Source organism: Ambystoma mexicanum, chromosome 5q (assembly GCF_040938575.1).
Source record: "Ambystoma mexicanum isolate Mex_15411 chromosome 5q, UKY_AmexF1_1, whole genome shotgun sequence".
In the NCBI taxonomy this organism is placed as follows: domain Eukaryota; kingdom Metazoa; phylum Chordata; class Amphibia; order Caudata; family Ambystomatidae; genus Ambystoma; species Ambystoma mexicanum.
Window position 1 is genome coordinate 321,890,782 of NC_090933.1, and position 72,089 is coordinate 321,962,870.

Sequence of the window (72,089 nt, forward strand, 5' to 3'; positions counted from 1 at the left end):
TATGGGGTGGCGATTATACTCACAGTCCACTTTTTAGTTTTGGGATTTTCGGATCGTCACCGGTTCTGGTCACTACACGGCAGCACGCCTGGCAAACAGCTGGCTAGTTCTGGACACCGGATGGCACTTCTGGACTGGCAATTCTGGTCACTAGATACTAAAGGTCAGCTGGATGGCATGCAGTTAGTGGTATCAGGATGCTTCCCAAAAACACCAAAGCTTTAGTGGGATTTCAGAATTGAGGCCTTGCTGGGATAGGATTAGCAATGCTCAGGTTTTTGCAGTGGCCCCTGGAGTAGGGTCAGCAATGCTTTGGCCTTGTAGTTGGGATCTGGAATCTGGATGAATGGAACAGGAACACAGTGCAGGAAAGTCACAAGGAGTGTCTCTCTGGAGTCTTGTCAGTAACTCTATATATAGAGCATGGTGACATCATAGACTATATGGCTGGGCCGGTTTAGCTAAACCCGACTCTAAACAACCGGATTGGACAATCAATGTTGGGTGCCTCCCCTGGGATTGATTCAGTTCAGGAGGTTGCCTTTTATGATGTAAAAAGACTTCCTACAGACCTTTTTTGCCTAAAATCTGTTATACCAGAATTTACACATTTGTACAGCTGTGGCACCTTAATAAATGATATAATTGGGTTACATATTTTATGTAGAGCACAGCCATCCAATCCTGCAATCTGTGAGACATTGTTTTGTCCTTTTATATTTATTTGGTCATTTTCAGTGTGAAATATCTGGCCCAAAATTCCATAACTTTATGCATGTGTGTGGATGCTCATAAAGGATGTATGTACAAAAATGTGCATGTGCAACATGGATGCTTTTCTTTTAATCCACAATACTTTGCCAGTTCTGTTCCCAAAGTGTCAGTGAATTCTACCATGTCTTCAATGAAAGCCCATTAACTCATATTTAAACTATAACATGTTCTCATTTTTACAAATCCTTGCTGCATAGATAATAATAATAATAATAATGTGGCACTTATATAGTGCTACGAACCCTCAGGTATCTGAGCGCTGCTTATTATTACCCACGGTGCGTGGTGCTCATTTATCGACCTTGGAAGGATGAAAGGCTGAGCTTGGCCCTGCCGGGATTCAAACCTGCATTGGCAGGCTCTGCACGAATGCGAAAGCGAGCGCTCTACTCACTGTGCCACTTGACCTACTAAAAAGATTAAAAGTCTTTAAAGTTTATTCATAAAATAGCCTTTGGAAGCAAATGGCAGTCCTTTGTCTGTCACTGGACCATTTTTATCTCTTTCTTCAGCTGCCACCAACTGTCACTCCAGCCCTGTGTGGGGTGGGGTTCCCAGTTTGATTGAAGGTTTTATGGCCCCCTACACTTCACAGGTTAGTGTCCAGGACTTCTATTGTCCCAGCTTGGAGCACAGACGAATGTCTGAGGAGCGTGTGAACTTTCTTTGTCTAGGTCCATTCAAAGTTTTTTCAAGCTAGCAATTATCACTTTCGTGTCTTGGAAGTATATGGTGTGGCTCCCTTCCTAGGGGGAACTTTAACTCTGCCAAGCAGAATAACCTGTTTTTGACAGCTTGGAAATCAAGCCAAGGTGGTTTAAAACCTTTATTTTCTGATATTTGGTCCTGAATTAAAACAAACCGGTGGAATGAAATACCCCATGTTTGTATTTTTACCAGCCATGAACCCCTTCGCATTGCTAGGTGATGGCAGGCTTTCCTTGAACAGTTTACATTCAAACGGGCATTTTTCTCCTTTAGTTTTGCAAAAGCCCATTTTTACACTTCTGTTGAAAACTGCTAGCATTTCTTTTCAAATTCGATTTTGCCATCTGACTTCCCAATATTGCCTTGTAGCCATAGTTATTTTCTTCTAGGCAGTAGTTTATTTGAAGCACAGATGCATTTAAACTGACATGGCTCAGATAGGTGGAGTCTCTTTTGAACTACTGAGCTTTGATATATTTGTAAAGAAATGAATGTGTTTTCCCATGCAAATACACGTGAAGCTCCTTGTTGAATTTTCTGAAAGTTGGTTTGACAGGGCCTGTCAATCAGAAATCATGCCTGGTTTTGCTGCTGATGCACAATGTGATGCTGGGAATGGCAGGGCCATATTAATCACAGTGATTTATGGAAGAACAAATGGAAATAGCAGCAGCAACATTATTTTAAAGGTGAAAAAGTGTCCTTTTCAATGGGGATTGGTTTTTCAGCAGAGCAGTGCTGCCTTTTCACTTTCTTCCTTTTGTATATGTCAGAACACACTGGCACGCTCTTTCAGTGTGTCCCCTTGTTCCATCCTGCCCAATGTATGCTTGGCAAGAAGGTGCAGCCATCTTTTTGTTGCTGCAAAACACAGTTTTGAGGCCATAGTGCTCACAGGGGCCAGCACAGCCATTTTACTGTTTCTGCGCACATGCAGCTTGGGGATGTGGGGAAATACTGTTGAGTGGGTCAATATATCCCACATATCCCCCCCGACCTCTTCTGCGATTCCAAGTCGATGGAGAATCGGGAAAGTGGGATTCCTCAATGGGGCCAAGCAGGATCAGTCAGGTATGAGTCCTTCATCCATCAGAGGGAGGTGCGTCACGCTCGTCTCGCTGTCTCTGGCTGGACTGTGGAACGGCACCCCCAGCTTTCTCTTGGATCTTCCTTTATGGTGTTGAGCGACAACCTCAGACTTCCTTGGTTTTCTACTTTCCAGGTCCCTGAGGAGGTTCTCCTTGGTATGAAGGTGCAACCAGTACAAATCTATGAAAGAGAACACAAACCGGTTACTATCATTTCCCACTAACTGCCCTCCAATCGGGTTGACAGCAGTGGGATACACAGGCATTCAATGATGACAATTGATAATGAAGAAAAATACTCCCTGTTACATAATTATACCAAAAAACTCTATCTGTTCCTTTCTGGTTCTTCTCTTTCTTCTTCTCATGTTTCAGATGTCCCCTCTCTTTGATTCTCTCTGGGCTCCTCAATTTGTTGCAAAGCATGCCTAGGGTGACAACTCTTTAGCTGATTGATATGGATCCTTTTCTCTTCTGTCAATTCTCCTTTGGGGATTGGGGATTCGGATCATGTAGCGACAGGTGAAATTGCATCTACAATTTCGAAAGGACCGCGCCAATTTGGCAAACATTTGCGCTCTTTGGTATGGTTCCTTTGGAAATTGTGCAAGTAGACTCTGTCTCCTACTTGGTATTCCTTTTTGGTTGTTTGTAGATCATATTGAGTCTTCATTCCCTCTGCAGATCTTTCTAGATTCCGCTGCACGTATGTAAAAGCATGTTGAAGGTGTTTTCTCAGATTCTCAACATGCTCATGAGTTGTCGAGGCGTTCATCAGTGTCTGCTCCTGTGTTATACAGAGCAAATGCTGAGGTAACACCATCCTTCATCCAGTCATCAGCTCAAAGGGAGATATCTTAGTTGCAGAAGAAGGTGTAGATCTGATGGCCATCAGGACAAGCGTTAATCAGATGTCCCAACTTGGTCCAGAGTCTGCCACAAACTTTTTTCGAATGCTCACAATGGTTTTTTTGTACCTCTTAACTCCTCCACCGCTAGAGGACAGCAGTATGCCATGTGAAGTTTCCTTTTTACCCAAAGTATCTCCCATATCTTTGTCATCACTTCGCTGGTGAATTGACTACCTCGGTCTGACTCAATCCTTTGGGGTAGGCCAAAATGCGAGAAGATGTGGTTGATCATCAGGTCAGCTGCTGTTTCTGCCTTGCAATTTGGGGCTGGGAGACATTCCACCCATTTCGTAAACAAGCAATGTACGGTTAACATGTACTTGTTCCCCTAGAGGAGCGAATCATGGGCCCGATGAAATCTACTTGTAAATCTGACCAAGACAGTGTCATCCAGCTCTTCTGGAGGGGAGCTCAGTGTGTGAGTGATGTTGGCTGAAATTGTGCACACACAAGACACCCCTTCAAGTATTGGTTGAGGTCCTGCCCCATGTGTGGCCAGTATGCAACCTCTCGCAAGATTTCTAATGTAGTGTGAAACCCCTGATGACCAGCTGTGGCCACATCATGGGTGTGACTTAGCATCAGTGTTCGCAAGGAGGTAGGGACCACCAACTGTTCACAGCCAGATATGGATCTCCTTACCAACAAACTGTCTTGGATAAGAACATTCTTGGACATTTCATTAAAACTCTGAGGTCCTCTTTCCCAATGTAATCGGTATCCATTGGGGAAAGTTCTCAGGGTCCTCAATGTGTTGATAAAATTGACCAATAATCAGATCCGCTTTTTGTGCTGTGATTAAATCAGCATCTGGAGCCTCCTTGCTCCACTGGGCAGTTGAGAGTTCATTGTGAGCATTTGTCTAGGACCTAGTGATAGCAGTGACCTGGATTTCCCCCAACAGGCACTCGATCTCAAGGAGATCCCCCTGGATGGCTCCGGTTTTGGCTAACTGATCAGCTAGATTGTTTCCAGTTTTGTCTGGTCCCTCTATTCTGGAATAACCCTTGATCTTCTTCCAATAGAGGTTCATCCCACTAGAGGTGACCAGGTCATCAATATTTTGGATTAGCTTGCCATGTTTAAGCGGTTTATTGTTAGCACATAGCATTCCTCTGGTTTTCCAGTTAACCAGGTGCTCCACGAACCCGTTCCAGACATAATCTGAATCAGTGATTATGACCAGTTCGAGGAGTTGGTGTTGGACGGCAGTGAGGATGGCTTGATGAACCACCATCAACTCTGCTACCTGACTACTGTGGGGACCAATTGTGTACCGAGCGGAGGGTTGAAGGCCATCATTCACCCAGGCATTCCCAATGCCAGCCACCAGTTCCTTTTCCCCGTTGTTATCAACATGGTAGGAGCACCCGTCAACATAAACTGTGGGCATTCCCTCGCTCTTGTCTTCTTCATAAACTTTGTGCGGGGAATTCAGGTACACCTCCATGCTATCCTGGGTTTTAAGACTTGCGTCCTCAAGACAGTTTTCTCTGGCACAATCATGCAAGCCAGCCAGACCTTGTGCAAGGGGACTCTTCTTGTTTTGGCCATATCTGACCGCCACAGGATAGCCTTGAATTGACAGAATCCAGGAAGTAATTTGGGAATTACTCACATTTCCAGGCTGGATTCTGTCACTTTGGAGGTATTGCAAAGGCTGGTGGGGAGTCTCCATTATGATGTGTTTCCCCCTGGATGAACGGGCGGTCATTTTTCAATGCCCACACAGTTGCCAGGAGTGCCTTCTCACAATCGTTGAATTTTCCTCCACAGAGGATAAAGTCTTGCTTGCATAGGAGATTACTTTATTGACCTTTTCATTCTTTTGATATAATACTGCTGTCAAGCATGTATTCGAGAACCCTGTCTCCAAGAAGAACTCCTTGTTTTTGACAGGGTAAGCTAGACAAGGCGCTTATGAGAGGCTTCTTTTGAGTTGCTTTAATGCCTTGGCTTGTTCTGGACCCCACTCTCAATTGACCCCCCTTCAACAGATGGATCAGGTGTCTTGTAATATCCAATGAACTTCCTACTGTAATTAGTCAGTCCAAGGAGGCTTCTTAGCTCATGCAGAGTTGTGGGGTCTTTCAGTTTTAGGAGTGCTTCCACTTTCTTCTCCTGGGGACATAGACCCTCAGGAGTTATCTCATAACCCAAGATGTTGACACGGGTTCTGCTCCACTATGCCTTTTGAAAGGTCAGTTCTGCTCCAGCAACCCTCAACTGTGTTAGAACATAACGGATTTCCACTATGTGTTCCTCCACAGTTGAGCTTTTTATCAGGACATCATCCACATAGGCCAGATGACCCCTTTCAACCATGTCGGGCATGGACTTATTTTGGAAGATCTTGAATTCATTGACAGAGTTGATGTATTCGAAGGGAGTCCGGGTCCAGGTGTACTGCTGCCTCCCAAAAATAGAGGCCAGCTTGTATTGTTCCTCCCTACTGACAGACACGGTCCAGTACCCATTGTTCATGTCAATGCCAGTATATATCTTTGACCCCTGGATCTGGGCCAGCCCCTAGTCAATGTAGGGAGAGGCCATTGGGACATGTGGACCCGTTTATTCATCTCTCTCAGGTCAGCACAGAGTCTCCACTGACCGTTCAGTTTTAAAATCCCCAGCACCGGATTTTTAAAAGTGCTGTGGACTGGACAAATTATTCCACAGGACTCAAGGTTTTTGATTATTTTTGTCAGGGACTCCATGGATGGGAGAGGCAAGCGGTATTGCTTCACAAACACCAGAGTCATTCCAGGGTATGTGGAAATTGTTGTAGTGTGGATTTCGGTGTGACCACAGTCATATGAGCCCACTGCAAAGAGATCTTGAAAATCTAAGAAAATCTGTTCAACTTGTTCTTTTGCTCCAGAGTCTCACAGCTAGGTTGAATCACTCTTCAACTCTTTGCCTGAAGCCTGGAAAGACTTTGGGTTTTGCTATCTCAGCGGCCTCCTCCAGCTGGGTAGAGAGGTCCCTGGTTAGAGTATTGACCTAGACAGAGGGTTTCAGGTAGGCGAGACAGTCCTTGTGGACATGGAAGATCACCTCCTCCTGCCTAATGTCACAGGTCACCTCTTACTTACAGTAAGGGCAGGAAGAGTACACCAGGAAATTCCCCCCTTGCCGGGTGAGGATCCTATCTGGTGGTAAGTCATTGTCACTGTCATTGTCAATACAGTCATCAGGGATTTGTCCTATCAGTTCATTACCCAGATCCAGGGAATAATGTTGGTCATCAACTGCCATTCCAATAATGGTGCCCTTGCCCAGAGTGATACTCCTAGGGTGCTGTTATCCATCAATATTGGAATGGTGTTGTGTTCTACATTGACTAATGGTGTTGGGTTTAACCCCAACCCCTGCTGTTGGAGATGGGCATTGAGGTGTTCATATGCATCAGGATTTTGCAGTTTCTGTCCTCTTTTAATTTTTAATTCAAGTGGGAATAGTCGTATCCATCCTGGGATGGTAACGTCCTCTCCAATTTGAACTTCAGCTGTATACGGCAGCAATTGGGCTGACCAAAATGTTTTTTCTGAATAATCAAAGTCCATGGGATTACCCCCTAGTCGGGACCAGGATTTCTCATCGATCAGGTCCAAATTAATGGCAAACTGATTGAGAATGTCACTGCCTAAATAGACCCAAAATTTATGCACTAGGCTTTTGTTTCCGATAGAGATTTTGAGCATACACCTGCTAGCCAGGAGATGTTTGGAATTGGGAGTTTCCAGCCCATTTCTTACTTATCGATCAATTTAAATGTGGGAATGGCTGGATCTTTTGGGAGCTTTCGGAACATGGCTTCGCTGATGAAGCTCTTACCGTTGTTCAGGCAAATTCGGGCGAGAACAGATTTCTTCCCCTCATTTAACTGAATAAGGGTGAATAACTGTTCTCTAATTTTCTGAATATCAGCTTTGAGCTGGTTTCTCATCACATTTGACTATGGAATTGGGATTCTCAGATCGTGAATGGGTATAGAATTTGAAGGTATTTCCTTCCAGTGTGGAATGCCACTTGAGACTGGAAGGAAGTTTGATTTTCAGGAATGGAGAGGAGTTCCCATCACCAGTTTGTTGTCCTACCGCAATTACTGTCAGGTATTTGATTGTTCTGGAAATTAAACTCAATATGATCAGATTTTTGTTCAACCATGTGGCATGTGCCATTTAAACTACCATGGTTGACACTCTGTTTCATTTTTATTGGCTTGCTAGCCTGAGCCCAGAGGGATTTCTTTACACAGTCTATTATGGGATCCAACCTAAGCAGGATGTCATTCACCAGTAGACAGGGTGTGCCCTCTGGAGTCACGATTATGACCGGTTGGTTCACCTTATGTCCCCCAATTTTTATTTCCAAATCCGCAGTCCCCTCGAAAGGAATTTCATTCCCATAGAAGTTCTGAAGTTGTCCAGGAAGAGGGGTTAGAGGGATCTGGTATCTCTGCCCCCTTCCTGAATGTAGCTGCTCAAAGGCCCTTTTTGACAGAAGAGTGGCTTGTGATCCAGTGTCCACAAGTGCTGAAAATGTACATGCCCTTGCACTTGAACCGGGGCATAACATCTACCTTTGTTCTTCTCAAGGGGGCAAAGATAATGTGCATTATGGGCAGGCTGGCTGGCCAATTTCCTTATTTTTGACTTCGGAACAGGGGTAGTTTGGGCATAATTCTGTGTGGGAGTTTGGGGATCTGAAAGAAAAATTTCACATTCAGATATTTTGGGAGTTTTGGGCTCTCCTTTTTCTGATTCTGGGCTGCCACCCCTCCCACACTTTTTGGAGGCAGTCAACAGAATTGGTTTGTGAGGTTTGGGATCCCTCTGTTACTATTGGGTTTCCTGGGTGCTCATTCTGGGGGGTGGGCGATTCTGACTCAGTCCCCAAACCCACCCAGTCTTCGTTTAGATCAATTGGGACCCATTTTTCTTTGGGAGGAGTGCCCCGTCCCTGAAGGAGAAAATCTTTTTCCCAGGATCCTCTAACAATTCTTCCCCTTCAAAATGGAGGACACTAACTTCCTCCACAAAATGAGGCTTTTTGAGTTCTTTATTTCTCTTACCCACCCTCTGTTCCTTGGGTTGCAGATCTTCGGGGGCAGGAGATTTTTGTTCCGGTTCCTGGGTGTCCAGAGGCTTTTCACGAGTAAGGAAGGAAGCATCCCCCACACTCCCCTTCCCCCATGCCTCCTTCTCTGGAACAAGTGAGCTGTCAGGGTTCTTGCCCCGTCACTGTTCTGGGGTACTAGACCCTTTGTTTGTTGGGTTCTGAGCCACCATGTTTATCTGAGGGTTCTATTGAGCCATCAACATGCAACCCAGAACCTGGGTAAGGTTTTGGACCTGGCGCTCCAGTTGTGACACCCGTTCTGGCTGGTACGGGGGTCTCTGGTCAACTCTAGACGGATGACGGGAAGGGTAACTATCCCTTCTCCTGTAGTACCCTGGATATGGTGAATTTTGGTAACCCTCCACCCTTGGCCTCCCCTCTCCCGGATTGGGTTGTCTGGGTTGCTGAAATCAGGGAAGGACCAGAGGGCTGTCCTGCAGGTTGGGGCTTGTGAGTATTGGGGGAAGAAACTTAACCCCGCATTTGGGGAATGACTGCCCTCCTGGGAAAAGTTAGGAGGGAAGTTTCCCTGGACAGTACTTACCTGACTGGATCAGCCCCTTGGACTGGGGGAGTCCTTACATACCTCAGAATTGGTCGGTTGCCCTTCTATCTGGGGCTGATGTAATCAGGGGAGTTAGGGGTCCCATTTTTTGGAATTACCTCCCTGACTGCCACCTGTTTGTGATTGGCCTGAAGGCCTTCTGTGTCTATGATTTTGCTGATTTTGTGCAGGTATATTTTTAGGCCCCTCCATCTCTTGGTCTAAAATGGGGGCAACCTTCACCTCTGCCACCATAGCAGCAGCAGGGGTGTTGGTTGGTTTGGGGTTTTTGTTCAGATTTTTATTTTCTGCAAGTTTTTGGACCTCATAAATGCGGGCCGCCTGCTCTATGACTCAGTCCAGAGATCTTTTGTCATGGAAATCCCTCACCAGCTGGGTCATAATATAACTGGGGAGTGCATGAAGAAGGTGGTTACAAACTCCCTGCTATCCGTGCGCACCCTCCTAGTGGCTTGTGCAAAGGCGCGTTTGAGCTCTTGCACAAATTCTCATGGGGCCTGATCTTCCCCGCACTGCAGATTGTAGGCCACTTTGCGAGCTTCTTGGGGGTTTCTGTGGGCAGAAAATTGTTTCAAGATGGCTGCACTGTAGGTGGACCATCTTGAATACTTCTGGTCCTCCAGTCTGGCAAAGAAGCTGGAGAACTCAGGGGAGAAGTTCCATTTTACATACTGTATGTAGTTCTGGTTGTCTTTCACATGAAAAGTGTCCATTATCTGTTCATAGAGTTCCAAGTGTTCCCAAACAGAATATTGTGTGTTTTTATGGTATGGGGTTATTACACTCCTAATGGCCTTAATCTGCCTAATGGGATTTTTTGTCATAACTCTCTTGAGTTTGTTTGCCTTCTTTGGCTTAGCCACCCAAGTCCATTCGCCCTCAGACTCAGAGGCGCTACTACTTGAGGTCGCCTCATGATCATCTTGGCACTCCCTGACTCTGTGAGCTTAGGAGGGGCTTGCAGAATGTAGGGGCCTAGTTTCTCTATTCCTGTGGTGCTCAGGAGAGTAGTCTTCTGACTCTTCCCTGCTCCCAGGGTTGGAAGAGTATCCCCCCACTGCCCTAATTGGGTAGAGGTCTTCAGTATGCTCTTTATGGCCTCCTTTCATTCAGTTTTTCATCAAATTGAACCAACTGGACCCTTGAAAGGTAGTATTTCTGTGGTTCTAATTCCCTGACTGTCCCCTCATATGAGACTTCCTTGTCAGAGTCATCAGCCTTAATGTTTGGGTATCTATACAGGGACGCCCATCCATCAATTTCTGGGGGGTGCTGACCGGTCAGTTCCATCATGCTAAACCTATTGAATTCTGCAGGCCTCATGGTTTCTGGCTCATGTGAACCGGTAGAGATGAAGTTGGCAGTGTTCACAATATTAAATGGGTTTGAGTCCCTTAGTACAGAGGTTGTTATACCATGATCAGGGAATACCCTGTCCCTATCTACCTGTTCAGGGTCCCTGCAGTTAGGATTAAATCTAGCACCCTCTTTCTCCAACCTTGCTAGTGTCTCCTTCTCAGCCCCTACTTCTTGATAGTAAGCAAAGATCTTAGCTTTTTGCTCAGCTATCAATGCTTTACTGGCCTCTATGACCCGCTCTTGTGCTCCCACTTGTTTGTGGAGCCCATCATTCTTTTCACAGAGGGCCTCATTGTCTATATATGCTTTCTGTATGGTTTGAGAATAATGAGACAATTTCTGTTGCAGGAGTCTCCCTCCTGAGTTTTTGCATCTTTGGTCTGGGTGGACTCTTCCAGAGCTCCTTCTACCCACCTGGCGTGCTCCAGTAGATTTCCATACTCTGTTTTGAGTTCATTTAGTTTCTGGAGGGCTAACTCACTACCTTGTAACTCTATTTTTAATGTGCTTACTTCCTGGCCTAGGGCATCTCTCTCCTGATTTAGGGTGCCTCTCTATTCAGCCAGGTCATCCCTTTGTTTCCTGATAGAATTGAATTTCTAGCGCTCTTCATCAAATTCTGTTTGAGAGTGGAGGTCTCTCAAAATTAACTTATTATTTTCCTCTTTCAATTTCTCTATCTGGTCTTGTAGGGTAACTATCTGCTCTGCGCAGACCCTGTTATAGGTTAATTGTTGAGTCAGCTTCTGTTGACTCTCTTCCAGGGAGTCAACATTTTCCTGACACTTTATTCTTACTGCGTCTAATTGGGCCTCTTAGTCTATATTATTCTTTTGTTGGAGGACCACGTCCTCTGACTTTTTTTATGTAATTGCCAGATTCTACCTCCAACTCTTGGCTCTTGAGTAATTTTTGTTCCACTAATTTTAGTTTAGCCTTTGATTCAATAGTTCAGATTGATTCTGCGCGAGTTTCATTTTCCTCCTGCTTTTCCCACATCACCCCCTTGTGGAGATACATGTAGGCCGCGATCCTGACAATTTTAATTTGCGCCTCTTACATTTATGGGGTCAAATATACATCACTCAAAGCTTTTTGTAATAGGTCACCCTCCTGCCATGTATCCAGGTTCATGGCGGTGACCTGTTGTATTATTTCTTTTAGCCAGACTTTTTCATCCTATCTGGCCTCTCACCTCTGACAAATAGCTTGTGCAGAAGGGGCTCCCTAGCCATATTGATTTCTAGTACGGTCATTTTGGACATGTTCTTTCTTTATTAATTAATTAATTAATTAATGAATTAATTTATTTATTTATTTATATAATGGTAACCTGTATTTTATTGATTTTCTGTCTATTTTGGGGTTGATTTTAGTTTTACTTTTAGACACAGGCCTGGTACTTGAGCATTTGTTTTGGGGAGGTGGTTGTACAGTGTAACCCAGCACTCCCACCACACAAAGTGCAGGTTAGTCTGCTGTGCTAGACTGCACGGGTGATAACCAACCTCAATCCCGGACTCAAGCCCCCAAATTTGTTAAGGATTTCAATCAGGTGACACACACCTTGGTCTCGGCCTATTATGCTTATCTCTTTATATATATAGATTCAATATTGAGATGGTACACCACTCATATCACACCCCCTTTTCAAATACCCTGGGTCACAATGGACCACAATTATTTATTTCTTTTAAAATTCAAAAGAAATCATACACTTTTTAATATGGGGCAGCAATCACCAATATGGCGATAATTACAAGGAGACTGTGAGCAATGCACTGGGTTTAACTTTCTAGTGGAACATATACACAGCACAGCGGAATAGGAGCACTTTTTGATTTAGGAAAGATAGCACCTAAGTTAGAATTTCCCTCTGCAATGTTCCCTCAACCCACAAATAATCAATTTTGAGTGGATAAACAGAAGCAGCAGGCAATCAGGAATAAGAAACAGGAAACAGAATTCAAATCTGACCTTTCCTCCCCAAATGAGAAACAAACACGGATTTGAAACCCTCTGCAATGTTATGAAATGACACTTGGAAATGGACAAATAAATAATGAATGTTTTAAAAACCTTGAAGCAAATATAATTCCTCACTAAAGCAACAATGCAAAGTCACTAACAATCACAAATAATGGATTACCAAAAGCATACAGTTTGAACATTAGTGGAAAGTTTAAAACAGATTGCAGCAAAAAGACACGTTGGAAACTTTACAATTTTTCTAATTCCCGCCTGAAATTACCCAAACAGTTTTAATAAACATGGGGGAAATACACTGATTTGGTTGGGAGATAGAGGTATATTCCAGGGATATTCTAAAAGTGAAACTAGGTCTCCAGCTGGTAAATTGGATGAGTTGTGCATGATATAAAAAGGTGAACTTTGAGTAAAATGGAGCTATGACATAGGAAAGGAAATCAGTTGTGACAAGAACAGTTTTACTTTACACTAGAGTATGCAGGCTAGGCCACCAAAGAGGAACACAGTAAGAGCTAGGATTGATTTGCGACTTCAACCCCGCCACCCCAGCACCCAACCCTGGCAGAAACCAGTGTGATCACTCGAAATAGGACTAATGGCTTAGGATTATGCAAGACAAAATTACTAAAGAGATGGCACAATCACTAGAAATCAAGGGCAGGGTTGCAAGAATTAATCTGACAGTTTCACCAAGTTATCAGGATAAGGATTGGATGACTTAGAGAGTGGGATAAGGACAAATACAAGATATGCTATGGGTTTCTATGGGATGGCGATTATATGACAGTCCACTTTTTGTTTGGGGATTTTTGGACCCTCACCGGTTCTGGTCACTACATGGCAGCACACCTGGAAAATAGCTGGGTGGTTCTGGTCACTGGATGGCACTTCTGGATGGGCAATTCTGTTCAATGGATACTAAAGGTCAGCTGAATGGCAGGATGGCAGGATGGCATGCAGTTAGTGGTATCAGGATGCTTTCCAAAAACACCACATATTTCCCCTTTGGTTATTTGGGAATTTTAATAGGATTTCAGAATTGATACCTTGCTGGGATAGGAACATCAATGCTCAGGTTTTTGCAGTGGGCCCTGGAGTAGGGTCAGCAATGATTTGGCCTTGTAGTTGGTATCTGGATGGATGGAACAGGAAGGCAATGCAGGAATGTCAGGAAGAGTGTCTCTCTGGAGTCTTGTCAGGTACACTTTATTTAGATCATGGTGACATCATAGACTATATGGCTGGGCCGGCTTAGCTAAGCACGCCTCTAAACACTGACAGGCCGATTCATGGAATAAATGTGCGCCGAAAATCCCGGCGCAGAGGGGCCAATACGTGCGCTGCGCCGAAAATCAGCGCAAAGCGCAGGGAAACCAGCGCACGTCGATTCATGGAAGTCCATGCGCAAGAAAAGCAGAGGACGTGCGCCGAAAAAGCGCGCGGCGCAGGCCGGCGCACAGGTCAACCAACGTCGTGCGCCACGGCCACTGCGCCATCACTCCGAGCGCAGCGCACAGCTCTAAAGTAGGCGGAACACAGGGCGGGACACTCGGAATGGGGAATAAAATGGGGCACAACACTCGGAATGGGGAAGAATGTGGGCGGCACGGGGAAAGTTCAGGAGGCAAGTGCGCGGAACGCCCACACGCTCGCATACAACACGTATTCATGGAATAGAATAGGGCAAAAAAGCGCACGCTCAAAGCAGCGCACAGGCACAAACAGGCACAAACACGACCGCCACAAGAAAGCAGGCGGTAGCGTGTCTGCGCCTGCAAGAAATGTGCGCTAAAAGGCGCGCCAACAAATAGCACCTATATACAGACATAACCAATGTACAATACTGTTGCCCTCCTGGACAAATGACGTACAAAGGGGTACCCACAAACACAGACACGCGCAGAGAGAAAAAATAAACGTGTGCGTGCATACCAGGGTGCGCGGTAAGTTCCACACGCGATATGGGCTGGGCGGGTACGTGGATTGCAGGGGTGCGCGGGAAGTTCCACACGCGACATGGCCGGGTACGTGGCTTTCAGGGGCGCGCGGGAAGTCCCACACGCGATATGGCAGGGAACGTGGATTCGAGGGGTGCGCGGGAAGTTGCACACGCGAAATGGCCGGGTACGTGGCTTTCAGGGGCGCGCGGGAAGTCCCACACGCGATATGGCAGGGAACGTGGATTCGAGGGGTGCGCGGGAAGTTGCACACGCGATATGGCCGGGTACGTGGTTTTCAGGGGCGCGCGGGAAGTTCCACACGCGACATGGCCGGGTACGTGGATTTCTGGGGCGCGCGGGAAGTTCCACACGCGATATGGCCGTGTACGTGGATTTCTGGGGCGCGCGGGAAGTTCCACACGCGATATGGCAGGGAACGTGGATTCGAGGGGTGCGCGGGAAGTTGCACACGCGAAATGGCCGGGTACGTGGTTATCAGGGGCGCGCGGGAAGTTCCACACGCGATATGGCAGGGAACGTGGATTCGAGGGGTGCGCGGGAAGTTGCACACGCTATATGGCAGGGAACGTGGATTCGAGGGGTGCGCGGGAAGTTGCACACGCGAAATGGCCGGGTACGTGGTTTTCAGGGGCGCGCGGGAAGTTCCACACGCGATATGGCCGGGTACGTGGATTTCTGGGGCGCGCGGGAAGTTCCACACGCGATATGGCAGGGAACGTGGATTCGAGGGGTGCGCGGGAAGTTGCACACGTGAAATGGCCGGGTACGTGGTTATCAGGGGCGCGCGGGAAGTTCCACACGCGATATGGCAGGGAACGTGGATTCGAGGGGTGCGCGGGAAGTTGCACACGCTATATGGCAGGGAACGTGGATTCGAGGGGTGCGCGGGAAGTTGCACACGCGAAATGGCCGGGTACGTGGTTTTCAGGGGCGCGCGGGAAGTTCCACACGCGATATGGCCGGGTACGTGGATTTCTGGGGCGCGCGGGAAGTTCCACACGCGATATGGCAGGGAACGTGGATTCGAGGGGTGCGCGGGAAGTTGCACACGCGAAATGGCCGGGTACGTGGTTATCAGGGGCGCGCGGGAAGTTCCACACGCGATATGGCAGGGAACGTGGATTCGAGGGGTGCGCGGGAAGTTGCACACGCTATATGGCAGGGAACGTGGATTCGAGGGGTGCGCGGGAAGTTGCACACGCGAAATGGCCGGGTACGTGGTTTTCAGGGGCGCGCGGGAAGTTCCACACGCGATATGGCCGGGTACGTGGATTTCTGGGGCGCGCGGGAAGTTCCACACGCGATATGGCAGGGAACGTGGATTCGAGGGGTGCGCGGGAAGTTGCACACGCGAAATGGCCGGGTACGTGGTTTTCAGGGGCGCGCGGGAAGTTCCACACGCGATATGGCCGGGTACGTGGATTGCAGGAGTGCGCTGGAAGTTGCACACGCGAAATGGCCGGGTACGTGGATTACTGGGGCGCGCGGGAAGTTCCACACGCGATATGGCAGGGAACCTGGATTTGAGGGGTGCGCGGGAAGTTGCACACGCGATTTGGCTGTGAGCTCCCAGGCATTACCTGTACACCCTCCACGGCCCCTGCAGGCAGCACACACCACAGGGAACTACCCTGCACACCTGCTCATGTCTCCCACCACCCCCACCCCCAGCACTGTGGGCAACCTGCCAGCAGGCCCCCACCCATGGCCAACCCATGTCTCCCACCACCCCCACCCCCAGCACTGTGGGGAACCTGCCAGCAGGCCCCCACCCATGGCCAACCCATGTCTCCCACCACCCCCACCCCCAGCACTGTGGGGAACCTGCCAGCAGGCCCCCACCCATGGCCAACCCATGTCTCCCACCACCCCCACCCCCAGCACTGTGGGCAACCTGCCAGCAGGCCCCCACCCATGGCCAACCCATGTCTCCCACCACCCCCAGCACTGTGGGCAACCTGCCAGCAGGCCTCCACCCATGGCCAACCCATGTCTCCCACCACCCCCAGCACTGTGGGCAACCTGCCAGCAGGCCCCCACCCATGGCCAACCCATGTCTCCCACCACCCCCACCCCCAGCACTGTGGGCAACCTGCCAGCAGGCCCCCACCCATGGCCAACCCATGTCTCCCACCACCCCCACCCCCAGCACTGTGGGCAACCTGCCAGCAGGCCCCCACCCATGGCCAACCCATGTCTCCCACCACCCCCACCCCCAGCACTGTGGGCAACCTGCCAGCAGGCCCCCACCCATGGCCAACCCATGTCTCCCACCACCCCCACCCCCAGCACTGTGGGCAACCTGCCAGCAGGCCCCCACCCATGGCCAACCCATGTCTCCCACCACCCCCAACCCCCCATCCACCTGGGGCACCCTCCACCAGGCCCCCACCCATGTCCCCCTGGCCCTGACGATACACAATAATGGCAGTAATGACCAGCATACCCAGCACAAACACCCAGGCAAGGATTGCATGCACCCACATAGTGAATGCAATCACATGACACAACCCCAAAGGCAAGTAAGCAAAAGAACACATGGCCGCCACACACACATACACAATGGGTGCAAGTCAATGTCAAAACCCATATCATGGCATGTAAGAAACCAAAGAAAAAATGACACAAGTGTAAGATAATATCAAAATGTATTAAAAATAAAAATAAAGTAAACTCTGACAACTATCTGGTAAAGCAAATAAAAGGTCCATGTCCGGGAACAAAAATGAGAAACCAAAAAACAAAGGATAGAAAAAAGAATAGATTTTGTCCAAAGTAAACACATGTAGAATGAAATGAAAGATAAACCATTACGACATGGTGTGACCAATATGAAAGTTAAAAAAATAATCTCACAAAAAATAACTATATTTACAGGATTGTTCAAGGGTCCATGAGCCCAACACCACAAATTAAACCTAATACTAACTATCTAAAAAAATATGTACAAAGAAGTGGCCATTGTCCAAGCGGTCCAAAAAAAAAAAAATTAAATAAAGGAAACCTAGCACTAACTAACTAAAAAACTATATACAAAGGCAGCGGGCTAGTCCTGCGGCTCACTTGGTGATGCTGGCCAGGGCATCCTCGAACTCCACGTCAATGTCCTGGAGGCGGGACTCAGTCCTGGCCCCGAGGTCTCGCAGGGACAACCCCATGTGCTCTCCAAATTCCCTGCGAGCCTCCTCGAGGCACTCAGCCCGCCTCAATGCCTGATGCATGGAGATCTCCGCCCTGGCCATGGCGAGCCGCTCCTCTTCCGCCCGCTGCCGCTCCGCACCTATCCGCTGGCCAAACTCCTCCCACACGGAACACACCGCCATGCCAGGGTTGCCCTGCCCTCCGGCCGATGCCTGCCCCTCCGATCTTGATGGCCCTGAGCCATGATGCCTCCCACGTCGAGCCCGCTGCTGCCTGCGACGCCACTGCCTCTGCCAGCACGACGGCATCCAGGCTGATAGTAACCACCGACGCCGTCGTGCACGTGCCCTGCCCGATGATGCCGGCACATCTTCCATCTGCTGGGGTCCACTTGCTGTGTCGTCCACCCCTGCTGGACCTCCGACTCCCAACTGTGGCAGGGATGGGATCCCCACCGAGCTGGCTGCATTGGTCGGGGCAGGTCCACAGGGGGCCATGGTGGCATCTGGGCCGGAAGACGGCAAGGAGAACGACTGGTGGATAGCCTGCACAGAGGAGGAGAGGGCCGTCAGATTGGCCAACACATGCAGGAACCCCCCGAACATGGCCGATCCCAATTGGGCCACGTCGGCACGGTGCACTTCGTGATGACGTGCGTGCTCCTCCCGGGAAGCACGCACGGCATCACGAATCACAGCCGTGCGCATCGCGACCCCAATCAGGACCTGCTCCACGCGGCCAGGGGTTCCCACGGCCGCAGGTGGAGGGGAGTCAGTTGACATGGACATCCCCTCTACCTGCGGACGGGCCTGGGACGGGGCATCCCTGCTGGTGCATGGTGGTGCACTCACAGGGTCAGGGACAGCGACATGCACAGGCCCCTCCACGGTGACCTGTGCTGCCTCCTGCCCCTGGCCCTGGACTGCACCACTTGCACCAGCAGGGATGCTCCCACCAGGGCCCATGTGTGCACCAGTGTCGGCCTCCTCCTCCTCTGTGCAAACCACCAACCTGGATGGCTCCTCACCGTCTCCCGCCGTAGCAGGCCCCTGTGGGGGCTCACCCACCCCTTCCGCTGCAGCCGTGGGGGCATCCCCGCCGCCTTGCTCCACAGCGCCGTCTCCGCCCTCTTCTTCACTAGCCGCTGCGTAGAGGGAGACAAAGAACACAAGCATCAGGCTACTGTACAATGGTCCCCTAGACAGGAAGCAATAGCAGATGAGCACCCCTGTCAAAGTACACTTCCATCATGTCCCTCCACAACACATGGGTCAGTCCAGGCAAAACACACACAGTAACAGGCATGGTGCATGCCATGCACATTTCCATGCATGTCCAATTGACTCTTGAAACATTCAATGAAATGTAACTCACATGCATCATGGCTCATGCATATCACATGCACACACTACACCTCAGTCACATCCATCTGGCCACAATCACACCAAACACAGGCAAAACAAGGGTAAGGTGGGTGCGTCACTGAATCTGTGCATTGTCACACACATGAGTCATGCATCCATGGCATGCACAAGTCACAGACATGCAGGTCAGGCACACAGACATGGCTACCATATATGTACCTGGCATCAGCACCCATCCTCACCCCCATCCATGTCCAGGTACAGAGACTGGCATGCTCTCATGTCCCAAATCTGCATAGTGCTCCCCATGCCGCATTTCTACACATGCAACAACCATGTGGGTCACACATCACTGGTCGCACATGCATTACCATGATGTCCCAGCACACATACATGCATACATGGCACATGGCACACATACAGGCAAGTATCATAGAACCAGCACACCGCAACATGCCCTGTCTCACACAGTGATGCTTGGACACTTACCGCTCAACTCCAGACGGGTCTCCCTCTCAAGGATCTGGGCGTGGAGCGCTGGGCGTACGCGTTCCAGGACCCTCTTCTGGATGGAACTCATGTGGCCCCGGCCCCCCTCCACGAGGCGCCGGGCCTTCACAAGGGTCCTGGACCTCAAGTCCTCCCAGCGCTTCTTGATCTTCAAGACGTTGCGGGTTGCCACCCCCTCCGCGTTGATGGCAACCACACAGTCGGCCCAGATCCTCTCCCGTCCTTCCTTGCTGGCGCGGGACGATCCAAAGAGGGCATCATACTGCCCCAGGACATGCTCCACCAGGACACCAACTTCGGTGGCAGTGAAGCTGGTGCCCCTCTGCCCCTCTGGCCTGGGGTTGCCACTGGTGCCAGATGTAGAAGTGCCCGACATGGCAACCCCAGAGGCAGGTGTGGGTGGGCAACTGGGTCCTGGGGCTGGGCTGTGGAGCGATGTAATCCCAGTTGGGAGTCTTCAGTTCCAGCAGGGGTGGACACAGCAACTGGACCCCTGCAGATGGCTGATGTGCAGGCACCAAATGGCAGGGCACGGTGGCAGCAGGCAGGCAGGCAGGCAGGCAGCAGCAGATAGCACGTGGGAGGCTGCTCAGGGCACTTGGGGGGCAGTAACTCGGCCTTCGGGGCAGGAGCGTGGTGTTCCGTGTGTTTTCGGGTGGCCAGCTTGATACGGAGTGATTTGGCACGTGAAATTCCTGCACGTCAGCGTGAAATCCGAGGAAAGGCCCTTAGCGCGTAAGTGCGTCAGCACGCATACGCGATTCTATTGGACCAGAGTCCCTCATCGCGTAAGCGCGTCTGACGTGATCCGCACGGGCGTTCCCCACTCAGCACGTGAAGACGGAGCACACGTGGAAATCCTGCACGTCAGAGTGTCATCGCGTGTAATTGGCCAAAAGTGCGCGTACACGCCATTGGCCTATGTACGTGTATTTCAGGGGCGCGCGGCCACTTACACAGGCAAGTACGTCAGCGCACCTGTATGCCTGCAGCGTGGGAATTTCCACACGCGATTGGAGTGGGAACCCGATTCCAGGGGTGCGAGGCTCACACGCTGCCTACTACACGCGCAAGGCATTAATTTGCGCACTTTTCAATAAACAAGCCAGATGCCAGGATGAACATACCGTTCCTAGCAGCAGTGGCAGTGGGCTACCAAAGGAGGATGAGGAGGAGAGTCAGGGCCAGAATATTCACACCCAGAACCAGCCTATTCGGGATGCCTGATGACCAGGTGTATGGGAGGTACAGGTTTCCAGCACACATCATACTGGACCTGGTCAGTGAGTGGGAGGATGACCTCACATCACCCACCCTGTGCTCCCAAGCACTCAGCCCCCTGCAGAAGGTCCTGAATGTACTGCACTTCTTGGCCACTGGATCCTTTCAGCGGACAAGTGCCATAGTGGGTGGTGTGTCACAGGCCACGCAGTCACGCTGCCTACACCAGGTCTTGAACATCATCACTGCACGGCCTTCAGTCCGCAGGCACATATATCTCCCCAGGACTCATGCAGAAAGGCGGACGTGCATCCAGGAATTCTATGGTGTGGCTCAATTCCCCAAAGTGCTTGGTGCAATTGACTGCACACATGTGGCTCTACGTCCACCCAGGGCAACAGAGCACATCTATAGAAACCGCAAGCACTGGCATTCCATCAACGTCCAAGTTGTATGCAATGCCAAGGGAATCATCACATCAGTATATGCCAACTATCCAGGGTCCACCCACGACAGCTTCATCTACAGAATGTCTACCCTATGCCGGGACCTAGAGGCTGGCCAGCATGGAGATACATGGCTGCTTGGTGAGCATGAATGCCACTCCACATGCATGCATGTCAGATACTGGGTCATGACACAACACCACTAATGATACCCATCACCACCTCCGCAGGGGACAGTGCCTACCCTATCAGCCCCCACATGATGACCCCAATCCGGAACCCCACCACGCCACCCCAGGTAAGGTACAACACAGCCCACATTGCTACACGGGGCATAGTGGAGCGCACATTCGGAGTGCTCAAGTCACGCTTTCGCTCCCTTGACCGTTCTGGCGGGCAGCTGTTATATGCTCCCCGAATAGTGTGCAGGATCATAGTGGCAGCATGTGTCCTGCACAACGTTGCAACACGCCGGGGCCTGCCCGTGGACATGGTGGTGCCCCCACATCCACAACCACATGCACGCCCGCTGCGCATGGGAGGGGAAAGGGCACGGGGGAGGCAGCCCGTACGCAACTGGTGGCCAACTTCTTCACCTAGGAATCACAGTGCTGGCTAGTGCACACTGCTCTGGCACATACCATCTGACAATCAATGATGACTCTACCTGACAATGTCTGAAAATTACTTGACAATGAACTGTCAGATACACATCAGCCTGAGATTGTTAACATGGAAGTGTCAATATGTGTGCACCCCTAGCTACACATACACCAGCTATGCATCACAACGCAAAGACACAACTCCATCAATCTAAAATGCATTGCCACAGGCGATTCACTACATGACAACATTGCCATGTCACCCACTCCCTTCACAGTCCCGCCACTGAGGACACCATGTCATGGTATGTGACAGCAAACAAACTGACCATCACAACATGACACCAGTGTCACAAATAGCAGTGCCCCAAATGGAACATAGCCGCACTTGAGCAGCTAACCGCCCTGGAGCCACTACTACACACCTGTGTAAGAGTAATTTCTATCAAATTACACACCAACCCACCCTGAAGCCCACCCAAACAAGACACATTGCATGTAATCAATGGTAGTCTCATTACCTGATTCAGCTGGTATGTCCTCACCGTCCAGATGTACAGTGATGGCGCCATGCAAAAGTGTCAGTGCACATCTACCGACATGTAGTGTGACTCCAGAGAGTATGCCCTTGTGAAGATCTGTGTGAAATACCTGCAAAACATGAGCAACATATGTAAGTAGAGGCACATATCATACCATCATGCATAGTTAGGTGCAACAACAATGAACACTATGAATGTCTACACAGTATTGACTATGGACTGGCCAACAGCTCATGGGAGTCCAATGTCACCGTGTAATTTGCTGTCACTTGGGCACACCCTTTGCAAGCCCATGGAAAGGGAAGCAGGAGGGGTGTGGATGTCTGCTACCCAAGCATCGAAACCAAACTCAGGACAAGCCTGCATGTGCCCAGCCACAATACAGTGTATGCCCAGGTACCCACACAAGGCAACACTCTTGCAAAATAAAAATGAAAAAGAGAAAAAATGGCCATGAAAGGGCCGGCGGGGGGGGGGGGCCACCTATGAGGTCCGAGGACAGGATGCACGCCACAATCCACCTGTGTGGATCATGGGAAAGGAAAACACCCCATAGGCTCGTGGCCCACACGGCTACTCTGTTGTGGGAGATGAGTCGCTATGGCTCTGCCCAGACCCTGCAGCTGACTCTGGAGGTGGGGGAGCTGCCTCAGAAGATGGTGTGACAATGGGAGGCAGCCCACGCAAAGCACGAGTTTGCTCCTCCATGGCTGCAAGCAGGCGGGTCTGGTAGTTCTGGTTCTGGGTTATAATCATGCGGAGGTCCCCATGCAGTAACTCCCGGGATGACCTGACCTCCGCACGAGTTGCCTGCATCTCGGCCGAGAGCGTCCGTGTCAGACGCTCCAGCTGCTCCTCTGTCCTTCTATGGGATGAAGCCTCAAGCTCTAACAGGGTCGACCTGAGGTGACGGAGTTCTTCCCTCAGGGCTTCCCTGTGGCGCTGGGACTCCATGGAAAGTGATTCCCCCAGAGTCGCCAGTGCCGCCCGCCTGTCCATGTTGGACGCCAACATATCCTCCCTGTGTGCCTGGCAGATGGACTCTGTAGCCTGCTCCAGTCGCTCCATCAGCCTTTCTGGGGGGACAATGGAAGTGGCCACCCTATCCATGGCCTGTGCAATCATCTCGGATGATGCTGCCTGTTGGGTGGCCATACCGTAGATGGATTGCTCCCATACGGTATTGCCAGGTGGCATACGGCCACCACGTTGACGGGCACCACACCTGCCTGGGGCAAGGCGGACTGCGCCTTGCTGTGCCGGCAAGGCCTCAGGCTGCAGGACTGCATTCCCTCTCTGATCTGCAGCCCCAGGAACAGGATCAGAGATTGGGTGGTGTGGCCCTGCATCCGTAACCACCGGAGGCTGATCTGCCGACACTGACATCCCCATTGAGGCCAATGGCCTGGCTGCAGGTGGGTCGGACAGAGGAGATTCTCTCCCAAGAACACTCACCTGCGACTGCACATAGGTGTCATCCTCCGAGTCTACACCTGAATACTGCTCGGGGGAGGAACCCCCAGAGACACCCCTCGACAGCACGGCCTGCAGCACTTGTGGGTTTTCACCCACAAACACACCACGTCCCTCACTTGTGGTAGGTCGGCCCGGGTTGCCCTCCTGGGACGGCTCCACCACCACATCCCCAGCATCAACAAGTGCTTCGTCCCCTGCAAAGACATGAAAGAGAAAAATGGAAACAGGCATTAGCACCATGGCATGCAACAAGGGCTGATGAACAACATAGGCAGTAGTCCTACGACACATGTCCTACATGACTGGGAGTCCTCCTATGCATTCACCATCACTGGGTCTGTAGGGGAGGCTCAGGGCATACTATGTACTGATTGGAGAGCAACGCCTGCTCACCTTGATGCCTAGCACTGCCATCACACATTGGGCGGTGATTGCCATGTCAAAGGCACATGCCATCACACACATGGCATGTGACATAGCCACCAAGTGAAGAGGGAGAGGAGGGCTACTTTTTTGGATTTCTACCACTCTGGTCCTGACATTGCATCGTCACATCAATTAGTATACATGTTGTACATGGATCTGCTAGTCCAAATTGGCAACGATGCACAGTGCCTTGTCTAGATCAACATAATGCAGTAAACATTGTGATTCCACCTCCACAACACCTGTAACGGAATAATTTTGCATTCGTGAAGCACCGGTCAAGTAATGTTTGTAGGTGCAGCGGAGCACTGAGGGGTGGTGGGGCAGAAGGGGATGCCAGTCAACAATACTACTGGTGCTGGTGTCATTCATGTCACGCAAGTGCAGGGGTGGGTGGCACAATGAAGTGCAAGGGGGAGTGGCGGCTGGAAGTGCTGTACAAGGCAAGTAGGACTTGACGTCAAGGGCAGATGGTGTTAGGCGCAGACAAGTGCTGGGGGGGTGGCCTATAGGGGTACAGAGACAATCATGCTGTGCTGTGGGCTCGGAGGGGACAGGGGAGGTACACACTGCTTCTGGCTCGGCAAGGTCCTTTCAGATTTCTATGTGTCCTGCAGAGTTGTCACATGCCGCAGATATGTGCCCTTGGATTGGGGATCTCATCTTGGTGAGAAGGGTGAGGCGCTATTGCCTTTGGAGCATGTGGCAGGCCAGTTTGCCAGAGGATGGCCATGATGCAGGACATTCCCTCTCTGCCACCCGGCACCTGTGGTTTGGGTTCCCAAGATCCGAGTCATGCCAGGACTCTGCATTGGCATGGGGCTTCAGACAGGTGGTCATGACCGTGGCTAAGACATCCAGTGTACCTGACATGGAGTGGAGCATGGAGTGGGCCCTGTCAGGATGGGAGTGAGCCTAAGGGGGAGCTGGATGGGGGGGACATTTTGGCAGCATGAGCCTCGACTGACACACACTTCATGGGTCGGAATACCAAGAAGGTGTGTGACAGTGGTGAGGGTGGCTTTGCCTGTGGGGTGTTGAGGGTGAGCTGGGAGGAGAGGAGAATGTGATCACTCCAGGAGAGAGGAGTGCAGAGATGGACGGAGAGGGGAAAGTCAGATGAGATCAGAGCATCAAGAGTGTGCCCTGCAGAATGAGTAGGGACAGACGGGAGTCTAGAGGGTGAGAGGGAGTTGCTGAGGTCACAGAAAGGTCAGGTGGGGGCGTCAACAGGCATGCAGGTGGATGCGTACCGCACCAAGGATGAGGAATTCTGTGTCTGGGGACATGAGTGAGGAGGAGAGGTGAGGACACTCAGAAAGGAAGTAGTACATTTGACCAGTTTTCCCAGACACAGTATGCACTGTTTGGAATGTCAAGGTGTGGTGGACAGAAACCTCACACAAGCCATTCCAGAGTGGAGTAGGTCTAAGTGGGTGTGACAGTGGCAGGAATACCCTCAGGGAAGCCAAGGGCACACCCCCCCTGCACAGTGGTGGCGGGCCAAGGAGAGGGTCAAGGATGCAGACAGAGCTGGCCGTCAGACATGTTTCCATGAGACCAAGGATGTCAAGGTGCATTACCTCATGTAAGTGACAGTTATCGGAGGAATGCCTGATGCAGCCGCAGTGAAAGGAGTGTAATTGTGGAGGAGGTTGACAGCCTTGTAGGACTTACGGGGAGTGCTAGAGATCAGAGGTGCCGCATGTGTAGGAGTTGGAGTGGGAGGCGGAGAAGGTTCATGGGAGGGTGCAGGGAGGCAGTGCAGGATTGATGAGGAGAGAGGAGGGGGGACAGCAGGAGAGGTAAGGAAGTTGATGAGATGTGGGTAGCATTTCTCAAGGAGATTGAGGTTGGCCTAAGGGCCTTGGACTGAGACGCTCCCATTACCATGCACATCATTAGTGGTATCTGAGGATTGGAAGGAGGCCAGGAGTACACCCCAACGGGTCCCACCTATGATGGTGGAAGAGGAGCAAGGAGAGAGGACAGGGACCATGTGAAGGGTCTATGGGACAGGCAAAGGCATGTATGAGCAGATGTCAGTGAGAGTTAGCTTAGAGTAGGCTCAGATGCACTGGTCAGCAATAGGGTGGGTCGCATTGGAGGGCAGGCTGCCCTCATTTGACTTTTGGCAAGCAGGTGTCGTGCGTAGGGCACGATGGTCTGAACTGTAGAAGTCATGGAAGATAGACCATGAAGAGCAGCATGGAGTGTGAGGGAATGGGGCTCGAAACCAGACGGTACCAAAGGACCCAGGAAGGAGGTGGATGTCAAGGCTACATCCACATTATGACTGCATGTTGGTAGGCATTTATATACAGAGGACGCATTAGCATGTTGTATCATTGCATGTCAGGCATGTGAAGATGAAACTTTAATGGCTGGGGGAAAGGAGAGGAATGGTATGTAAGACATCAGATGAATAGACAGGGGAGTATGAGCAACAATGTAGTGACAAAATTACTAATCAAGGGCAACTTCCATGGTGTTGGCCCATATGTGCACTGTTGCCAGTAGGGATAGTGCTGTGGCCAGATGGTGTTGCACTGAACATACTGGATGAGGCACATGGGTGCCACTATCAACTCTGCCACACACCCCCTTGACAGGCACCCAACATGAATGCTTCACACACACAACATGCACATGGATGATACACACATGCATGTGCACTCACCGGATGATGCCTCGTAATCAGGGAGGTCTCCCACACCTTGGAGTTGTCCCTCGGTGACGTAGGATCCAGCTACGGACTCGTGTGGTGTGAGTTCTATTTCCTGTGCTGGGGACCCACCTCCAGTCACCAAGGTTGCGGCATGACTTGAGGCCAGCTTATCCTTTGCCCTGCGCTTAAGGTCATTCCAGCGCTTCTGGCAATCACTAGCTGTGCGCCTCACTACTCCAAGGGCACTTATTCTGTCAGCAATGGTCTGCCAGTGTGCCTGGCGTCTGGCATGTGTGGTCTTGGACCCTGCAACGATGACCATTTCCCTATCATGATCTGACACATACTGAACAAGTGCATTAAGTTCGGCGTCTGTGAAGCTTGGCTTCCTTGATGGGCCGGACTGTGCAGCCGTGTCTGGGGCATCAGCCTGTGCCGGACGTGCACTCTTCCTCTTGCGCTTGGAAGGGGGTGGGGATCCAGAGTGTCCTACGCCGCTGTGGACACTAGGGGCAGGAGCCGTGGTGGACTCTGTACTGGGTGTGTGTGATTGCCCACTCAGCATGGGAGTAGGTGCAGGCATTGGGGGTAGTGGGATGGGGTCAGGCCTGATCTGAGGTGCATGAACTAGGACCGACACAGTCTTGGCAGGGTGTATGAGAGGTGGGGTGGATTGAGCCACACCCTGGCTACGGGGGCCAGCAGATGACCTATCTGGCATAGATGCGCGTGCCCTGATGACACCAATGTGCACCGGTGCACGTACAGTGGACCTGCTGACCTGGATGTCAGCGATGGAATCACCCTCGGACAGGTCTGGTGCCACAATGGCCTGGTCCGACATGGGCTGATCAGGGTTGGTATCAGCCACATGACTCTCAACTGGGGGGGGGGGGGCATGGGTGTCCCTGACTGTTCCTCCAGACTGGGGGGAACAGGGGCGCCCTGCAAGTCACAACCACGTCCCCTGTTGGATCCTCCACGGCCACCACGTGTGGCTCGGCCACCTTTGCCACCCTTACGGCTTGCACGCCTCCCAACCATGGCACTGATGGTATTGTGCGTATGGGAGTGGGTGTGCACAATTGTCCTGGGCAATTGGGTGTCAAAGGGGTTGGGTACCAGATGGTATTCGTACCCTAGTGCAGTGGCAAGGCTATATGACACCCCTGGGGAAAGATGACGGGTCACGCAACGCACAGGCACCCCAAAAAAGTTAAGGAACGTGCACAATACCCCTCCTAGACCACGTGTGCTGATGGAAAACCCTGCACTACGCTGTGGCATCCAGTAACACAATGAACGTATGCGTGTCACACGCGGCCTAGATTGACCTCTGAAGGGGTAGGCTACACACGGGGCAAGCACAGATGTTAGATACGTGCGTGACTCACCGTCTGCCAGGTAAAAGAGCGTGAAAAAATAGCACTTTTGGTTGGCAACACCCCCGCCAAAAGAAGAGGTGTACGCTGTCTGAGGAGACAGGACAACTGTAGAAGGGGACACTGTTTGAGGGAACAGGCCCAGGAAAACCAGTACAAGAGGAAAAAGAGAAAAGAGCTGTCAGAGGTAACAGGGAGTACGAACTGGAAACGCCGTGAAGTAAATCGCGTGTGAAACGACAAGAAGTACCGAATTCACCCACTCGCTCTCCACGAAAAGCACGTACAAGGAAATAGTGTTCAACACTACCTTTTATACAGGCCCACACGTACATCGTCACTTACGGCGTGTACGTGCTTGGCCCATTTTCACCAATCACACGCTTTGGCACTCCTGCGTGTAGGTATCTTTTCACCAATCACACGCTTTGTCACTCCTGCATGTGGATCCTTTTTCACCAATCACGCGCTTCGACACTCCAGCGTGTAGCTCACTTTTCACCAATCACACGCTTTGTCACTCCTGCATGTGGATCCTTTTTCACCAATCACGCGCTTCGACACTCCTGCGTGTCGCTCACTTTTCACCAATCACACGCTTTGACACTGCACGTGCAGGTAACTATTGACGCACATATGCTGGTGACGGGTTTTCGCGCGATGCGGGTTTTCGCGCGATGAGTGTGGGGTTTTCAGGTGCAAAATCACTCCCTATCAGGCTGTCCACGCGTTCTAACACGAAAGACCACGCTCCTGGCCAGGAGGCCGAATTTAAGTCCCCAAGAACCCTGAGCACGCTCCCACCTGCCATCGGCTGCTGCCTGACTGCCTGCTGGCCACGTGCCCCACAGTGCTGGTGGGTGGGGGTGGTGGGAGACATGGGTGGGGGCCTGGTGGAGGGTGCCCCTGGTGGATGGGGGTTGGGGGTGGTGGGAGACATGGATGGGGGCCTGATGGCAGGTGCCCCTGCACTGCTGGGGGGTGGGGGTGGTGGGAGACATGGGTGGGGGCCTGGTGGAGGGTGCCCCTGGTGGATGGGGGTGCAGGGGGACATGATCAGGTGTGCAGGGTAGTCCACTGTTTTGTGGGCTGCCTGCAGGGGCCGGGGAGGGTGTACAGGGTACACCTGTGGGGGCCCACCCAGCCTATTCGCATGTGATAATTCCCACGCACCCCTGTGATACACGTACCCTGGCCAATCGCGTGTTGAACTTCCCGCTACCCCTGTAATACACGCACCCTGCCTGTTCGCGTGTGATGATTCCCGCGTACCCCTGTAATACACGTTCCCTGGCCTATCGCGTGTTCTACTTCACGTGTCCCCCTGTAATACACGTTCCCTGGCCCATCGCGTGTTGAACTTCCCGCTACCCCTGTAATACACGCACCCTGGCTGTTCGCGTGTGATGATTCCCGCGTACCCCTGTGATGCACGTTCCCTGGCCTATCGCTTGTTCTACTTCACGCGTCCCCCTGTAATACACGTTCCCTGGCCCTTCGCGTGTTGAACTTCCCGCTACCCCTGTAATACACGCACCCTGGCTGTTCGCGTGTGATGATTCCCGCGTACCCCTGTAATACACGTTCCCTGGCCTATGCGTGTTCTACTTCACGCGTCCCCCTGTAATACACGTTCCCTGGCCCATCGCGTGTTGAACTTTCCGCTACCCCTGTAATACACGCACCCTGGCTGTTCGCGTGTGATGATTCCCGCGTACCCCTGTGATGCACGTTCCCTGGCCTATCGCGTGTTCTACTTCACGCGTCCCCCTGTAATACACGTTCCCTGGCCCATCGCGTGTTGGACTTCCCGCTACCCCTGTAATACACGCACCCTGGCTGTTCGCGTGTGATGATTCCCGCGTACCCCTGTGATTCACGTTCCCTGCCTAGTCGCGTGTAGTACTTCCCGCGTACTCCTGATTTGGAGATTGCCCGCTTTGCTTTCCTTGTTTGCCTGCCCTGTGAAGTGGTCCGGGGTTAGCGCAGCCCTTAGCGATGATTTAGCGCTTTTGATGGCTTTTCCGTGCGCGAGGGCGTTCTTGGGGGCGTTACTGGCGCTGCTGCAGGCTCGCTGCGATTCTCTGCGCCACGGCTGTTTTGGGAGCTTGAAATCCATGAATACGCTGTGCGCGGAAATCTGTTTTAGCGCACGTGCCTGGCGCAGACTATCGCAGGCGCACGCTGTGCGCCAGCCGCGTGCGCTACTTGTGCGCTGGATTCTATGAATTAGCCTGTGAATTGGACAATCAATGTTGGTTGCCTCCCCCGGGATGTGACTCAGTTTATGAGGTTGCATTCTATGATGTAAACAGACTTCCCACAGACCTTTTTGTCAAAAATCTGTCATACCAGAATGTATACATTTGTACAGCTGTGGCACCTTTATAAATGACACAATCAGGTTATATACTGTATGTACAGCAGAGCCGTCCAACCCTGCAATCTGTGAGACATTGTTTTGTCCTTTTATATTTTTTTGGTCATTTTCTGTGTGAAATATTCAGCCTAAAATTACATAACTTTATACGTGGGTGTGGATGATCATAAGGGATGTATTTACAACAATTCACATTTGCAACATGGATGCTTTTCTTGTAATCTGCAATACTTCACCATTTCTGTCCTCAAAGTGTGAATTCTACCATGTCTTCAATGAAAGCCCATAATCTCATATTTAAACTATAACATGTTCTCCTTTTTACACATTTTTGCTGCAGAGATAAAAAGTCTTTAAAGTTTATTAATAAAATAGTCTTTGGAAACAAATGGCAGTCCTTTGTCTGTCACTTGACCATTTTCTTTCTTCAGCTGCCACCAACTGTCACTTCAGCCCTGTGTGGGGTGGGGTTCCCAGTTTGATTGAAGGTTTTATGGCGCCCTCCATTTCACAGGTTAGTGTCCAGCACTTCTATTGTCCCAGCCTGGAGCACAGACGAATGTCTGACGAGCATGTGAACTTTCTTTGTCTAGGTGCATTCAACGTTTTTTCAAGCTAGCAATTATCACTTTTGTGTCCTGGAAGGTTATGGTGTGGCACCCTTCCTGTGGGGGAGCTTTAACTCTGCCAACCGGAATAACCTGTTTTTGACAGTTTGCAAATCGAGCAAGGCAGTTTAAAACCTTTATTTTCTGATATGGGTCATGAATTATAACAAACCGGTGCAATAAAATAGCCCATGTATGTATTTTCACCAGCCACAAACCCCTTCGCATTGCTAGGTAATGGCAGGCTTTCCTTCAACAGTTTACTTTTTAAACAGCCATTTTTTCTCCTTTAGTTTTGCAAAAGCCGATTTTTACACGTGTTGAAAACTGCTAGCATTTCCTTTCAAATTCAATTTTTCCATCCGACTTCCCAATATTGCCTTGTAGCCATAGTTACTTTCTTCTCTGCAGTAGTTTATTTGAAGCACAGATGCATTGAAACTAACATGGCTCAGATAGCTGCAGTCTCTTTTGAACTACTGAGCTTTGATACATTTGTAAAGAAATTAACGTGTTTTCCCATGCAAGTAAAAGTGAAGCTTCTTGTTGATTTTTCTCAAAGTTGGTTCGATAGGGCCTGTCATTCAGAAATCATGCCTGGTTTTGCTGAGGTACAATAAGATACTGGGCGTGGCAGGGCTTTATTAATCACAGTGATTTAAGGATGAGAAGATGGAAATAGCATCAGCAGCATTATTTTGAAGGTGAAAAAATGTCTTTTTCGATGGGGATTTTGGGGTTTTCAGCAAAGCAGTGCTGCCTTTTCACTTTCTTCCTTTTTTATATGTCAAAACACACTGGATTGCTCTTTCAGTGTGTCCCCTTGTTCCATCCTGCTCAATGTATGCTTGGAAAGAAGGTGCATCCATCTTTTTGTTGCTAAAATGCAGTTTTGAGGCCATAGTGCTCACAGGAGCCAGCGCAGCCATTTTGCTGTTTCTGCACACATGCTGCTTGGTGATGTGGGGAAATACTATTGAGTGGGTCAATATATCCCACAGGTGTACCTGTTCAATGATCTGAGCTCAGTATGACTCACATTCTGTAAGTGAGAGCTTTTTGATATTGAAGATGTACAAGTTCTGTGAAAGGGGTTTTTCAGATGATATGTCAACCCAGTCGATGTTTTGTTCAGTTTCCTCTGCCTTGGATGCTCTGACATATCTCACAACTGCTGTTCAATTGTCTGCAATGTATTGATTGTCTATATAAGAATTTTGCATGTGTGCAATGATAGGATTCTTATCATTGATGTACTTGGAGACTTGATCTTTCTTAAAGTTATATGAGTTTTTTTTAAACTTACCTTTCACGCTGTGCCATACAGCAGACATGAAACTATTTACTTTAACTTTGGTAAAAACTGATCTTGGGGATCCACAATTACCTTCTTTTATGTAGCATTATCAGCAATATTTGCCACAATTATGTCAATGGAAATGAAAGATTTGAATTTGTAGATTATTATTTCTATCTCATCACTGTCCTCGCAAAATGTGGGAGCTTTTTCTATCCACAAAACCATGTGAGTATATGGTGCTCCTCTAGACTGGTATTCCTTTCTTCAAAAGAAGTGTTCAACTTCTCCAAGTGGAGGGAATTTTATGTTGCAGATGAAGTGTAACATGGCAGTATAAAGGTGGTGGAAGTATCGTGATACAGGGTCTGTAGAACAGAGTTCTCATGTGCTTTTTATGCCTGTTACTTCTTTAATTTTATTTGCAATGCATCGCAAGTCAAGTAAATCAACCCATGCATGTTATGCACAGTTTAGTGTAACAAACCCTTTGGGGTGGCTGCGGTTCCTTAGCATGCAATTCATTTTAGTGTGATGTTGGAACCAATATTCATTTGTGTCACACATATTTGCCAAGCTTTTTGTAATATTTTACTCCAACGCTTTATCTTTATCTTTTATATTTTGAGGTAGTTCACTAGATGACATGTTTTTAAAATGGGAAAATATTTTGAACAATTTATTTACATTGTTCAAGCAGAAAGTCTTGATTACTTGTATGCTGCTTCGTTGGACCATTAACGCTGCTTTATAATGTCTTTGCTTATACTTTTGAAAAACTTAAACTCAAATAAAAAAATTAAAAAAAGTTTATTTTCATGTTAAATACCTTTTTGACCACTGATGGTGTAATTGTAACGTTGCATGCTCCGTGTATATTTAAATTAATTACATTATTAGTATTTTATTAATAAACAGAACTTCCGCGCAACCTTGAGTGATTTTGTCCCTAAAGGGGAAGGATTTTTTAGGAAATCAATATTGTTAAATTGCTGGTACCAGGTTCATAAAAAAAGAAATGTATTAAATAAATGAACATTGTGCGCGCCTGATTTCCCTACAGCCTCAATCCAGTGGCTTACCTTGTTGTTGCCAGCACTGAATGCTGCTGCAACATGATCCCAGCTGCGGCTCAAGTCGGGAGATTGTAGGCATCATCTAAGTATCAAAAGGGTGTGTTTGGGTTATCTTGCATGCCTTGAAAGCTGAAATACCCGCAGGAAATACAAATGGTATTTGTTTATTTCTTCAAAGGATCTGGGCTGTGATTGGTCATGAATGCATGTTAACCAAAGTTGAATTTGACACATCCACGAAAACGAATGCATGTGCATGTACATGTTGCAAAATATGCAGCACAGTTTTAAAATGAATTTATCGGCAGTTTCGACAGATACCGCATAAATACTCAGCGGTACAGAGCCAGGGGTGGACTGGTCTATAAGGAACTCTGGAGATTTCCCGGTAGGCCTCTGCACCCCAGCCCTCGTTTGTGTGGTAACCCATTTGATTTCCACATGTTCTCATAGGAAAAGGGTTGGGCTTGCTGAAAATGTGAAATATGGGGCCACTTTGAAAATTATTTCCAGGGCCTGTTTTGGTTTGCCGTCCACCCCTGCACACAGCCACCCTTTCAAATCTGGAGACTGGGGTTATGTGTAAACCTATTCGTGGAAAAAGTGCCAGTCAGCCAGTTGGGTCGGGCCATATAAAATTCAGTTGTGTGATGCAGAGATGACCAAGCCTGGAACGATGCAAGCTTCTATCAGCCACCGATGCCTTCAATCGACACAAATTCTGTGTATCCTGTTATAGATGATTGTTTTTAAGTGGTGTATAACATTGGAAATCAGGTGAAGCATTTTGTTTCCAAAACACTGATACTTCTACGAGGAAAAAGGAGTACTACAATAAAAATTTTAAAAAAAATCTATTGGTGAAAAAAGGAAGACCAGCAGTTTTGCATAGAGGGAATTGTCAACGTGCATTGTGGGACTATGGTCTCACTGGTTATTTGGGTACTTATCATCTGCCTGCACTGCCCTGCTGGAAAGGACCCTCAAAAAGACAGGATGTGACGGGTGCGGAAACCCACGCCTGATTGTTGCTATGAAATGTATTGCCGATTTTCTTTTTCACCCCCAGACAGCGAGTGAGCCCGATCCCCCAGCCTGCACTTTCCCATGTTCAATTCTAAAAACATTATAGTTAACATGTATACACTTGCTGGATCCTGCTAGCTTTCTTTCCATGAGCTGCATTGTGATTTGGCATCATTGCATCTACAGTGCAATATGACATCCAAAACAGCCTACTGGTATCCAACATATTCCAACAACCATTCACTGCCTTTAATTGCAGGTATCCATGATTTAAAATAAATATAACTATGTTTTTTTTATGATGTGCATATGGGTAGGAAAATAACCTCTTGCACAAAGAATTTCAGCAGCCTTAAAACATACATTTAAATACAACAATACTGATTAGATACAATATTAAAAGAAACAGAAAAGAAACATTTCAAGTAAGCCACCATAAAAAAGCACCCCCATTTAAGACATACAGTTAGGATGTATTAGATGCTGGTCACACTTCATCAAAATGCCATATTTATTTTTGTTTTTGCCATAAGAAAACACACCAAGTGCTGGTCACAATTCAGCAAGTACAATGTATGCTTCGTACATGGGATATGTTTCATTCATCTAATAATTTCTGTGCCAATGGATTTCAATTCTACCTTAACTTACCAATTGGTTAGCACAGTAAATGGTACTCCGAAATTCTTCGTTAGTTACAAACTTGGAATAAACCTACTGTAAAGTACAATTGATTTAACTTGGGACCCAATGCCAGATGACATAATCTGCATGATCGTAGTTCCATTGCAGTTCCCCTCCATTACAAATAAATCTTCATGTATTGGTGGAATATTTAAGCGGAGGTAGGATATGAATCTCCTCAGTTGAGGGGGGAATAATTTCTTGAAGTACGAGAATGGGACCCGTCTATTGAAACCCTGCTGGCAATACTCTAAATAGCATGTTTTCCATGCAAAACAGCCAGATTGTTGCAACTGTCCCAATCCTGGGTTTTCCTCTTTAGAATGAGCTGGATATTCGGAGGAGCTAAGGCAGTGTCAATGGTTAGGCCAAGCACACATACATGAGTAGTTGAAGATTTATGTAATTCGTTTAAGAATATGTTGGAAATACCCCCTGCCAATTGCTTTCTCATCAAACTTATTAAGGTGTATCCCGAATTCCAGACTGTTGTATCTTTAGATAGAAGTTGGGTCCACAAAGATGTTAAAATTTAGAGCCCCAATTCTAGACAGAGTGCTACCACAGGGACTGTCATGACCTACAGAATGCACCGCTTTTGGACTTCCTGGTCCTTGTCTCAACGGGGCTTACACTCCCTGGTACTCCCAACATGGCCGACCAGCCTGAAACACCTTCCACGCTCTACACGTTGGATGTAGCATGTTCTACTAACAGACCACGCCCCTGCTGCTCCGCGCGTCTCAATGCGATTGCGAAGTAGCGACCAGACTCATGGTTTCCAATATCATACAAGTCCCCAAGGCCTATCAGGGATATGCTGATGTATTTTCAACTGCCATAGTCCAGGCCTTACCCCCTCACAGACCTGAAGACTGCGCCATAGATACAGATCCCTCAGCAGTGATTCCCTTTGGCAGAATGTTCATCCTTTCCGAACCTGAGAAAAAGGCCCTCCGAGAATACCTGGATACCAACCTTGAAAATGGCACCATAAGACCTTCTAAATCTTCAGCGGGTGCTTCGTTGTTCTTTGTTCCCAAGAAGGACACCAAGGAACTCAGACCTTGCCTCGACTATCGTGGCTTAAATCAATGCACCCTCAAAGACCGGTACCCATTGCCCTTGATCTTGGATATCCTGGAAGCTGTGAGAGGCGCCGTAATATTCACGAAGTTGGATCTCCGGGGTGCCTACCATTTAATCCGTATCCGGGAAGGAGACGAATGGAAAACAGCCTTTAGAACACCCTTTGGTCACTATGAATATCTAGTCATGCACTTTGGACTAGCTAATGCCCCCACAGTTATTCAATATTTCATGGATAGGGTGTTCTCTGACATGTTATTCCTCTTCGTCATTGTCTATCTGGATGACATATTGCTCTTTTCCAAGGACCTTCTAAAGCATGAAGAACATGTAAAGGCAGTATTACAACGACTCCATGAACACAAACTTTTAGCCAAACCCGAAAAATGCTTGTTTCACGTTACTTCAGTACACTACCTAGGATTCATTCTTAGCCCAGAAGGAATTGGTATGGACCCTTCAAAGGTAAGGGCCATACTGTCATGGCCCGCTCCCACATCCGTGAAACAAGTTCAATCCTTGCTGGGGTTTGCCAATTTCTACCAGAAGTTCATATCCACCTTTTCCGAGATCGTTCAGTCGATCTTTGCTCTCTTGAAGAAAGACACCCCATTTATCAGGTCTACACCGCAAGATAAGGCATTCCAACATTTAAAGGCAGAGCACGCAAGCCCCCATCTTAGCGTAACCCAACATAAATCGACCATTCCTAGTGGAAACGGATGCCTCTAACTACGCCATAGGAGCGGTGTTGAAGCAGGAATTTGAGGATAAACTGGAACACCCCATTTCTTACCTTTCACAAACCCTGACTCCCAGCGAGACACACTACTCCGTCCTGGAAAAGGAACTGTTAGCCATATGCCAAGCCTTCACTGAATGGCGACATCAACTTCTGGGTGCTAGACATACACTTCAGGTCCGCACGGACCATCAGATTCTTCAAATTCTACAGTCATTGGAGTGTAGCAACAGTCGTCAGGCGCGTTGGGCCTACTTCTTTGCCCAGTACCAGTTCCACATCACTCATGTTCCCGGATCACAAAACCTGATTGCTGACGCCTTATCTCGACGTCCTGACTATGTAACTACTGAAGATAGGGCCTACCCTAAGATGTTTCCCTACACAATCTTCATAGCTCAAGCAGTCAATCTCCTGGAAGAAATTTGTGTGCAAACCCAATCCTCTGATCTGTGGAAGGTTATTTCAAGGAAGAATCAATGGAATCTAAGAGTCAAGGGAGGATATTTATTCAAGGACAATTCACTGGTCATTCCCACACAGAAATTACAACTAAGAATAATAAACTCTGTCATGATACCCTTCACTCCAGACATCGTGTCATAACCACCACCCTCCGCCTCATACAAAGACAATTTTGGTGGCCTGGAATGAAGACCGACATACAGCAGTACATCCAAGCTTGTGCTATCTGTAGTCAAAATAAACATGATAACAAGAGACCGGCGGGTCTTCTACTGCAACCTACACTGCCAACAAGGCCATGGAAATTCATTGCTACAGACTTCATTGTGGAATTATCACCTTCCCGAGGATACACAACCATCATGGTTACCATTGACTTGTTCACTCATATGGCTCATTTTACACCCCTGTGTAAGCTACCATCCTCGTCTGAACTTGCTGGAATCTTTCTGGAACACATATTCTGTTCTATCTAGGGTTTATTTTTACTTATCATATAGCCCCCTCTTCCCTGCTCTGTCTCACGCAAGTAGCCCATCTGAAGAACAGCAATATAGGGTTCCACATCCACAACACCACTAAAAATCCTACATCTTTTGCCGTGAGTGCATGGGTGTGCCCTTCGACCACCACTTGTGGTTGGGGTAAAGAGGGGTGTGGAAATAGCATCAAGAAAACCACCTGGCTGCCATCCGTCCCTGCAATACAACAGTTAGGCATACACATTGTAACAGATGCTGCTGCACACACCAGCTACACCACGACTTTGTAATAGATGTATTGGCATCACCTCTGCTCCTCCTTTTGCAAATCACAGATCGTTCCAGAAAGGACTCTCCCCTTTTCTCCTTCGAACCCCAGGTGCCCAGTAATGACGTGACCAGGACACCACTCGAGTCTCAATTCCAGTATTTGCTTTGGCTCTGCCTGTGCATGTAGTTCATATTGAATGACTACCCCTGGGTGAGGGCAATAGTGCTCTAAATCTTTGCCGGGACTATTGGCATCACACAATCCCATGCCCTGTTCTCATGAATTTGTCCTTCAAAGGGCTTCTCCCTTTCTGCCGTCTCTACAACTAACATTTTGTTTGTGTTTTGCAACTGGATACAATTAGCATTTATCTTTGCACTGTGGGTGTCTCTGACCTCAGCTTCTCTCCTGGGGAACAGAAAAGGGATTTAACTTGAGACTGAGTCCAACACAGCTGCAGCTCAACAACAAGGCCTATATTCCATTCTGTCCACTGGGTATTAGGCCTTAAAATCCATTATGGTGATACTCCTGCCATGCTAACACGATGACCGCACATCTACCATAGTGCCTTTCTGACTTCATCTTCCACCTATTCCTACTCTTTCCACGCATTTCACTAAAGAACATTACATAATATACAATTACTCAGCACAGGACCTATGCACTGCCCTATCTATAACCTCTTATCCATAACCTCTACAACTGCAACATTGATACATTTGTTTCTCTTTCTGTGTTGCTATATGTGGATATCTTTTATGGGTCAAAACTAACTACAAGTGATCTGTGCACCTTCTGCCACACCAAACTTGCTCTGCTCATTTTCTTAGCCTGAACCTTTTAGCCTGGCTGGGATGCTGTATGTGCATCCCACCATTCATCCCTTTAGTTAATACTCCATTAACTAACCTTGCAGCCTCCTTTCTTCTTTAGTCATCATCTTTGGGTACCTATGCCACTCCCTCCCAGGCATATTCTTCCAGAGCATCTGTCATAAAGCAAAACCCCCATCTGCTGCCAAATCGACCCAGTGCTCTATGTAGTTTTTCTAGGTCTGGTAGCGGTGTGGTCAAGGTACCCAGGGTTCCAAAAGGCTGCTCACCATCCTTGGTTTTACATCCCTGTCCCATCTATCAATCTGAGTTTACCTGTGTTTTGTGAGAGGAGGAGTCTTACCCGTTGTTATTAACACCATCATCATTGCACTCTTTTGCTGGGTCTTCATACAGCATCTCAGGATCATCTGGCATAATCAGAAAAGTAAAAGTAAAAAACCATGATTGGAACCAATCATTTTACAGCCATTTCTAACCACAACGGGGCCCATGAAAATATTGAATCAAACCAGTCATCATCATTTACTCCAGCTACTTTTTCCATGGTGAATCTCTATCGCATGGGTTAAAGATCCATCATCCGCATCATTTAGGGGAATGTATGTGTAGCAATAGAGACCCATTTTCTTTTACACGCCCCCCCCTTCCATAACCGAGAGAAAATCCAAAACATACATGTTCTGTGGGGTCATAAGCATGGTTGCCCGTAATTCAGTCTTTATCGAATTGAAACCCTGCTCTGTTTGGTTTGTAAACCAAAGCATCTCTCTTCTGGTGATCTGGAGCCATTTAGCATTAGCTGCAGTTTGGATACTTGGCACCAGAAGGGAGGTAAAAAAAAGTCCTGGTTTTGGTAAATAGTTTAAACTGATATGAGATCCCCTTCAATTTATCGGATAGGTCTTTTGACAGACAGCTTGATCTTTCTGGGGAACAAGCCTTGGTAATTGGCTGGCAATGTTGGTTGATGGGAGCTCAGTCGGTTCTGGGAGTGGCACATTCCTAACAGTCAAATGGGCATTTCAAAACTAAACTGATGGTTGCAGGGTGCTCAGTAGACATACACCCCTCCATAATTGGGGGAAGTATAAGTATGTGTATTGCCCACACACCCAATACTCATCCATTAATGCTGCTGCGCCTTCAGGCAGAACAGGGATGAAGAGTGTTTTATTACAACACATGTTTGCTCTTACAGGTATGGTATAATTTCCTTGGAAACAGAAAAAAAAAACTCTGGTGGCCTTTGTACTTTTGCTGGGGTTTCACTCAACTCGATCTGTGTCAATTGTCGGACGTAAGTTCCCATGTCCTGCCACAGTTTTGACTGACAAGTGCTACTACATCTTCCGAGAATACCAACAGGCTCCACGCTGCACATCTCACTTCTCCTACTACCACTCTACCATTGGAAAACAGCTCTCCTTCCATTTTCAGCAATGGTCTTATTTTACAATGGGCTTGCTCTTTCTCCTTGGCACATTCTTCATCATCTCTGTCCATTATAACTGCTTGGACCGTGTGCCTTTGGAAAAGACTTTGCACTCTGCACCCGGGCCAGGTGTACTAAACATTGGGCTATAAGAGGCAGCATTTCCTGGGGTATAAACAACGTGGGTATGATCGTTGCATGAGGCATCAAAGAGCACACATAGCAGCTCTTGTCTGACCTCTCGCTCCCCAATTTGAGCATGTGAGTAAAGCACATGTTATCCGATTTTGCGTTTTGTACATCCACCACAGTGTCCAATTTCACTCCTTTATAACGATTATATTCTACCTCTGCCTCAGTTTCTCACTTGGTTTGTGTTATCCCCAAAGATACATCTGTGTCATTTTCATTTTCATTTTCATTTCTATACCCCTCTTTATATGCCACCACCATAAAAAATAACCACACAGAAACTATATGCCTACTCCAAAAACAAAACAACAGACACACCACAACATATACATCACATGCTTGTAGTGCTGAACCTACTAAGGCAGAGAGAAAACAGGCAACAATTCAGAAAAATTCAAACTCTTCATCATAGCATAAGGATTTATCAACTGTAGTATCATAAAAAAAACGTGTTGCAAAGCATGCTTTAATATCACTCAGTAATGTATTAATTCTCGTGAGAAGGTGTGACAGTACTGGGTGCCTTCTGAACATCAGATATGTGCACACAGTACCCCAAGTCCTTCACACAAACTGCAAAGGCCATCGCAAAGATGACAGTAAATGTCCCCTGGAACTTTTGCTTGTTCCAGCGCCGGACAAAATTCCTCACAAACACTTGGTTACATGGAAATAATTGCAGTGCTGGAAAATTCAGTTCATCTACTGGCAACACTTCAACTGTGCCTTATCTTCGGGAAATACAAAACGTGTATACTTTGTGTTAGCTCCCTCAAAATCCCCTGAAACTTCTCCAAAAAAGGCCATGCTGCCCTGCGAGCATCGGATGCTGTGCTTGCATGTGTGGGAGATGTGTGCATTCTTCTCCCTGTCATTGTCTTGTGTGGGGACAAGTGGTAATCTTTACTGGGCTGTGTTCTCCAGCTAAACAAAGAAAGAGGGAAACAGTGCAGCTTGTTACTCCCTAACGTTATGCATATTTTAGACAGTTTACTCTTGAACAGTCTGTTCAGTTGTCCGACAATCCTGTTGAGCTGAGGATTATATATCTAGCCAGTTTGTGCCATATCCCCAATAGGTATGCAACCTCTTAAAAAAACATGTTAAAAAAGTGAGTTCTATTATCAGATTATCAACAAGGAAATACTTTGCATAACAGAAATGTGGCTGCTGATTTTGCATCTGCTTGTGCACAAGAACCAGTCTCAATCCAATGGAAAAACAGGCATACCACAACAATAAGGTGACAGTAATTATGCACCTGTTAAGCATGTCCACATAATCAGTGTGGAGTTTCTGGAAAGGTCCTCTACGACCGGGCAATGAGTGTGCAATGTCCTGAGAGTCTGGCCAGTGAGGTAAAGATAGCACAGTGTGCAATGCACCACAAATGTGTTAATTAATTCTTGTCAGCCCTCCTGGAATCTGCAGCAATGTGCTGTTTTAAACATTTGCTGAGTAGTGCAGCTGCTCAAAAGTGACCCCGATCAACTCCCTTGCCATTCCTAATTTACCTGTTAACTCCATATAAGATCTGTAAGTGACTGTGAGCACCCCATTTCAGCCCAAAGCTCATTCTCTGTCTGGGGTGCCTGTCTTTGAAGCTCAATTAGTTGTGTGAGTAATAAAGCATTGTATGGGATTGCTAACTTTAATAGTTGATTTGTCACCTCAGGATATGACGTGACATCTGGGACCCAGTGATACAATGAATCGTTGGTTGCCTTCTCTGCTTTGTCATTACCAAGAGAAACTGGCTCTGTATTGTGGGTGTGAGTGGTGCATTTAACCACCACTATTCGTGTTGGTCAGTACAAGGGGTACATCAATCTAACTATCAAGGTTGCATGCTGTACGGGTTTGCTGTTTGAGCCTCCGGAATTCCCTGCTTTTCCATCTGGGCACCCTTGAATGTATAGTGGTTGTCACGCACGTCGAGTCAGAATATATGGTCACTAGTCATCTGTGGGATGCCTCTAACGCTTCAATTAATGCAATCAGTTCTGCCCCTTGGGCCAAATAATGTGTTGGCAACCTCTTTTGACCTACAACCTCATATTCCCCTTCTACAAGGCACAACACTGCTGCACATTTGTGGCTCAGGCCAGTTTACTGATCAATTGTCAATAACCCATCAATTAAGAGGAACTCCCCTTCTTTAAGTGTGTCCTCCCTGGACCATATTAAATCATCTTCATGACCTTCATATGTAACACAATCATCCACTTCCTCACACACTTCAACAGGTATTGCAATAAATGTGGTGGGATTCACTGTACGACCCCTCGCAATGTGAATGGACAGGCTTGACAAAATGACTTCATATGCAGAGGCCCTCTGTGTGGTTAGAGTGGATTTAGATCACTCAAGAATTGTGAACACTGTGTGATCCACACATTATGTCATTGAGCAACCCAAAGTGATTGTTTAGGACTTTTCTTTTGAAGAGACTGGAGCAGCCAGTGCCTGTACACAATAACATTGACCCTGCATCACTGAATCTAATATAAAACTGTAGTATGACAGAGGTGTGTGTCCCAGGGATGTTTGCTGAGCCAACACTGTGGCCACAACTTGACCATTGGAATGTGAGAACAAATTACATGCATTAATGTAATTAGGGGTTGCTAGTAATTATGGCATTTTTGAGTTCCTGGAAACATGTTATAATTTCTCCTATCCATGTGAGTGAGCCTTCCTTTGTTTGTGCTTCATTGATTCAATGCAGTAGAGGTTTTGTGTAACTAGAATAGTCAAAATTCCATGCTCTACAATTGGTGCACAAACCCTAAAACTGTCTCATTTCTTTAACTGTAGTTGGGTGTTCTGTAGTGCAGCTGCTCTTTCTGGGGTTACCCTTTTCCTGAAAATGATATCATTTTCCCAAGTACACTACCTCTTTCTCACAGTATTGCATTGCGTCCTTATCTCCCTTCTATCCTTTGTCCACGAGCAGTATTAGCAGTGTAATTGAATCTGCCCTACATAGGTCTTCTGTTGTGCTGCACACTATGAGGTTGTCTACATACTGAATGACTGCACTCGGGACATGTATATGGCCAAATACATATGTAGTACTTCCATATGTAATACTCTGTTAAAAATGCTGGTTGACTCACAGTATCCCTTAGGGAGTTTGATGTGTTGGAACCTTTGCCTGCAATATTGAGAATCGCGGTACAATGGAATGGAAAAGTACACATTTTTTAAATCAATGACAGTAATCATGGAGGGGGTTTGGTATAACTGGGAATTCAACTTCAACAATGTTATTCAATGGGTATAGGTCTTGTATCATCCTCCAACCTGACTCTTTTGTTTTAGTGACAGGGGATATTACTGTGTTACACAGGGACTCTGAGTGCACTATGATGCCCTTCTGCCATAACACAACAATTATCTCATCTATTCCCTCATCTGCTTCTCTTGACAATGGTTACTGTTGCACCTTGGGTAAAACTGCTCCCTGCATCAACTTCATATGTACTGCTCCTATCCTTTTAAAGAGCCCCACATCATGGGGTTTGTCTGTCCATAAAGTGCTGGGGACCTATAACATATCATCCAGAAAATGTGTGGGCATAGAAATGGCAATGAGTATAGGACAGGGTACATTTATATGCTGAATCATAATTTGACATGGGATACAGACATCCAATAACATTTACCATTGTTGTGAGCATCGTCAAACAGCTGCCCATTTGACAGACCAATAACTGGTTGAGCCGGGTCAATACAAAAAACTGTATGCCACTAACCAGTCCCTATTATCACTATCTTGTAATCAGTGATCACCTCCTCCATATCTAGTGTCATGAAGGCAGCATGATCGTCGTGCACATCTGGCCTAAACAAACATTCTGATGGCACCCTTAATGGTTTGTTTCTGATACCTGACACCCAATTCAACAACACAGTCACTCCATACATTAAGAAATCCATGTGCACAGGCATTTCTCTAGTTGTATATACATATAAAGAACAGACAGATTAATACAATCCAATTTGTTGTAAGGTGACAGTCTTATCTCTCATCCTACTGCATAGTCCTATAAAAAATGGACTCAGTAGACATTAATAAAAACTCATGATCCAATTTATTTTGTCAACATGATATATACCAAGAAACCTCTAATAACAGTACCAATATTTAATTAATACCACCCAACAATTGATATACAAATACAAGCAGAAAAAATAACAATACAAATACACATCACTTACAATACAAACATTTTAAAACTGCATTGCAAAGACAAAATCAGACAACAATGAGATTTCATTCCAAATAATGTGTCCAAATTTTATAAACCCAACATGTTTCTGTCTCTAGCACCACCTTGGTAGGACATTCATCAGGGGATGTCCTTGTTAGTTCGTAGTACATTTATGATTCTTTTATTCTGGGTGAACTTTACATAATATCACTCACTCCACTGTTTAAATACTGCTATTTAAGCATGATACACTCCTTCACGTTTGTAGAAATAATTCCACAGTTCTATTAATTTAGGACCATAATTCAGCCTGAGTCTGCAGCAGGCGTTTGTGTTCCAGTAAGTTGAAGGCTGCCAATAGATCTAGTAAGATCAGCATCCCTGTTCTCCAAAGTGCCCAGCATTTGTGTTTGCAGATCCAGGAGGGCACTCCTGGTCCATTAATTGCTGTGGATAGTTTCAAATGAAGGCACTGTGATGTTTCTAGGCATTTCAGTAATTGTACAGCAGCAGTTCTATAAACCAATTTGAGAAAGAAGGGAGTGTTTGTGATGGGCCTTAAATTAGATGCCTCTTTCAGGTTCAGACCTGATTGTATTAATAAAAGGGTCATCACCACCTCTTTAATTGCTACAGGGCTGATGTGTGACAGAAGGGGGCATTCACAAATCTCCTGAGAAAAGGAAGAAAAAAATGGTATGCTCCCCCAAATCATTTTGGGTGGTATAGGTTCCCCTGGGCAGGAAGTTGGCCATATGTCTTCACATATCTTCTCCATTTCTGTGATAGATCTTGATTTAAACTCAAAACAAGGCTGTTTATTCTCATTCCCCTCATTATTTACTCTTCCTAGGTGGATTCTTCTTTATTTAGATCTTGTTCTGGTTCTGATTCTGTTGTGATCTGCAGTAATTTTTATCAGTGAAGGCTTTATGTACCCTAATGCAGCCATTGTTGTCCGACAAGAAAGGTTGTTCCAGAGCATTGGGTTTCTCCCACTTCCTGAAAATGTCAAAAAGTGTTCTCGTATCATTATCAGCATTTTCAATCTGCTCTTTATAAAAGCTTTTTGAAGTATCATAAATGTTGTGTTTGTATTCTCTTTCAATCAGTTTCCACACCCTTTTATTTACATGTGTTTTATTTTTCTCCTGGGTTCGTTCAGGCTGTCTTTTCGATTGCTTAAGGGTAGTTAAGTCTGTTGTAAATCAGTTCTGATGATCTGAGCGATATCTTATGGTCTTGGCTTTAATTGGGACAACTGTGTCTAGGAATGATTTTGCGTGGGATTTGTATATTTCTGCTGGTTTACTTAGGGAGTCCTGATCTGAGGCTGAATTCATAAATATTTTCAGGCAAACATTCAGGAACACTGGTTTAATTTTTTAGAGATTTCTGCTAAGCACTTGCTTAGGAGGTTTATGACTTCGATGTAGTTTACCTGGTAGTTGTAGTCTACATTCAATAAAAGAATGGTCGGACCAAATACAAGGTGTAATTTTAACTGTCGGAACATAGATGTTCCTAGAGGAAACCCAATCCAGTGTATGGCATTTCAGATGGGTAGCTTCAGAATTATGAATTTGTATACCCATGCCATTTAGATGTTGTTCCAGGTCAATAGCTTCCTCATCCATAAGATCTCCTCTCCACCTATTCAGTTCCCCCAGCATGATAGTAGGAGATGGCTTAGGTTATCGTTGAACAAAGGGCTATCTTTGGGAGGCTCATAGACTAAAACGAAATTGACACTATTGTTATTGTTGGGTGTGATTTTTGTATGAATGATTTCGCACCACTCACGCTAAATGTTAGTTTCATACATACCAATATTTCTTTTACATAATATTGCCACACCTCCTCCAGTACCTTGTCGATTTTTACCAAAGAAGTCATAACTGGGAGGCATTGCCGACTATGATTTGGGGCCGTTGGACGTCAGTAATCTGTAATGCACACAATGTCAATGTTATTCTCCGTAATATGGTCATGTATATCTCTTGCATGTTTGGGAAGTGAGTGTGTTTAATAAGGATAGCAGAGTCTGTTCTCCATTAACATTGCCCCTAGAATTCTTTATAGAAACAGTTATGTGATCCGCATGCCACATGTCCACGAATCTTTGCACTATTGCCTCTCAGCAGAGTTTCTGGGCTGCCAACAGCAAGACTACATCAGGTTGTAACCCAAAAATTCACAAGGGCTTCTCAGTGTCTATTTCAATAGGTGTATTATTATAATGACTCGCCCCAGGCTCTGAGAGGGGGCAGAGTGTTTCGGGATGCTGCTGACAAATTGGTCACAGTGTGGAAGATGAATCTACATATTCTTTTCATCATTCTGCAAACTCATTTGATTGCGCCCCCCATGCGAAGGTATGGGAAACATTACAGGAATCAAACATCCCAGCATCCCTGCTATAAGCCCTACTTCTTTTATATACACATATTAAAGCTACAGTGAGATGCAATTGAAGCAGTCAGCGAACTGAACCATTCAAAGTGGGTAAAGGTGTCAGACAAGGGTGTGTGCTTGTGCCTATACTCTTTTGCCTCTTCATTAATGGTATAATCAATAATATCCTATCAACTCTAGCTGATGCACCTGCACTCGGTAAAGATACATACCCCATTCTGTTATTTGCAGGTGATGCTGCACCCATTTCCCTGACACCTGTTGGCATAAAAAAACTATTTGAGTTAGAAAACAGCCCAAATTCGAGCTGCCATTGTAGGATGGTGACATTGATCAAGTAAAGACCTAAGACTATTTTGTGTCCGAGATTTGATAGCACAGGGAAATGGGATCACCAGATACAGAAAGCTGCAACAACATTAATTGGATATGGAGGGGCAACAGCAAAATTCACATAGGAACAGGCAACTAGAGAAGAACACCCAACATTGGAGCTGTATAAATTGCAAGGGAGACAATCAGAGCTATAAAGGGCTATACAGGGCAGAACTCTGGGGCCATCACAAGACAGAAAATTATGCATTACAGCAATGTCTTCTTAAAAAGTATGTCAGGCCTGCCAAGAAGCAGATCAACTATTCTCATTCAGTAAGAGATAAATATGCCCTAATGATAATTTGATGGAAAACAGGTCTGTACTGCACTGGGCTAGAGAGTGCAAGACCCCAGAGCTCGGGAAGTATTGTGAAGCCTTGAAAGATGTGATTTCTCAAGTAGGGGGGTTGGTCACTATATTGGTTCAAACATATTAACCAGTCACCTCAGGCTATTTGAAAGCCTGTCCTGTGGGATAACCCCAATGAATCAGTCAATGTAAAGTCAATGATAGCAAGATTGCTCAGAGAAAAGGGTAATGATGACAATATGTATTTACTTATGTATTTTATTTTTTGCATTTATATAGCACGCGCAAGACCTCAGGCATCAGAGCTCTGTGCTGAACATGTTGCCGATGGCCACTTTAGGCCTCATAGAGAGTTACAAGGTTACAAGTTAGATTGAAGCATATTGTCAGAGTCCGGTATAAACAGTAGGCACATATTGCTAAGGAGCTAACTGAAAAGCCAGGTTGTGAGGCCTTTTCGGAAAGCCCAGTATGAGCCTTCTGATCGGAGATTGAGTGGGAGGGAGTTGCATTGTTTAGTTGCAATGACAGGGAAGCTTGAGCCACCTGCTTTGGCTCGTTAGAAGGTGGTTTGCACTCGCCTTTGTGCATAGGGTTTTCTGACAGGCCTGGTTGTGGACTATCCTGAGGATCCCTTAAACAATTAAAATCAAGGAGCTACATTTAAAAACATTCATTATGACAACAACCGTACATTATTATCAGCCTATTTGAGATACTAAAGCGTTACTTGGTTTCGGGCCCTACTTAAACAGAATGGGATCTAAGCTTATGAACAACTTGTTTAACGAATTGCATTTTGGAACATTACCCTTGGCATATAGCATGAATAAATTTGATAAGAAAACCTCAGAGAAATGTTCCTATAGCAAGTTAAATCGTGAAACTGTTGAACATATGTTTGTTTTATTCTGTCCATTTTACCAACAATACAGGTAATTGTACCTAAAGACAATATTTTTGCACCTAGTAATATGCACTGTTACTGAAGTTTTAACGATATGTAAAAGAACATGCGATGAGACAACTACATTTGCTGTGCTAATGTCATATTCAGAGCAGGGAACAAGAGAAGCATGTTTTTAAAATTAGCTCCTTGATTTTAATTTCTTTAAGGGATTCTCGGAAAAATTCCACAAATAAATAAATATTACGAGGTTGCCGGTAAAAACCGCCGTTAGCGGGCAGATTCCCTGCAACCCTGTAACACACTTACTGCTGTCTGACATCCTGCTGCTACTGGGCTATCACAAGCGGTGACGGTACAGTAAATCCCCATTCCCATACAGTCCCGTAGGACTACATGGGAATGGGGGCACTGAAGCACCAGCAGCGTTGTTAACGGTGCATCAGTGAAAGGCCTGCTGGTAGTTCAGTGCCCCTACCGGCATACTTATAGTTTGCCCGCCTGGAAAGGGTTCTGGTATGTTGCTACCGGCACCTTTATTTACAGAACACCACATTTTTATGGGGACCCCAACTAACTGATCAGTTATATATTACATGCCATAGATGTTGCCATGTGTTTTGTGCCTGATGATCCAATCTATATTTATAAATATAAAAGTGGGTTTGTTTGTGGCAATGCGAAGCATTTTTAATTATACAATTCCACACTGTTCCACCAATCTGAACCAAATTATGCAGTTATCTGTTAGGACCCTAGGAACAACATTGGCTACATGACATTTGGACACCCCACCCTGTGCCCCAGATTTGAGCAAAAGTCACAATTTGTTTGTGTGTTTGTGGCCTGGCAAAGCATGGTTCCTTATACAATTTCGCATCATTTCACCAATCTGCATCAATTTTTGCATAGTTACTTGTTAGGGACCTTTAGACAATACTGGCTATATACCATTTGGACACTCACCTCATTCCCCCGATTTCAGCAAAAGTCAAAATTCGGTTGTGTATTTATTGGCTTGACGAAGTAATGCTCCATACACAATTCCACATTGTTGCATCCATTTGCACCACATTCTGCATAGTCACTTGTTAGAACCCTCCGGACATTACTGGATACATAGCATTTGGAGACCTCACCCCTCTCCCTGAATTTCAGCACGTTCACAAAAGAGACAGCTGCCTAAAATAGGCAAAAAATCATGTGGTGGTAAAAGGACCCGTCCTCAACCGTAGAATGCACAGTTTCTAAAACATTTGCACCGCAATGCACCCAACAAACTGCACCATGCCAGAGAGAAACAACATGTGGGAAGGGAGCACAGTAGGTCGCAGTATGCTGCTGCAAACCAATTCTTGCCTCCTCCAAAAGTTTGCTCCAGGTTATGTCATCCAGCCACACATGCCTATTCTCAGTGAAGTTTACTTCAAAGTGCAAAGAACATCAAGCGATAAGCGAATCAGAACAGCAACCACCAACATTATTACTTTTCAACAATGTATACGAGTGGTGTCATGTCTGTCCACAGAACCCTTTGATTAAAGGAGGCTGAACTGAAAAGTACAATAAGTCCTGGGAGGAGGCGTCAGTAGTAGGATACATTAAATGAACAATGAAGAAACAAAATATTTGAGCACAGGGAGTACTGTCAAAAACAACAGTGTTTTATTTACGATGAGCCACAGAAGTACAAGAGCCATGGAAAGTGTATACCACATCTATAACTGGGGATGACACAAAGACTGCAAATATTTTTCGGGCTGTGGCATGGTAAGAGATCTGATTGGTCGGCAAACACATAACACCCAACAATGCCATGCGAGTATGACATCAGTCTCTGTTTTAGGTGCGGGTCCAGCCAGCAATACACCCCATGTTATCGAATGCACGCATGTTTTTTTTGTCTGACAACCATCATAGCGATCATAGGTGCTAGATGCCAGATCAGGTCTTATTATGTGTAATTGAACGTTCAGTTAGAGGCAGAGGTCTGCATCATGTGTGTAGGCGAAGCAGAATTGTGTAGCTCTCAAATGGTGCTGTAAATCATTGCCCTTCAAGGTCAGGGGAGGCTCCATTAGGAACTTCATTGTTCATGTAACATATTCAATGTATCATAATGATTCAACTGTATTAGGGTCATTGTATAAAAGCCCAGAACATGTATGTTCAGGGGCCACATTTCTAGAATTTGGAAATTATGGCGATAGTTGGTTTCATTTCAGCATTTCTTACCTTTGCTGGCTGGGGTTGATTATTGGATAATTTGGTGATGGATTTGGTTGTCTACAAGAGCAAAAATGCATTACCATTGAAATACAATAAATATTAAGCACCTGCATTTAAATGAACTCAACAAATACACTCACTCTTGCTGGAATGATCAGCTCACAACAAAACATACTCTCAATACCACCACCATCATACCACATTCCTCACTAAAATACAAATACACATATGAAGCACTGGCACCTATACAGTATCAGTGTAACAAGTAAAAACAAAATAGCATTAAGACACCAACACACTAAGCCTTACACTAATTAGAACTACATTGTTGTTCTTTTCCATTTTGGAAACAATTAAATATCCCCATACAATAACCTTTTTGTTCAGTATTTTTTCATCATAACAGCATTGTTCCTAAAGACATGTCCATGAATCACACTCACGCAGGCGAGGCAGGTGTATCTAGCCGATGTGATCTTTTCAGTGCAGCTGCAATGTCTCCCATTACAGACAGCATGTTGAAAAAATGACAGGTGCAGAAGGATTCAGATCTCTAATTTAAGATGTGCGCATTGAGGGTCAGGACTTTCAACATTTGTGTCGCATAAAAAAAAAGGTACTGTGAAACAATTTGCTCAAAGTTGTTCATCCTTTAAAAAGTCTTCAGTGTGACAACGAAACTTGTCTTGACTTGAAAAAATGTCAGATTTCCCACAAGGGATAATGTGACCGTTTTTTTTAAAATATATAATTTCTACTCTATTCTAATTAATGTTGGCTTCCGTCTAATCCAAACCTGTTTATCACCTTTTAGCAAAATAAGATAAAATAGTGTTTTTTCATATTACTTCACATTGGAAATATCCATATACTTGTGATGGTTGAGATAAAGGTGGTGACGAGCAAGGGCCCATCACCACCTCTGCCCAAATGAGAGCTAACCATATGAAACAAGAGTATTGCATGGACCCACTAGTGCCCCTCCAGTGGACCTAGCATGGCTAAATGGAGATTTAGATAGACAGCTTGCTCATGCCCAAATTGAAATAACACGACTAAGAGCCATGTGCGATAGGGGACAGATGTCGGCCGGGGAGGCGAAGTGTAGCAAGTGATCTGACACCTCCACCAAGTGTAGCAGAGGGTCTACACCATCTCCATTGCCACACAGCAATGTGCCAAAGGGTCAGGAAAATGAGTGGCAATCAGGAGAATTTTTCTTCCATTTAAATAACAAGCCAATAAAAATAATACGAGCAGAAGCAGCAGACGACCAAAGGGGAGAGGGACAGGGAGAAAGAGAATCAGAGGAAGAAATAGATGAGGTATGGAGTGATCTGGGTGAGTACGAAGAGGGGGTGGCAGTGGTATGATTTCCGCTCCCATTAGCAATGGATCCAGAAGATGGGAGAGGGTTCCCAAGGTGGCAAGGAAGGTTGAGGCAAAGAGCAGGAAACATGTTGGTCAATAAATCAAAGAAGGGAACGGTAAGTAAGAAAGGAAGTAAGGCCAAATTACAGATGCCTTTGATACATAAGGGAGCAGGGAGACAACACTACATACCCTGGGCACAGATGGACAAAAACAACCTGTTGAAGCTCCTCCCCCCACTTTCGGGTGGGGCAGGGAAGTGGATAGATGCATTAAAAAAAACACAGCAGGGATAGCGTTGGCCATGGGGGATGTGAAGTCTACTAGTGTCTACCATTGGTGATCAAGCAGGTGGAGTGTGGGCGAAGGCCGGTTTCCCAGGAGTAACCATGAACAGCAACCGCCATGACGGGTCATCATTTAACAATATAAGGGCACAAGTATGGGATGCATTGCGGAGAACCTTACCAGATACACCAGACTTAAATTTAGTAATGCAGTGCACTATGGGAGAGGAGGAAGAGCCTATGCAATTCATTCCTCGGGGGCAGGACCTGTGGAGATCAGAAACGGGCACAGTGCAGCACCAATCCACTGCCCTGTTTTACTTCATAATTAAAAAAAGGCTCCCGAAGGAGGTACAGAAGGCCTTGGATAAAATAGCTTGGATAGAAGCCAAAGGCTGGCCCAAGATTCAGAGCATAATTGTACACCATTGTAGGAGGATCAAAGAAAGGGAAAAGGAGATAGCACAGCGAAGGTTGGCGGATGAAGCAAAATTGGTTAAAAATAAATTATTGAAGGTCGCGGCAATGAATTCAGCACAATCCACTGACAGGCAGGGGGAAGGAGAGGAGGGGTCAGGAAATACACCAGCCAGGATGGCAGCAGCGTGGTCTTCAAATGGACAGGAGCAATGGGCAGGAGAGGAGCAATACGAGGGGCCCCAATGCAGGGCAGACCCGCAAGAGGACGAGGTGGGTACAGGGGGCAGAGAGGAGGATTTGGGGGAATGGGAAATAGAGGATTTGGAGGGCAAGGAATGAGGGGAGGGCCACAAGGATCATGTTGGAATTGCGGGACAAGGGGACATTTTTCTAGAGAATGCAGAATGCGACCAATGGGATATTACCAAGGGCAGCCTCCCATGGGAAATGAACAGCAGTAAGGCCACCCACATGCAGGCAGTCCTTACGGGTTACCAGTGAGTGGGGGTGGAGAGAAAGAACAATGTTATAATGAGCAGCAGCCGAGGGTACAGCAAATGCCATGTAGCCAACAACCCCAACAGCAAGGGATGCAACAACAGGTAGCACGCCAGAACACAATGGGAAACGCAAACACTAACTTTTTCGCAACAAGCGGCGACGTAGCTGTGGTGGGGGACAATGTCTTTTCTGTCCCTGGAACAGAAACATATGCAGATTAGGACAGCCCACAGAAAGCCCTTGTGTGTCCATTACTATCAACTACCCTACGTGCAGAAGAGGAACCACTGGTAGGGGCTTGAGATAGGCAACACACAGTCCATCTTTATGGTGGACTCAGAAGCTAAAAAATCATGCCTCATAGAAGGACCGTTCCCGCTCTCAGGAAAAAAATTGGAAACGCAGGGGTTCTCTGGGGCTATTTGTAAAGTTCCTTACACAAAAAACGTAGACATAACGGTGGGAGGGAAGACGGTGCGAGCACCCCTACTATACCATGTAGACTTGCCCAATAATTTATTGGGAAGTGACCTCCTGAGCAAATTGAATATGACCATCTCCTTTACAGAACGGGGAATAGTATGCTCTACTCCACGGGTATCTCCAGTAAGGGCCATGTTAATGATCAGCACCATGACGAATGAGATTGCAGTGCGAGGCGTACCCATTGATATTGATATGTTCCTTTATGGGATACGGGTACTTGCCAAAGTTATGCCAGAGATAACATGGAAGGAATGGAGAGTGCCATCTGATTTTGTGTTCCGCCCCATTGTATACTCAGATGTTGTGCCAGGGACAATTATGTCCATTGATTTGGAAGCAGTGCAAGTTTCAAGCAAACATATTGCGGTGATAGGACTGGACAGGCATGGATGTGAGTGGAGAACAGTGCTGTGAATAGACCCAAACATTGCATTGTGTGATCTGACTGATGAGGAATTATTCACTGACAGTGATACTGATTGGGAAATTATAATTGAAATAAGTGTACCCTGTGACATAATGATCCAGCATAGAGAAATACATAACCCTCTCATTGCTAGTGTTCGTGCACCACCGACTATATCTGATGAAGATATGGAAAAGGTACTGTCAGAATCATGGACTACAGACCCACATGACGTAGGGTTATTGCAAGGGTCATGCCCATAAAAAAAAAATTGAAACCTGGTCCAGTCCCGCCTAGAGTAAAACAGTATCCATTGTCAAGAGAAGCAGAGGCAGGAATAAAGGAAACAATAACAGCATTACTACAGCAGGGTATAATAGTGACATCCAACTTGCCTTGAAACACGGCGATTTACCCCGGCCCGTGGAGGATGATACAGGACCTACGCCCTCTTAAAGACGTCATACAGAAAAAGTTCCCATTAGTGCCTAACCCTGCATCCATTTTGTGCAGCATAACTAAAGAAGTAACTTGTTTCACAGTAGTGGATCTGAAGAACACCTTCTTCTCAGTACCACTTGACCCAAGCTGTCAGTATCTCACAGTAATGGGGGGCAAAAGATATGAACATTGTAGATTGTGACAGGGGTACTGTGAGAGCCCCAGCATCTTCAACAGAATTTTGTATGAAGACATTGGTAATGTAGATGTAGAGAGCACAATAATTCAATATGTGGATGACCTCCTCATCTGCAGTAAAAGTGAAGAACAGTGCAGAGAGGACTCACTTTCATTACTAAATTTACTGGCCACAAAAGGATACAAAGTGGACAAGGGCAAGCTTCAATACTGCCTAGCGGAAGTGCTGTACCTAGGACAGTTGATTTCACAAGATGGGAAAAGAATAATACCCCGACAGAGCAGCAGCAGTACGTCACACAATAATACCAAAAACAGTGAAGGACATGCAGAAGTTTCTTGGCATATGTAACTATTGCCGTGCATGGATTTTGGACTATGCAGCATATACACGTCCATTATTGCAAGCATTAAAAGAAGCAAATGATGGCACAATATTTCAAACTAAAAGACCTCATCTCACACGCACCAGTTTTAGCGAACCCGGATTATGACCGGGAGTTCTACCTCTTTTCACATTGCAATGGAATACTGATGACAGCAGTGCCAACACAAAAAACATTGCTAGGTCACAAGCCCTTGGCCTACTACAGCGGCATGGTCCCACTTGGGGTGACTTTAGCAAAACAAAAAGGTAATGGCTGGAAGGTTTTCAATTAATCATAACCACAGGCATAGCTCTGGGAAACCTCCAGACCATTGTTGTTCAACCTTCCAGCCATCACCTTTTTCTTTTGCTAAAGTCAGCCTGAGAGGGGCGGGTATGCGGAAACGTGGGTCCCGAGTCTGCCCGGCCGAGAGACCCAAGCTACTCCTCACTGATGATGCCCAACAAGGCTGAAACATGTCTGGGGATGCTTGTGCTCTCATGCAGAAGGGTAGTGACCTAGCTGTTCAGTCTGGACTGCCACTTTTGGGGTAGGACCAATCCTTATTTGCGTATGGTTTTTCCCCTACTGTAATGGCTTGGCAGGCTGAAAAACTGTGGTCTGGAGGTTTCCCAGAGCTATGCCTGTGGTTATGATTAATTCAAAACCTTCCAGCCATCACCTTTTTGTTTTGCCACATAATGTTATCGTTCATCAGATCGAAGGTGGCTGAGAGATCTAGTAAGAGGAAGACAGCTAGTTTACCATTGTCTTTTATCTCATCCATTTGAATTTTTAAGTCTAGGAGAGTGGATTCTGTTCTGAGCCCTGGTCGGAAACTGGATTGACATATCCCTAGAAGGTTGTTTGTTTTGGGGAAGTTTTGGAATTGTAAGTAAGCAGCTTCCTCTGAAATTTTAAGTAGGAAAGGGACAGTTGTGATAGGGCGGTAGTTGGTAGGTATGTTTTGGTCTATCGTAGGTTTCTTGAAAAGCATCTTCTAGTTGGGTGGTACAGTGCCTGAGGAGAAGGATGAGTTAATGAGTGAGCTAATGAATGGAGCAAGCTCTGTTGCACAGTCTTTGATGTCTGGGGCTGGGCATATATCTCCTTGACATCTGGATGCTTTTAAGCGCTTGTTGATTTTGGTTACGTCAGGTATGGAGACCAGTTTGAACCCAAATTGATCTCTGAGGAAGCGGGTGGAGCCTCGGTGGAAGCTAGTGAGTTCTTCTTGTCTTGGATTTTTACTTGCATAAATTCCCTTAACATCCCGCACCCTAGACCATGATTTCCCTTTTGCCTTCAGCAAAACAAGATACTCCTTAACAAGCTTGGCAGACAGATTACATGCATTCCTATATGCAGCCTTGAAATAAACTGACACACAATAAGCACTGCTGGAAACTCCCCCTTTCCAACAGATGTACTATTTTCACACGGGCAAGCACATTTGTTCTCCGGTACCTGAAGAATAAATGGATTTTTTCCCTTTCGTAAATCATTTGACACTTCATTAATTAGAGCACAAGGTTGCCCTAATTAATTATTTCTTTCTTCCTTTTTTTCAACTATACTCACCAATAATTTTGTATTGAACAATTCTGCCTGAACTGGAGAACAATCTCCATTTCTTTTTGTATGCCCTCTCTCACTCCCCTGGCCTGTCTCCAGGAGAACAGCACTCTCATTCAGCACCTGTCACCCTCCTCTACAGCGAGGACACAGCCCAGCATAGCTCTATTCAGTCAGCACACAATTTGATCGCCTTAATTGTCCTCCTTCTCCTTCCTCTCTTCTCACTATCCTTACTACTTCTGAGGCAAGCCTTTTTCTCCCCCTTCCCCCAGCTTTTCATCTCACTTTCCTTCCTTCCCTCTGCATATATTTTCATAAAGATTTTTTATTGTTTCACTACTCATTTTCATGCACTCTATTGTGATGTTATGGGATGACTCTGGTCAATCACCATCCACTTTTTGGCCAACACCCTCCAGTATCTTTCCAGCCTGTTCTGATTTTTTCTACAATGACATTTGTACAACACTCCTGTTCAATATTTCACTGAGCCCAGATGTGTGAAACATGACATCCTCTGCTTCCTGGCTTGCACCAGCTTGAACAATTAAAACGTTCTTTCAAACACACATTCTTCCTCCTCATTGTGCTCTGAATATAATTTTTGCAAGGCACACTGCCTTTCAGCTTTCAATTATCATATTTATTTTCCTAGGGAAACTTTGCAGTGTGAATTTGTGCGCTTACAGCCTTCAGCACAGGCTGTGGCCTAAACATACCCACCATGACCCCAACTTAATTAGGACTATTTTTAGTTATTGTCAGTGGTATTTGTATTCAGTGGTTAAGGTTGTTAAGACTCTACACTACACTATGCTATGTTAAACTCCAAATCAACCCCCTCCTTAGTTTACTCTCAATGCCACACATCAGTACTAATATCCTAACTCAAACATGCTGTCATTTTAGCATCATTTTACACTGGTGCACACTGCCTCTGTTGAAATTATTGGCCCCACTGAAATTAGTTTACTGCATTGTTCCAACAGCTTCCCCCCTTTTTCTGTAGAGACCTGAACAAAGAAAGGCCTCTGCAGAAGCTTGAGTCCTAACTACATCTCACCAACCCATGTGATCCTTGGACAACACTTTGAGTAGGTGTGAAAAATGAATGACTCTCCATAGTGTACTTGGCATTTTCTCAATTAACAAACCTGGGACTAAAAAAAATATATGTGGTCCACTCAACTGAAATTTCCCTCTTTCAGCAGGCAACAACGGAAACATCATCATGTGTAACCTGATGGTAAGCACTATCAACCACACAAAGAGGCATGCTATGGACATATCTATGATCACCAGACCCTTCTCCATCCAAGTTTCTCATCTGTAAACATTCTCATCTGTCAAACCCATGGCACAATGTTGTTCTGATGTATATTCAGTTTGATTGTATGGGCATGTTTGTGTCTCACTAAATACTCAATGTCAGGTTCTATGGGAAACCTATTCCTTAGGAAGAGTTCTATATTTTCTATTTTAATTTCCCACAAATCGCCATTAACGTGAAACAGTGTCAACCACCCGGGTGGGGACAGTCATATAAAAAACAATGTATTGTTATGCCTTGACAACAAACTAGCCATGATTAAGATAGGTGACTATGAAATGTGTTACACAAGTCCTGACCAGCCACCTGTGTTCAATCAATTTAGCAAACACTAGCTCTTCATATTTTGGGTTACTTATGGACACTGCACGCCCTTCTGCAACGCCCTGATCTGACCGAAACCCACAAACTGCACTTGTTGCATCAGGTACAAATGTTTTTGATGGACATGAAACAGCTGCTCAGCCACTTTGTGCGCTCTGCCAGAGCTAGCGAACACCAGGCAATGAATGTAGTCTATTTTTAGCACAGGTTGCATTCATCTTGGCACATTGCATTCTGCTCCTTACCATTTTTGAGAAATAAATGAATACAATTTAACATGTTTACACATTCATTCAGCAAATAGTTATTTACACCTTGTATTTAACTACTAACTATCTTCATTTAGTGCCTGGCTGCATCTGTGTGTGATTATTTTTGCATTAAATAAGCTTTCTCAGTGTTCTAGTGCTTAGAGAAGTCTTGCCTAATTGTTAAGCACTTGGGGGTTCAGGAAGGCGCTAGTTCCTTCCCAACACAAGTTGTCCACCAAGAGAGTCCAGTCACCCAATCCACTCTGGCTACCTGAAGACACGTGACATAGCACGTCTCGTTCCTCTGCAATAAGCGACGCCTGAGTTTCTCCACACTTCTGACTATAGGAGGAGACACCGAAGATCCTGCATCTCACAAACTGTGTTCCAGGAGAATCCCATGTCCAAGGATCTTTATTTAGGTAATTAGTATTATATATATATGTTGTTTCGACTGTATGACTAATGGAAAATCAACAGAGCCATTTGACAACTAGAGTGTCTGTCAGATGCAAGTTAATATTGCAATTCCAGACAGCTGGCACTAATCAGTATGGGGATAAAAGAGTCAGTGTCCTCCTAAGACTTTCCTGTGAAGCAAAAAGGACAGTCCTAAACATGTTCCAAGTTGCTGGTTCGAGCACGGGACAAGAGAGTCAATGTAAAGGGCTCTTTGACGGGGCATATTGTAGTCTTGCTATCCAATAAAGTATTACGCCCCCACTCTCTCTGCTTCCTTGTACTTGCAGCTTCTAAACTGTGTATTGACTCAGGAACCTAAGAGGTGCAAACATAGGTTGCTGCCACCACTTAATGGCATATTCAGGCCAGGAACTTTCTTTGAGTGGTTTAACTGCCAATACTTCATTTACTCCCAGGGGACTATTGAGGTCCTCGGCCAATCTCAGAAAGAACCTGGTAGTTACTCAATGTTAAAAGTGAGGTGCAGTAATTTATTATTCAGGATCAATATACACTCATGGCACATTTGAAAACTAAAAACGTGTCTAGCAATTCAAGGAGCCAATGGGGTGTAGGTAATGTAAAATGATGTTTCACAATAACCTACTGAAAATCATGACAGGTTATCCAACAAAGTCTACAGATCACATTCAAGGCTATGGGCCTCATTATGAGTATGCTGGTCTGGTAACAACAGTGCTCGTAAGCTTCCGGCACCATTGTTACCAGACCAGCACACACTGAGTTCTGCGTGCGGGTGCCTTTCCGCCCACCAAGTCTGACCTGGCGGATGCACCGGCACTGTTCAACACAGTGCCGGTGCATCCATCCCCCCCATTCCCATTGAGTCCTATGGGACTCGAATGGGAATGGCAGTCACTTTTTCCGGCACATGGCTACATGGACTTGATTCCCCATTGCAAGGCGCAGGAAAAACACACAACTCTGGCACATCGTAATCACACCCTATGTATCAGGGATAGCTTATCATATGTCAGATGGAATAGTAAATTACTAAAACACACCAATACTTACTTGCAGATAAGTACAAAGATCCTAGTAATCTACTAAAATTAACATTAAAGCTACTCTGCACCAGTAAATATCTTCTCCAGATAAATGTAAGCAACCCATTATTGCAGCTACGAGTAACATACAAACTGTAATTCATGTATTCTTCTTGATGTATACTTATGTGTACAGGATAGTCTTTTGAGCCCCTATATAGGACTTCACTGAGTCCTAGTACTATGCATGATACAGCTTGCCACTGCGTCTCTAGGGACTTTTTTCCACTGCCATCATGTGAGTGATGCAAAGAGAGCTATTCCAATGGGAGAAACAGGCCAGGCATCAAGTTAGACCAAAACCCTTGCAATGGGTAATGAAGTAGTAAAGTCAATCTTCACTCTCAGGAGGGGGTAGGCTGGCAGCTAGGTACATTTAAGTCCAATAGGTTTCAAAGAGTAGACACTATACAGATATTCTGAGAAATACACATATTTTATTTAACAATTAAACATAAGTAATAGGAATTTTAAAAAATCAATAAGGAATATGCAAGGCCAAGAGCAAGGCAGTGTATTAAAAAGAAGTAAAAAGCCTTATGCAGACTGTTCTACCCCTAAAGAAGTATCAGGATGAATGCCTGATGGCAGAATATCCGAAACTTTATAATCATAAAGGCAGTGGTGAAAAGGGATTCGTAGACATCTTTTAGCTTACATATACTGAGTGAAGGAATGTTAGCAGAAACATGGGATGAGCAGTTATTTTTTTCCTACCCCACAATTAGCATAACCGAAAAATCCACACAAGGAAAAAGTATAGCAAATAATTGGTAGATAATGGAGAAAAATTGTAAAAACGCGTGGGCAGACAATAATAATCAGTGAACAATACAATATGAAACAAGTTAACACTGCAATAAGCCAAAACAGGTAAAAGTGTACTCAAAAACGAATTTAGAAACGTGATACGGATGTTATATTTATACACACTTTTACTCAACAGCAATTAGTGAGCTGTGGGTATTTATTATTCAGAAATGACTATAACATGACTGGCACCTTCTTAATATACCAAACCGTCCTGGGAATTTAAAGACATCAAGGAGGCTCTAGGAAACATGTCACTGTCCAGGCAAATTCCTTTTAAATTTACTTTACGTGAATTTCCAGTATATCAACATAATTTCCCATAAAGAACAATGATACAATCACAATATGATTGCCTCAGTTAGAGGTTAAATTGAGGGGTATGTTATCTTTTAACGACTCATGTGCAGCTGAATGGGCAAGCAGGTGAAGGGGGTGCCATAAGAAAGTACAACAAGATTTGCATTCCAAGGTTTGCAAACAATCAGGCCAGGAAGAACTGGTTGTAGATGGAGTGCAAACCACTCCAGTCAATGGGAAACTTAATAGAGGGGGGTCTCCAAAGCTCTGCTACTCCCAGAACCAGTGTACCCCTGATGGAGGATAATGCAAATGTATCAGGACCCCAGGACCACGTGGCAATTACTTATGTAGCTTAATGTGGAAAATTAAGAATACTTGCAGTGGGAGAACAGTGTGTTTAGACATCACATTTTCCTTTGGCTAGTCATAGCTGGGACCTTGAAGGAACTCAAACCCACAATCCACTGAGTATCCCAACTATTCAAAAGAGAAAACATAGTACACCTGTGAAGAAGACTTGCCATAAAGAAGAACAACAATACAAAAAGATGTTGACAGCGGGACATTGGACCCTAACCAATTTACCATGACTGCTCAAGAGGACATTAAGGGGCAGCCTGCATGAAGTAGTTCCTTGATCTGAGTAGCAACAGAAGATTTCACCCATGACATCCAAAAACCGATGAGGTGAAGCAGCAGTAAAGCACCCACCATGCAGGCCAGTTAGACTTTCCACCTCAAGGCACTTAGTCCATGAGTATTTTACATGGATGCATCACAGACAATTGGCAACAAAGGAAAAGGCAATCCAAGCAACAAGGAAGTCAAGGGTTGAAGTGAAGGAAGAGCAAAGGATGGTGTTCAAACAAACAGAACTGTAACCCAGGGTAACAACAGAGGAGCCAGGGTCCAGCCCATAAGTCCACACCAGGTCTTCAGCAGCAACATCCCTTATTCAGCACCCATTTTCCCAGAAATCAGGTATAGATTTGAGGAATGCACAGGATTTCCAACTAATAATATATGCAGTCAGGGCTAGCCCAAGCCAGCACTCCAATCTGGTAACATGGGAGCACTCTGAGGACTTTAAACAAGTCTACACTAGTTTAAACTCAAAACTGACATTTTGACTATGCCACATGGTCAAGTTAGACAAAAGGATGACCAAAACCAAAATGGTTGAGCGGTCAGATTATTAAATTCATTAGTATCACAACAGCTACCAGATAGGTGCAATGGACTACTAAAGTTGTGAAAGTAACTATGTACATGGCAATTCCAAATCTACATTGCTGCTTCCATCAAACTACTCAATAAAACATTCAGGATGATAGAATCACCCAGTGATCTAAATGTGGTTCTACAAAAGTCCCCAACCCTGGCAAATATAGGTTAGTGAGAGTAGCATGCCAGGAACAGGGTTGAAATGGGAATGCGACCTCGACAGAAGTCGCTTTAGCCCCACAAGACAAAGGTTAAAAACTAAGGAAGCCATCACAAAATTAGGGTGTCCAGAAATGAGCTGTAACTTCAAAAGTTAAATTCTGACCTAGCACAGCCAATGATATCTGTCATTGTGAGTGACAAAGAAAGTGTCAATGCAGTTAGTCTTGCATGGGGTCACAATATATACATCCAATTGAAAATATAATTTGTCAATTCCGATTTCCCTTCATTACATTTCAACCTGACCCTTTGCATAGGAAAAGCACACATATCTTTTACTTTGCTAGTTTAAAATAATGTCCATTATCTGGCCCTGAGTGTTCAAGTTCTGTTGAGTCAGTGACAGTATGCAATGTGTTGGATATTTTGAACAAGGTCATTGGCTGTGAATGTCTAACTACCTTCTTTGGAGTGGAGAAGTAATGCATCTCATGCTTCCCACAACTATACTTACAGATTCCTTATCAAACAAATTCCTTGATGAATGGGATGGCTCAAAGATCACGTCATGTCCCACAGTATATATTCACCAGTATTTCAGAGCCAAAACTGTGGGTACTATTTACAATATAAAAACAGAAATGGGTGATGACGATAATATGTAACTGCTGTCTAAACCCGTCACCATGTCCTTGATTAGATTAGGTTATGGATTTGTAATGCACATATCCATTTGGAACCAAGCAGTAAACTGCATCTAGGCTCAGATGTTAAAAGCCTTTGCTCACATCAAGACACCCACAGGACCCATCAATCACTGGAACAGGTATGTTTTCAATTTCTTCTGAAAGGGGATAATAGATGATATATTCTGCAGTTCTGCTGGAAGTGCTTTCCAGAGTTGGGGGCCCATGATGGAGAAACATCGGTCTCACCGGGAGAGGCATTTAGATCGAGGGACAGCTAAGGAGAGCATAGTACACACGGGCTGCTAGATCTTAATCTTTGAAATCAGATAACTAGGTGCAATTCCTTGGATGCACTTGAAAATCAGGCATAGAAGTCGGAATTTGATTAATTGCCGCACTGGCAACCAGTGCAATTTTTGACGGTACTTTGAAATGGAAACTCTTTTTGGAAAATTGTACACTAATTGAACGGCAGCATTTTGAGCTACCTGTAGTCATTGCAGTTGACAATCCGGGGCTCCAAGTAGCAGTGTGCCGCATTAGTCCAATATTGAGTTTACCATTGTACCTACAATCGTTCCACAATCTGATTTAGAGACCAGAGGTAAGATGGGTTTCAAGAGTCGAATTTGAAAATAGACAGCTTTAACCACCTGAGAGACATGGGCATTACTTCCCAAGGATGCTTGCCAAATACAGCCCAAGTTCTTAACCTTATGAGAAAAGGATGCGGCTGAGCAAAAAACGATGGACAAGGGGTGGAGGCATGGTATTGGGTCTACATACTATAACCTCAGTTTTGGTGGGGTTTAATTGAAGCTTGCTTTCCTCCATCCATCCTTTTTTAGCTTCAGCAAAGGCCAGGACACCCTTGGTTGCTTCTGGTACTGATTTTAGTCTGCCATATATGTGCATGTCGTCTGCATATGAATGGTATTTCAGGTTAAACCTAGAGAAGATGTCCATCACTGTCCTGAGATAGATATTCAACAATATCGGTGACAGTGATGATCCCTGGGGAACTCCACACAATACTGGGAGAGCTTCTGAGTAATAAACTCCCAAATTGACTATTTGAGTCTGATTTTTCAAAAAGCAGAGAATCATTTCAAGGCAGCATCTGACACCGGGGCGACTTTGAGAAGTCTGGTCAATAATAAATCAAAGCCGACATAGTCAAAGGCTGCCGACAAATCCAGCATGATCCACATACTCAGATCCCTGTCATCAGCTGCCATCAGGATGTCATCCCAAACAGCCAGTAGTGCTGTTTCAGTCCCGTGACCAGGACTGAAACCAGACTGGAAGGTGTCAAGTGGTTCTGCAGCTGCGTGGTAACGATCTTTTCCAGGTACTGGTGATTTTTAACACGGGTGTGATCACAGATTTCTTTAGATCTTGATGTGCAAATTCCTGCGCTAGGGATACGTACACATATTCAGCCATGAAACCGCTAACATGGGAGTCCTGTGTGACTAACAGATATGCTGGGATCAGATCATGCTCATGATTTGTGGGTTTAAGTTGAAAGATCAAATCTTAAATCATTTTCGAATTAACTGGGGAGAAGTAGAAGGAAGGGGTTTGGGAAATAACCCTCCTTTGACGGTCTTGAATTTTGTTTGAGGCCACAGCGATGTCAATTTGTGAGTCCAATCGAGTGCATATGAGGTTTATTCTTTCATTAAAAAACTCATTATTAAATTAATTTGCCAGAGTATGAGAAAAGGGGAGTGTTAGGGAGAATTCTCCAGAATGGCTAATTCCTCTTACCTGAGTCCCTCAGCAGCTTTGCTGGATTTCTAGGATTTTTTTTTCACCTGGTAAGAGTGTGAGCCTTTTTTCCCACTCTAACATGTGTTTTGCTGTGTGTGTTTAACATTTTTGTGTTCATAGACGTTGGAGCCTCACCTACTCCAGAGGCTTTTACTGTGTGTTACACTGCACCTTCAGTGCAGTGAAACAGGGTTGTCTTTTTCAGACTTCCCACTTTAAACTCCATTTTCTGGGACTGACTACTGTCTCTCAGAACATGTAAAGTTGCCATTGACTTTCATAGTCTTTTTAAATCCACAGACCCAGTACAAACTATCTCACATAGAGTTCTGGAAAGGGTTACTAGTTATCCCTTTTTGTCTGTTTCTCATGGAACATTATGTTGGTCCCTTTTCATTAGGATTTGGCTGGTGGCAGTGGTATTCGCCCTATTTCCCCACCGCAATTATTTTAAATAGCCTTGATATTGTTTTAGGCTATCTTAGTAGCCTAAACCTGATGTGTAAATAAATGTACATTCTTTTACTCAGAAATCTTGAGTCAGTGTTTGTTTGAATCATAGTAATTACTGTCTTTTGTGTAACTATTGAAACTGCTCACTTTACTCTTGAGATAAGTCTGGCTGCTCAGCCACCGCTAACACTTTACTATGTAGTACAGGCTTGTACCAAAGGTGAATTTGTACTGTCACTTGTAGTCCTAATTATGTCTGGTGGTCCCAAAGGGTACTGCATATAATTCTACCTAACACTGGTGTACAGTGGTGAGGATCAACTATAGTGATTACACTTAGAGTGCTGCTATTAACTTGGGTCAACTAACCACAAGACTAAACATCACTAAAAAGCAAGCAATATTAATCATGTCTGATATGGCTGGGTCTGAAATATCTGACCCCTCAGCAAATGTGGAAAATGATGAGGATAATAATGTGTCTATTATTAATGAGTTAGAGGAAACAGGTGTGTCCCTCAATGTATGCATCACTGCTCCTTTACCTGCTCAACAACCTCAAACTTTGTCCACTGAGACCCCTACAGGTCCTACACTCAGTCCTGAATTCATTGCTCTAGAAAAGATGAGGCTTGAATTGGAATTTAAACGTTTAAATGCTCAAACTGAACGAAAGCATCAAGAACTTAAGCTCAGAGAAATGGGGATGAACCATCCCTTAGAAATGAAAAAGTTGTCTATTGAAAATGCTTCTCTCCCAGAGTCTTCTAGGTTTTCTAGTCCTAAGAGACCACATATGCCTAAAGAAATCGTGGTTATGTATAAGACTAAGCTTGATATTTTGGATTGGTTGGCAATGTTTGAATATAACCATGGGATTCAAGAGATTACAGGGAATCAGTTGCTTCCTTGGCTCTTCTCTAGGCTACCCACTGTTGCATCTGATGTTGTGATGGAGTTGGGGGAGGTGGACAGGATGGATTGAGTGTGTGAAGCTGGCTTTCATTGCTAGATTTGGGAAGACCCCTTCCCAGTACCTTAAGAGGTTTAGGACCCTCAAAAATTATGATGGTACCCCTTGGGCTACCTGGGTATGTGAAAGTTTGAAAAACTTAGATGGTTGGGTTAAGGGTTACAGAGTGAACACTTATGAAGGTATGAGAAATCTTGTTATGTTGGAGTCAATTTATGATGCCTGCTCTCCTGAGCTCAGACAGCACTTGGCTGATTCTAAGGAGATAGATCCAAAGAAGTTAGCTAAGGATGCTGACTTGTGGGTTGCCAACAGGGCTAATCACAAGGATTCTGAGGCAACTCAGAAGAAGGATGTGGGAAAGCAGCCAAAGAAAGATAACAAGGAGAATTCAAATACCTCCCATCCGGAAAAGCCCACAAACATAACCAGGGTAAGCCACATGGGAAACCAAATACGGCTAGTGAATATAATAGCAACACACACATACACTCCAAAATGCACACACTTAGTTTCTCTAAATCAGGAAATACCCATTTGAGATGGCACACAGACACTTCATACACCCTAAGGTGACTTAAATATCTAGGGCATTGGGGACATTAATATATCACTGGTACATTTAGAGCAATACTGAGATGAGTGTCAAAGTAAAGAGCTTTCAGAATAAAACAAGAGATCACACAAACATTCTGAAGCAGGTAAGTACTTTTGAACCCCCCAATGCAAAGCAAGTTAACACTTTCCTGGAGGGAAGGTAAAACACAAGCAAAGGAGAGAAGAGTCATTGAGGGAGTCAGGCCAGCCAATGTCAATTGGGAAAAGTATAGGTGAGCTGAAGTACTTCTTGCAGGTAAGTAACAGTCTTGCACAATGTTTAAGAAGTCTTTGGAGAAAAAGTAGCATCAATGTAGGGCCACAAGCTGGGAGGCTTGTGAGAGGTAGAAGATGCAAGCAACTTTACAGAAGTAACCAAGACAAGTCTCAACTGAAATCAAGTAAGGCTACAAGATAAGAGGTAAGTTCTCTCAGACTGTACAGTACCTTTGGTTAGAAGAAATGGTGCCAGCTGGCTTCTGTTCCTTTGTGGCTCTGTAGATCCTGTTGTTCCTTCTATCCTTCTATTCAACAGCACTTCGCGGTTTCAGCTCTTCGCATCTCAGCAAATAGCACCACTGTGGTCTCATGGATACCACTCTGGACTTTACTCGCATCTGGGGTCCAGCACTCTATTGAGGTGGCTCAGGCTTGGTCAGTCCTGCTTACTGGGAGTCCGGGGGATCTTCCAGCAGTTCGGGTCCATCTTAAAAGTCATGCACTCAGTTTGGTGTTCCTCTCCCTGGCACTTCGGTTCCAGAAGGTGCAGCAGTGTAAGTACACCCAGCTCCGAGAGGATGTCCAAACAGGTTCACTTTGGATTTGATTGGTCCCACCAACTCAAGGGGATAAGTCATCCTTGCAGGGCTTCTCTAGTCGAGGCGAATTCAGAGCTTCAGCACAGCAGCAGGGCTTTAACAGGCAAACTAATGGTCCAGGAGTTCCACCAGGTGTCTCTTCCAAGTTCTTCTTTGGATTCCATTGTCCAGTGGTCGACTCTGCCTTCCAAGCCAAAAAGCTTCACCTTTTATGCAGGTTTCCTCCATTGATTCCAGACTAGCTGTCAATCACACAGCAGCCCTGCCGTACAGCCATCTGGCCAATCACCTTTGGGTGCATTCCTGTAACCAAGGGGATTAAGCACAGGGAGTTTCGGGGACCTCACTTCCTGCCCTTGCCAGACATACTGGAGCCAGAGGCGGGCTTCACTTGTGAATCCCGCCAAAGACAAAGCAAGCAAAGGGACCAGAGATGGTTCGGCATGCAGAGTAAATCTCAAGAAGGACGTTTCCAGTGAGAAATGGGAAAAAATGAAGACCGGGGCATTTTGACAAAATGGGCACCCAGGGATGCTTTACTGCAGCTGCGAACGCAGCCTGCAATAAAAACTCCCAATGGCAGTTAAAAGTCAACCACTGCCACCAGCCATTACTTTTAGAAAGGGTAACAATGAGAAACTAGAGAAATGGGATACTAAGTAACCCCTCCTGCACTCTATTTTAAAATAGTGTGTGATGGTTCTAGAAAGTTACAAATGTAAGTAAAGTCAATTTCACTTCACTGCTCTTGGAAACAGTAGTTCATCCAAGAGAAGTTATTTAAACCTTTGGGAAATCTAAGAGACTTCCCTGTGCCACTGCACTGAAGGTGCTGTGTGTCACAATGCAAAGATGATGCCTATGGGGTGTGTCAGACTCAAAACCAAAAACTAACACAGTGAGAGAGTGGGAAAAAGGTATCACGCTCTCCAGATTAAAAATTAAAAAGTCCCAGAGTCCAGCAATATGGTGGGGGTCTCTAAGGTAGAGAGGAATTAACACATTTCTGAGAATTCTCCCTAACAGCCATTGAAACCGCACACACTTCCACTAAGTACATTAAGGTGAAGAACGGAAAGAGTACAAACCTACCCATCAACCCCAACCTCAAGGAGTAAAAAATAAACAAGGAGGGTCATATAAAATTAAGGAATGGATACTGAGGAAAGAATAGAAACAAAAAGATCTGACCCTAAATGTGGAGAAGAAGGTAAAAGGGAGGAACCTGAAGAAAGCAGACCAATGCCACCTGTCTGCTTTTCATGTAGAGAAACTGGGCATTTGGCCATAAAATGTCCGAAAAATGTAAAAGAAGAACCTATGGAAATAGGCTGTTTAAAGGGAGAAGAGTGGAAAGAATCCAAACAAAATCTAGAGACCTTCAGCATATGTGTATGTCCGTCTTCTGCTGACGTGACATATGAAAAAGCTTTGGTGAATGGGAAACATTTAAAGGCATTAATTGACTCAGGTAGCAAGCAGACCGCATTAAGAGCTGACTTGGTCACAACAATGGACCTAGAGAACGTGACCCTAGAGTTACCTGTGTACACAGGGACAATGAAAGACACCATAAAATGCCTCTGTACATTAACACCATGGGCGAATCATGTTTAATATCTTCAGCCATCATTCCTGGCCCCCCTGAGGAAGTAATTGTGGGTCAGAATTTCCCTAAGCATTCCACCCTTTTGCAAGATACATCACCTTCCTATAGAGAGTTTTCACTCCAGGACTGCTGGCACTCTAATCGTCATTCCCGGAACTCTCCAATATGGGACTGAGAAAAGACAGAATCACCTGAACATCCCACAAGATATAAAGAACCCATAAAACCACATTCAACCACAAGAGACCAGTTTGCTGTCTATTTTTGAGAAACCAATAAAACTACCTCTCCTCTACCTTCACAGCCAAAGAAAAATCAGTGGAATATACGAAAGTCCTTGGATATTTTTCATCCCTGTTCTTTCCCAGGTTTTAACGGATAAGGACCAGGACAAAGACCTGTCATATCCACCTTGCATAGGGCAAGGCAATGTTCAAAACCAGAAGGTGTCTCACCCGCTCGTCACAGGGGATCCGAAATCCAGGTGGCCAGGACACGGCCATCACTTTTGGACACAAACTCTTCCTCAAGGACAGTTTACTGTGAACGACAACGGACAAACACCAGACCCATATAGCTGACATGTCCCAAAAACCATGTACAGGCAAGGCCAGGAAATCATGGTCTATTCACACATTATGTGCTCTGTGTATATATCTGACTATGTGTTTATATCCTGTTGTACATATTTATTTTACTACTGTATTCTTACCATTGCTGTGTAACCTTTAACCCTGTAACAAGCTAAAACATATTCATGTTCCTGCGCCCTGATACCTTCGGTTCTTGCGTGCATTATAAATAAATAAACAAACAAACAAACACCTGACTTCCAGAGAGTCATAAGGAAGGATGTACACCAGACCTCTAAAGACTGTTATTTTCATGAGTCTTGGAAAGTAAGACACCGAAGACCAGGAACTAGAGCTGATGAAACCTTCAAACTTTGTCAGAGGTACCCAGGGCTCTCCCACATCGATAACCCAGGCGGGGCAGAATGATTGCTAATGTGGTACTGTCCTTGGCTCAACCAACAAAGCGTTGATAGAGAAGACAGCACAATCTGTGAGTCGGAGAGACTGATACCAAACCAGCTGGTGTTTTAAACCAAGGTTGCAAGCAGCAACAATGTACAAAGGGAACAGTGTGAAAGGCATTTGCGAAGAGCGACGTAGAAATAATTTGAACTTTGCAATTGAACTTTGGGAGGCAAGTTAAGGATACCATACACAGAGTGGTCCGGCGACATGTGGGTGCTCATTCGAAAGTCTCTGTGAGATATCCAACTAATGCTGAGTGTGAGTAAAAAGGAATAATGACATTGAAGTGGTCATGCAAAGGGGCAAGCTACATCATGTGCACATTCAAAAGTTTTTGATAGTTTAAAGTGCATCTCAATTGCTCCGAGCCCAGCTGAGGGAAACTAATCAAGTGAAAGAGAGGGATCTGAGCCCTGCTGAGGGGGATCCAAGTTGAACCTGGAGTCACCAAAGAAAGAAATATATGAACATACTTGGAAAGGGATCTGAGCACGACTGAGGGGGATCCAACATTGAACCTTCATTGTGAAAAGGGATCTGAGCTTGGCTGAGTGGGTTCCAGGGCGAACCCACAGAATTGAATACTGAGAAGAGGAAAGGAACGCTTTTGTGTTATTTTCTGTAAAAGGCCCTTTAAGTTAAGAGACTTGCGAGAAGCAAAGATTTGAACCCAGAAGGTCATGAACTGTATTAAGGGTAACTGTATCCTCATGCCCCAGAAGCCAGAGTGTGTGCCTCGCTCGAGTGAACCGCCTTGCCCCATGCTGAAAACGTGGGTAAGGGAGACCAACGACCCGAACATCCTGACGTATCATTTTGTGAACACTTCTTTCTTTTTCATGAACATTCCCC